The 71,541-nt window shown below is 47.1% G+C and overlaps 3 protein-coding genes across 5 annotated transcripts; 2 read left to right on the top strand and 1 right to left on the bottom strand.

Annotated features, from left to right (window-relative positions):
• Nucleotides 1-2,612: 2,612 nt before the first annotated feature.
• Nucleotides 2,613-40,285, top strand: ager (advanced glycosylation end-product specific receptor). 3 transcript variants are annotated; one of them, XM_033047702.1, is made up of 13 exons: nucleotides 2,613-2,760; nucleotides 10,173-10,282; nucleotides 14,157-14,349; nucleotides 16,700-16,764; nucleotides 18,023-18,110; nucleotides 23,032-23,214; nucleotides 27,787-27,914; nucleotides 30,177-30,309; nucleotides 31,925-31,963; nucleotides 33,717-33,752; nucleotides 37,098-37,227; nucleotides 39,095-39,176; nucleotides 40,058-40,285. In XM_033047702.1, the coding sequence occupies exons 1-13, from the start codon at nucleotides 2,691-2,693 to the stop codon at nucleotides 40,067-40,069; spliced, it is 1,269 nt and encodes a 422-aa protein (XP_032903593.1). In that variant the 5' UTR covers nucleotides 2,613-2,690; the 3' UTR covers nucleotides 40,070-40,285. The 3 variants fall into 3 exon arrangements, with proteins under 3 accessions (XP_032903593.1, XP_032903594.1, XP_032903590.1); XM_033047703.1 differs by having other exon boundaries at nucleotides 40,061-40,285; XM_033047699.1 differs by lacking the exon at nucleotides 40,058-40,285 and having other exon boundaries at nucleotides 39,095-39,224.
• Nucleotides 40,286-48,596: 8,311 nt separating this feature from the next.
• LOC116990163 (E3 ubiquitin-protein ligase TRIM69-like) lies at nucleotides 48,597-60,273 on the top strand. The gene is made up of 5 exons (XM_033047704.1): nucleotides 48,597-49,000; nucleotides 54,702-54,899; nucleotides 57,061-57,083; nucleotides 57,188-57,300; nucleotides 59,559-60,273. Exons 1-5 carry the CDS (start codon nucleotides 48,650-48,652, stop codon nucleotides 60,110-60,112), a joined length of 1,239 nt encoding a protein of 412 aa, XP_032903595.1. The 5' UTR covers nucleotides 48,597-48,649; the 3' UTR covers nucleotides 60,113-60,273.
• Nucleotides 60,274-63,959: 3,686 nt separating this feature from the next.
• On the bottom strand, nucleotides 63,960-66,272 carry fkbpl (FKBP prolyl isomerase like). The gene has a single exon (XM_033047705.1). It carries the CDS (start codon nucleotides 66,142-66,144, stop codon nucleotides 65,212-65,214), a length of 933 nt encoding a protein of 310 aa, XP_032903596.1. The 5' UTR covers nucleotides 66,145-66,272; the 3' UTR covers nucleotides 63,960-65,211.
• Nucleotides 66,273-71,541: the final 5,269 nt, after the last annotated feature.

Here is a 71,541-nt window from a genome sequence, read left to right on the forward strand (position 1 = left end):
CCTGAAATTGGAGAAGTCAATGTTCATACCGCTGGGGTGTAAACTGCCCAAGCGGAATATGAGGTGCTGCTCCTCCAATTTGCGGTGGGACTCACTCTGGCCAGGGAGGAGGCCCAGGACAGAAAGGTCGGATTGGGAATGGGAGGGGGAGTTGAAGTGCTGAGCCACCGGGAGATCAGGTTGGTTATTGCGAACCGAGCGGAGGTGTTGGGCGAAGCGATCGCCAAGCCTACGCTTGGTCTCACCGATGTAGAGCAGCTGACACCTAGAGCAGCGGATGCAACAGATGAGGTTGGAGGAGGTGCAGGTGAACCTCTGCCGCACCTGGAAAGACTGCTTGGGTCCTTGGATGGAGTCAAGGGGGGAGGTAAAGCGACAAGTGTAGCCTTTCCTGCGGTTGCAAGGGAAAGCACCAGGGGAGGGGGTGGTTTGGGTGGGAAGGGATGAATCGACCAGGGCGTTACGGAGGGAGCGGTCTCTGCGGAAAGCAGACAGGGGAGGAGATGGGAAGATGTGGCCAGTGGTGGGATCACGTTGGAGGTGGCGAAAATGTCGGAGGATTATCTGTTGTATGTGACGGCTGGTAGGGTGGAAGGTGAGGACAAGGTGGACTCTGTCCTTGTTACGAGTGGGGGGATGCGGAGTGAGAGCAGAGCTACGGGGTATGGAGAAGACCCTGGTGAGAGCCTCATCTATAGTTGAAGAGGGGAACCCCCGTTCCCTAAAGAATGAGGACATCTCCGATGCCCTGGTGTGGAACACCTCATCCTGGGCGCAGATGCGGCGTAGACGGAGGAATTGGGAGTAGGGGATGGAGTTCTTACAGGAAGCAGGGTGGGAAGAAGTGTAGTCCAGATAGCCATGGGAGTCAGTGGGTTTATAGTAGATGTCGATCAGACATCTATCACCTGCGATGGAGATGGTGAGGTCAAGAAACAGTAGGGAGATGCCGGAAATAGTCCTGGTGAATTTGAATGCCGGATGGAAGTTAGTGGTGAAATGGATGAAGTCAGTGAGTTCTGCATGGGTGCAGGAGGTAGCACCATTGCAGTCATCAATGTAGCGGATGTAGAGTTCAGGGAGAGGGCCACAGTACGCCTGGAACAAGGGATTGTTCGACGTACCCTACAAAGAGGCAGGCATAGCTCATGCCCATGTGAGTGCCCATAGCTACGCCTTGGATTTAGAGGAAATGGGAGGAGTCAAAGGAGAAGTTGTTGGCGGTAAGGACCAGCTCCGCTAGGCGGAGGAGAGTATTAGTAGACGGGGATTGGTTGGTTCTGCGGTCGAGGAAGAAACGGAGGGCTTTGAGACCCTCCTGGTGGGGGATGGAGGTGTAGAGTGACTGGATATCCATGGTGAAGATGAGGGAGTGGGCGTCTGGAAAACGGAAGTCATTGAGGAGACGAAGATGTCTTGGACATAGGTAGGGAAGGATTGGACTAGGGGGGATATGATGGGGTCGAGTTATGTGGAAATTAATTCAGTGGGACATGAACAAGCAGGAACAATGGGTCTGCCAGGACAGAATGGTTCATTGTTAGCTGAGGGGAAGGTGACAACGAGGAGTAAAAACAGTAAAATTTAATCAGGAGGATAGTGAAACTGGTCAAATAACTAGGATGGGAAACGGACGGAGAGAGAGAGGGAAAGTAAGGACTACTTGAAGTTGGAGGATTAGCAATGTGAAGAAGCTTTTGTTTGCATGTTTACATTTTACACTGACTCTTCTGAATGAATGGGCTTGGGAGCAAAGTGTTGCATGATGCGTGTGGGCTCTGGCAAAGGAGATGTGACATTTCGTTGTCAGTTTTGGTGACAGTCATAGAGTGACACAGTGTGGAAACAGGCCCTTCGGCCCAACTTGCCCACACCGGCCAACATGTCCCAGCTACACTAGTCATAGAGTGATACAGTGTGGAAACAGGCCCTTCCTTCGGCCCAACTTGCCCACACCGGCCAACACGTCCCATCTACACTAGTCATAGAGTGATACAGTGTGGAAACAGGCCCTTCGGCCCAACTTGGCCCAACTTGCCCACACCGGCCAACATGTCCCACCTACACGTCCCCTCTTGGGAGAGGGGATCTCATTGAAACATATAAGATTGTTAAGGGCTTGGACACGCTAGAGGCAGGAAACATGTTCCCGATGTTGGACAGAGTCCAGAACCAGTGGGCCACACAGTTTAAGAATAAGGGGTAAGCCATTTAGAACGGAGACAAGGAAACACTTTTTCTCACAGAGAGTGGTGAGTCTGTGGAATTCTCTGCCTCAGAAGGCGATGGAGGCCGGTTCTCTGGATGCTTTCAACAGAGAGCTAGATAGGGCTCTTAAAGATAGAGGAGTCAGGGGATATGGGGAGAAGGCAGGAACGGGGTACTGATTGGGGATGATCAGCCATGATCACATTGAATGGCTCGAAGGGCCGAATGGCCTACTCCTGCACCTATTGTCAATCTAGCTCTCTCTCTTGAAGGAACTACAGATGCTGGTTTGCACAGAAGGTTGTGAGGTGTAAAGGAGAGGGAGTTTGATTTGGCGAGGAAAGGGTTAACCAACTCAGGGGCTGCCGTGCTAGTGCCAGGCTCCACAGTCTGCAGGAGTTCCGGCTGATAAGGGGCAGTGATCTCCAAGTGAAATTGCAACACAGTGTGAGCACACGGCAAGCTCCTCGGCTCCTCTCAGCATGGCCTCCGCTCCTGCACTGCTCTGCGCATTTCTCATCTCAGTTTCTGCTCCTCCTGTCTCTGCCCAAGGTAAGCCCTTCATTGCCAATGTCCATCTGTTTCCCTTTGTGCTGGGCGTAACTGGAGATGCTGGTTTTTCACCACCAGAGTAAGGCACAACGTGCTGGTGTAACTCAGTGGGACAGGCAGCATCAAAGACCACAGAGCGGAGATCTCTGGGCAGCATCTCTGGAGAGAAGGAACAGCTGACATCTCAATAGACAATAGACAATAGGTGCAGGAGGAGGCCATTCAGCCCTTCGAGCCAGCATCGCCATTCAATGTGATCATGGCTGATCATCCACAATCAGTACCCCGTTCCTGCCTTCTCCCCATATCCCCTGACTCCGCTATCTTTAAAAGCCCTGTCTAGCTCTCTCTTGAAAGCATCCAGGGAACCTGCCTCCACCGCCCTCTGAGGCAGAGAATTCCACAGACTCACAACTCTCTGTGTGAAAAAGTGTTTCCTCGTCTCCGTTCTAAATGGTTTACCCCTTATTCTGAAACTGGCCCCTGGTTCTGGACTCCTGATTCCTGACCTGCTGAGTTGCTCCAGCATTTTGTATCCTTTTGTGTATTAATCAGAACTGCAGTTACATAGAAACATGGAAACATAGCAAATAGGTGCAGGAGGAGGCCATTCGGCCCTTCGAGCCAGCACCGCCATTCATTGTGATCATGGCTGATCGTCCCCAATCAATAACCCGTGCCTGCCTTCTCCCCATATCCCTTGACTCCACTAGCCCCTAGAGCTCTATCTAACTCTCTCTTAAATCCATCCAGTGACTTGGCCTCCACTGCCCTCTGTGGCAGGGAATTCCACAAACTCACAACTCTCTGGTTGAAAGACACTGAATGCTGGAGAAACTCAGCGGGACAGGCAGCATCTCTGGAGAGAAGGAATGACGGAGGGTCTCGACCCGAAACGTTGCCCATTCCTTCTCTCCAGAGATGATGCCTGTCCAGCTGAGTTACTCCAGCATTTTGTGTCTACCTTCGGTGTAAACCAGCATCTGCAGTTCATTCCTACACATTTCATCTGCAGTTCTTTGTTTCTGCATACCAGGGATTGTCGATGGGCAGGAACAGAATTCAAAATAGAGTTCCAGTTTGGGGGTCGGAGAGAGGGTTGAAGTGGTATTACGATTAGAATTAGAATACGTTTACGGTTGAGGTTACAATCAAGATTGGAATTCAAGATATATGTCAGGATGGGATTACGATTTAGGTTAGAAATGGATAATTTGTACTGAGGTGAGGGCTTGGATTTGTTTAAAGTATTGCCCCTGTCCCACTTGGGAAACCTGAACGGAAACCTCTGGAGACTTTGCGCCCCACCCAAGGTTTCCGTGCAGTCCCCGGAGGTTGCAGGTGGTTGCCGGAGGTTGCAGGTAGTGGAAGCAGGTAGGGAGACTGACAAAAACCTCCGGGAACCGCACGGAAACCTTGGGTGGGGCGCAAAGTCTCCAGTGGTTTTCGTTCAGGTTTCCTAAGTGGGACAGGGTCATAATAGTCGGGGTTGAATGAAATCTGGTCAGTACACCACACACTCCAAGCAGAATATGAAATTACATAGACATAGAAAATAGGTGCAGGAGTAGGCCATTCGGCCCTTTGAGCCTGCACCGCCATTCGATATGATCATGGCTGATCATCCAACTCAGTATCCCATCCCTGCCTTCTCTCCATACCGCCTGATCCCTTTACCCACAAGGACCACATCTAACTCCCTCTTAAATATAGCCAATGAATTGGCCTCAACTACCTTCTGTGGCAGAGAATTCCACAGATTCACCACTCTCTGTGTAAAAAATGATTTTCTCATCTCGGTCCTAAAAGATTTCCCCCTTATCCTTAAACTGTGACCCCTAGTTCTGGAACTAGGGCCACATCTAACTCCCTCTTAAACCTGATGCTATGGTCAGGTCCCTGGTGGCCCAGGGATGGGAAGCTCGGGGTTGTGGGTGGAAGGGAAGGTGGGTGAGTCAATGTTCAAATTATCCTTGGCCATCAACTCCCTTGAGACAGCGATCGCTGTGACACTTTGTTCATCCTCGCCGGTAACTGTAAAAGAATTATAGAAAACTTTTTATTTTAAAGAAAACATTGAACTGTGCGCAGCGGTAGAGTTGCTGCCTCTCGGAGTTGTGGTAGGATGGTTCAGTTGCCTGATAGCAGCTGGGTCGGTGCGGACTCGGAGAGCCGAAGGGCCTATTTCCGCGCTGTGCCTCTGAACTAAACCAAATAAATTGCTCACTCTCCTCCAAACGTGGTGTGAGGAGGGTCTGAGCCTGTTCGTACCACCTTATACATCAAAGGAGACATGGTGGAGAGAGTCAACGACTTTAGGTTCCTGGGAATAAACATCTCCCAGGACCTCAAATGGCAAATGAACACCGTCACTCTCTTGAAGAAGTCTCATCAGCGGCTGTATTTCCTGAGGTCTCTACGGAGAGCTAAAGGCTCACAGCCGCTGCTGTTGTCCTTCTACCAATGCGCCGTGGAGAGTATCCTCACCTACGGAATCCTGGTGTGGTTTGCCAGCTGTACTGTGGCTGAGAGGAGGGAGCTGCAGGGAATTATAAAAACTGCGCAGCGCATTACAAACGCCCAACTGCCCACCTTGGATGACATATACAAGGCCCGATGCTTGCGCAGGGCCATAAATATCAAGAAGGACACATCCCACCCTGCCAACCACCTTTTTACTCTGCTACCCTCGGGGAGGCGACTCAGGTCTCTACCCATGTGCGGTAAAAGAGCTTAACTCCAATAGTGAACACTGGGAAGCAAGAAGTAACTTCGAGGAATACCGCTAAATTCTTTTAAACTTTTTTTTAAATGTATCTATTATTTTACTATTAACTGTACATATGTGTATTGGTTGGTACACAAAATTGCTGGGGAAACTCAGCGGGTGCAGCAGCATCTATGGAGCGAAGGAAATAGGCGACGTTTCGGGCCGAAACCCTTCTTCAGACTGATGGGGGGGTGGGGAAAGAAAGAAGGAAAAGGGGAGGAGGAGGAGGAGCTCGAGGGCGGGCGGATGGGAGGGTGGGAGGAGACAGCTAGAGGGTTAAGGAAGGGGAGGAGACAGCACGGGCTAGCCAAATTGGGAGAATTCAATGTTAATGCCATAAGGACGCAAGGTCCCCAGACGGAATATGAGGTGCTGTTCCTCCAATTTCCGCTGTTGTGCAGTTAGAGAGGAGGTTGTGAAACTGTCTCCGGAGAGAGGAGGAGAACTTCTTCAAAGTAGGCATACCTTGAGGAGATATCGCAGTGGAGTAGACAAAGTGTTCAAAAGGGAACTGCAGATGCTGGTTGTTGTGTTGTATTTCTTTTAACGGAGGAGAAGCAAATGGAATTTCGTTGCTCAGTTTTGTGCAATGACAATAAACATATTCTATTCTATTCTATTCTATTGAGTCACCCGAAATCACTTCCATCAAAGGGAGGGGAGACGCAGCAGAGATGCATTGCAGATATCTCCCTCGCACGCCACACATGCAGCTGGATGGCTGCACGTATCATCCCTGCCATCTGCAGCATTCTCTCTTGCCCCTGACTCACCCACCTTCCCTTCCACCCACAACCCCGAGCTGCCATATAGGAGCAGGGAGGTTCTACTGCAGTTGTACAGGGCCTTGGCGAGACCACACCTGGAGTATTGCGTACAGTTTTGGCTCCTAATCTGAGGAAAGACATTCTTGCCATAGAGGGAGTACAGAGAAGGTTCACCAGACTGATTCCTGGGATGTCAGGACTTTCATATGAAGAAAGACTCGGCTTGTACTCGCTAGAATTTAGAAGATTGAGGGGGGATCTTATAGAAACTTACAAAATTCTTAAGGGATTGGACAGGCTAGATGTAGGAAGATTGTTCCCGATGTTGGGGAAGTCCAGAACTAGGGGTCACACAGTTTAAGGATAAGAGGGAAGTCTTTTAGGACCGAGATGAGAAAATCATTTTTCACACAGAGATTGGTGAATCTGTGGAATCCTCTGCCACAGAAGGTAGTTGAGGCCACAGTTCATTGGCTATATTTAAGAGGGAGTTAGATGTGGCCCTTGTGGCTAAAGGGATCAGGGGGTATGGAGAGAAGGCAGGGATGGGATACTGAGTTGGATGATCAGCCATGATCATATTGAATGGCGGTGCAGGCTCGAAGGACCGAATGGCCTACTCCTGCACCTATTTTCGATTTCTATGTTTCTATGTTTCCCATCCCTAGGCCACCAGGGACCTGACCATATCATCAGGTTTAAGAGGGAGTTAGATGTGGCCCTTGTGGCTAAAGGGATCAGGGGGTATGGAGAGAAGGCAGGTACAGGATACTGAGTTGGATGATCAGCCATGATCATATTGAATGGCGGTGCAGGCTCGAAGGGCCGAATGGCCTACTCCTGCACCTATTTTCAATGTTTCTATGTTTCTATGTAAGCAATAGGAGCAGAATTAGGCCATTTGGCCCATCGAGTAACTCAGCGGGACAGGCAGCATCTCTGGAGAGAAGGAACGGGTGACGTTTCGGGTCGAGACCCTTCTTCAGACTGATGCCAGGGGAGGGGGCGGTATAGAGATAGAATGTAGTCAGAGACAGTAGGACTGGTGGGAGAACTGGGAAGGGAGAGGGGATGGGGAGAGAGGGAAAGCAAGGGCTACTTGAAGTAATTAAGGAGGGTAAAGGTTGATGGACCATGAGACATATGAGCAGAATTAGGCCATTCAGCCCATCAAGTCTATTCCACCATTCTATCCCTCCCTCCTATCCCCATTGCCCTGCCTTCTCCCCTTTTAGCCACAGACACCCGTGCTAATCAAGAATCTATCTATCTCTGCCTCAAAATTATCAGTTAAAGTCTCCCCCATAGAAGAGAGGTGGTCTCCTGGTGAAGCCCCCAATACAGTGGCTAGAATCTCACAACCTGCTCACCTCTGCCTAAAGAGGTGTTACCTCTGGGCGGCCCAGTGGCGCATCGGTAGAGTTGCTGCCTTACAGCACCTCCAGCACCAGAGACGCGGGTTCGATCCCGACTACGGAGTTTGTACGTTCTCCCCGTGACCTGCGTGGGTTTTCTCCAAGATCTTCCGTCCCCCCCCCCACCCCAACACACACCACACACTCCAAAGACGTGCAGGTTTGGAGGTTGATTGCCTTGGTATAAAAAGTGGAGATTGTCCCTAGTGTGTGTAGGATAGTGTCAGTGTGCGGGGATCGCTGGTCGGCGCGGACTCGGTGGGCCGAAGGGCCTGTTTCCGCGCTGTATCTCTGAAGAATAACTAAACCTCACACAGTGTGCTGTTCCCAAAGCAGACTCATGTGAAGGCTGGGCTGTGCAAGTCCCCTCTTGTATCCACCACCGCTACATCCAAGCCGAAAGAGTCCACCACACCAGTTTCCACAAGACATGCATTGATGACTGTGTTAGGACGAAGGCAATTCAGGTCGATTCAGGCGCAGCGGTAGAGTTGCTGCCTCACAGCGTCAGAGACCCAGTTCAATCTCCTGCGAGATTGATCCCTGGGATGGCGGGACTGTCATATGAGGAAAGATTGAAAAGACTAGGCTTGTATTCACTGGAGTTTAGAAGCATGAGGGGGGATCTTATAGAAACATATAAAATTATAAAAGGACTGGACAAGCTAGATGCAGGAAAATTGTTCCCAATGTTGGGCGAATCCAGAACCAGGGGCCACACACAGTCTTAGAATAAAGGGGAGGTCATTTAAAACTGAGGTGAGAAAAAACATTTTCAACCAGAGAGTTGTGAATTTGTGGAATTCCCTGCCACAGAGGGCAGTGGAGGCCAAGTCACTGGATGGATTTAAGAGAGAGTTAGATAGAGCTCTAGGGTCTAGCGGAGTCAAGGGATATGGGGAGAAGGCAGGCACGGGTTATTGATAGGGGATGATCAGCCATGATCACAATGAATGGCGGTGCTGGCTCGAAGGGCCGAATGGCCTCCTCCTGCAACTATTTTCTATGTTTCTATGATCCTGACTACGGGTGCTGCCTGTACGGAGTTTGAATGTTCTCCCTATTAGCTCAGGTTTACAGCCTGATTTCCCCCCACATCCCTCCTCTGTACCCATGCTCCTTACCCCCACTGCCTCTGTATTCCTCCCTGTGTCCCTGCTCCACATCCCCGTTCCTGATCCCATTCCGTCTACCTGCCTCTGGCCCTGCCCGTTGCCATTCCCGATCCCGTTCCCTAAACCTGTACGTAATCCCATTCCGCCTCCCTGCTCCCGATCCCGCTTCGAGTCCCTGCTGCCGATCCCATTCCATATCCCTGCTCCTGGTCCCGCTCGTCGCCATTCCATAATCCTGTTCGCAATCCCACTCCGTCTCCCTGGCCCTGAACCTGTTCTGTGTTCCCGTTCTTGATCCTTTTCCGTTTCCCTCCCATCCCTACCCTGTATCCCCGCCCCTGAGATTATTCCATAAATTCCTTCCATCGAGGGGATTTATCGCAGTCGCTGCCTCAAAAAGGCTGGCAGTATCATCAAAGACCCACACCATCCTGGCCACACACTTATCTCCCTGCTACCTTCAGGTAGAAGGTACAGGAGCCTGAAGACTGCAACATCCAGGTTCAGGAATAGCTACTTCCCCACAGCCATCAGGCTATTAAACCTGGCTCGGACAAAACTCTGATTATTAGCAACCACTTTCTGTTATTTGCACTTTATTTGCAGTTTATTTATTCATGTGTGTATATATTTATATCATGGTATATGGACACATTTATCTGTACTGTAGTAAATGCCTTACTATTTTTCTGTGTGCTTAAGCAAAGCAAGAATTTCATTGTCCTATACAGGGACACATGACAATAAACTCACTTGAACTTGAACACTTGAACTTGAACTTGTCTGCTCCTTACTTCCTGCACCCCACTCCATATCCTTACTTCCCACCCCACTCCATACGGAGCTTTGTACCTTCTCCCCGGGACCTGCGTGGGTTTTCTCCAGGCGCTCCGGTTTCCTCCCACACTCGTGCAGACGTGCAGGTTTGTAGGTTAATTGGCTTCGGTAAAGATTGTAAATTGTCCCCAGTGTGTGTAGGATAGTGTTAGTGTGCGGGGATCGCTGGTCGGCACGGACTCGGTGGGCCGAAGGGCCTGTTTCCGCGCTGTATCTCAAACTAAACTAAACTAAAAGCAGTCCCTCGATAACTGCACGTATCTTCGAAGGAAGTGAAGCAGTGAAAGTGTTACAAAATATGTGTGTAGGAAGGAACTGCAGACGCTAGTTTACACCGAAGACAGACACAAAATGCTGGAGTAACTCAGCGGGACAGGCAGCATCTCTGGAGAGAAGGAATGGGTAACGTTTCCGGCAGAGACCCTTCTTCAGACTGAATAAAGTAACTTTAAGTAAATGAGTGGTGAATGGGACTAATTACGTTTCTCTGCATTAAACTTGCTTTCAGAGCAGCGTGAAAGTGCACCCGTCAGGCTGCTTGCCTCATTCGGGCTGAAACACAAGCTTTCCTGTACCTCAGCTCATCAGAACAGCATCCAGACTGTGCAATGGCTACAGGTAAATACATGTCTTTCCAGGTGACTTTGGCCTTTTCATAGCAAAAGGATTTGAGTATAGGAGCAGGGAGGTTCTACTGCAGTTGTACAGGGTCTTGGTGAGACCACACCTGGAGTATTGCGTACAGTTTTGGTCTCCTAATCTGAGGAAAGACATTCTTGCCATAGAGGGAGTACAGAGAAGGTTCACCAGACTGATTCCTGGGATGGCAGGACTTTCATATGAAGAAAGACTGGATAGACTCGGCTTGTACTCACTAGGATTTAGAAGATTGAGGGGGGATCTTAAAGAAACTTACAAAATTCATTAAGGGGTTGGACAGGCTAGATGCTGGAAGATTGTTCCCGATGTTGGGGAAGTCCAGAACAAGGGGTCACAGTTTAAGAATAAGGGGGAAGTCTTTTAGGACCGAGATGAGAAAAGCATTTTTCACACAGAGAGTGGTGAATCTGTGGAATTCTCTGCCACAGAAGGCAGTTGAGGCCAGTTCATTGGCTATATTTAAGAGGGGGTCAGATGTGGTCCCTGTGGTTAAAGGGACCAGGGGGTATGGAGAGAAGGCAGGTACAGGATACTGAGTTGGATGATCAGCCATGATCATATTGAATGGCGGTGCAGGCTCGAAGGGCTGAATGGCCTACTCCTGCACCTATTTTCTATGTTTCATAAGCTCATAAGTGTTAGGAGCAGACCTAGACCATTCGGCCCATCTGGTCTACACCGCCATTTAATCATGGCTGATCTATCTCTCCCTCTCAACCCCATTCTTCTGCCTTCGCCCAGTAACCCTTGACATCCGTGCTAATCAAGAATCAATCAATCTCCTCCTTACAAACGTGTGGCACGGGGCACAGTGGTAGAGCTGTTGTCTTACAGCGCTTGCAGCGCCGGAGACCCGGGTTCCATCCCGACTACGGGTGCTGTCTGTACGGGGTTTGCATGGATTTTCTCCGAGATCTTCGGTTTCCTCCCACACTCCAAAGACGTGCAGGTACGTAGGTTAATTGGCTTGATATGAATATAAATTGTCCCTAGTGTGTGTCGGATAGTGTTAGGATCACAGGTTGATGCGGACTCGGTGGGCCGAAGGACCTGTTTCCACGCTGTATCTCTAAACTAAACTAAAATATCCTTTGACGGACTCCACAGCCTTCTGTGGCAATGAATTCCACTAGTGGGATAGTCTAGGACCAGAGGCCATAGCCTCAGAATGAAAGGACGTACCTTTGGAAAGGAGATGAAGAGGAATTTCATTAGTCAGAGGCTGGTGAATCTGTGGAACTCATTGCCATAGTCAGCTGTGGAAGCCAACTCAACCTGTTTTTTCCCCACATCCTTCAAAACCTGTCCTATCCATGTACATGTCCAAATGTTTCTTAAATATTGTGACAGTCCCAGCCTCAACTACCTCCTCTGGCAGCTTGTTCCATACACCCACCACCCTTTGTGTGAAACCGTTGCCCCTCAGGCTCCTATTAACTCTTTCCCCTCTCACACCTTAAACTTATGTCCTCTGGTTCTTGAATCCCCTACTCTGGGTAAAAGAGTTATTCTATCTATTTGCCTTGATTGAATGGCGGAGCAGACTTGAGGGGCCGAATGGCCTAATTCTGCTCCTATGTCTCATGGCCCATCATCCGTAATCCAGAAAGACTGGATAGACTCGGCTTGTACTCGCTGGAATTCAGAAGATTGAGGGGGGATCTTATAGAAACTTACAGCATTCTTAAGGGGTTGGACAGGCTAGATGCAGGAAGATTATTCCCGATGTTGGGGAAGTCCAGAACTAGGGGTCACAGTTTAAGGATAAGAGGGAAGTCTTTTAGGACCGAGATGAGAAAATCATTTTTTACCCAGAGAGTGGTGAATCTGTGGAATTCTCTGCCACAGAAGGTAGTTGAGGCCAAAGGTACACAAAATTGCTGGGGAAACTCAGCGGGTGCAGCAGCATCTATGGAGCGAAGGAAATAGGCGACGTTTCGGGCCGAAACCCTTCTTCAGTTGAGGCCAGTTCATTGGCTATATTTAAGAGGGAGTTAGATGTGGCCCTTGTGGCTAAAGGGATCAGGGGGTATGGAGAGAAGGCAGGGATGGAATACTGAGTTGTATGATCAGCCATGATCATATCGAATGGCGGTGCAGGCTCGAAGGGCCGAATGGCCTACTCCTGCACATATTTTCTATGTTTCTATGTAATCCTCCCTGATTTGGTACTTTATACAAGCCATATGACCAAGGTATTTAAATAAAGCAGAGATTGATGGGTTCTTGATTAGACAATAGTTAATAGACAATAGACAATAGGTGCAGGAGTAGGCCATTCGGCCCTTCGAGCCAGCACCACCATTCACTGTGACCATGGCTGATCATCCCCAATCAGTACCCCGTTCCTGCCTTCTCCCCATATCCCCCGACTCCGCTATTTAGGTAGAAAGGTTACAGGGAGAGAGCGGGAGAATGGGGGTTGAGAGGGAAAGATAGATTAGCCATTATGGATTGTCAGGGTAGACTTGATGGGCTGAATCCCGGGAATGAGTGGGTTGACATATGATGGGCGTTTGTCGGAACTGGGTCTCTACTCGCTGGAGTTTTGAAGGATGAGTTGAGGAATCTCTGAAACTTACCGAATAGTCTTCTTCTTATCGATTAGAAGATTAGAAGTTGATCAGCCAGAGCTGAACACATCTCTTGGCATCTGCACACGATGGTGTCTGTCTTGTGCGTGGTGGTGGAAAGATTGGTGGAAACGGGTCCGCAACGTGAACGCTCTTTCCTGGACCCCACCGAATAGTGAAAGGCCTGGATAGAGCGGATGTTTCCACTGGTGGGAGAATCTAGGACCAGAGGGCACAGCCTCAGAATTAAAGGACGTTCCTTTAGAATGGAGATGAGGAGGAATTTCTTTAGCCAGAGGGTGGTGAATCTGTGGAATTCTTTGCCACAGAAGGCTGTGGAGGCCACAAGTCAGTGGATATATTTAAGGTAGAGATAGATAGATTCTTGTTTAGTACGGGTGTCAAGGGAATGGGGTTAGGAGGGAGAGGTAGATCAGGCTTGATTGAGTGGCGGAGTAGACATGATGGGCCGAATGGCCTAATTCTGCTCCAATGTCAATAGACAATAGACAATAGGTGCAGGAGGAGCCCATTTGTCCCTTCGAGCCAGCACCGCCATTCAATATGATCATGGCTGATCATCCCCAATCAGTACCTGTGTGTGAATGTGTGTGAGTGATTGGTGGTGGTCGGAGGGGCCGTAGGCGCAGATTGGCAGCCACGCTTCCGTCAGTCTGCCCCAGGGCAGCTGTGGCTACAGAAGTAGCTTACCACCACCGAGTGTGACTGAGGAGTGAATGAATAATGCGATGTAAAGCGCCTTGAGTATTAGAAAGGCGCTATATAAATCCCATCCATTATTATTATTATTACCCCGTTCCTGCCTTCTCCCCATATCCCCTGACTCCGCTAGTTTTAAGAGCCCTATCTAGCTCTCTCTTGAAAGCATCCAGAGAACCGGCCTCCACCGCCCTCTGAGGCAGAGAATTCCACACTCACAACTCTCTGTGAGAAAAAGTGTTTCCTCGTTTTATGGCCTCGTTTTTCATCCTTAATCCTCCTTAATTTCCCTGACTTCAAGTAGCCCTTGCTTTCCCTCTCTCTCCATCCCCACCTTCCCAGTTCTCCCACCAGTCTTACTGTCTCCGACTACATTCTATTTGTGCAGCCCACTGCCCTGACATTAGTCTGAAGAAGGGTCTCGACCCGAAACGTCACCCATTCCTTCTCTCCAGAGATGCTGCCCGTCCCGCTGAGTAACTCCGGCATTTTGTGTCTATCCAGTTAATCCTCCCTTGTTTTGTGCTTGTTCATCGCAGAAAACAAGTTCCATGGAACGCTGGGAAGAGATTGCCGAGTTGTCGGTGCCAGTGAACAAGGAGAGATTTCAGGTCCTTGACGATGGCTCCCTGGTGATTCTGTCTGTCGGTGTCGAGGATGAGGGTCTGTTCAAGTGTCGAGTGGGGAAGGACAGCACAGAGGACCTCTCTGTAACCAGCGTGCTTGTCTACAGTGAGTAACCCTTCCTCTCTCTCCCCGAAAGATAGCTTCATAAGAAGAATTAGACCATTTGGCCCATCAAGTCTACTCTGCCATTCAATCATGGCTGATCTATCTCTCCCTCCTAACCCCATTCAGATTTAGATTCAGATTCAGATTCAGATTCAGATTCAACTTTAATTGTCATTGTCAGTGTCCAGTACAGAGACAAGGAAATGCAGTTAGCATCTCCCTGGAAGAGCGACATAGAATATGATATCAATAAATAAATCTATTTACATGCGTACAGATAGTGTTTTCCTGTGGGAGGATGTCTGGGGGGGGGGGGGTGATTGGTAGTCACGAGGTACATTGTTGAGTAGAGTGACAGCCGCCGGGAAGAAGCTGTTCCTGGACCTGCTGGTCCGGCAACGGAGAGACCTGTAGCGCCTCCCGGATGGTAGGAGGGTAAACAGTCCATGGTTGGGGTGAGAGCAGTCCTTGGCGATGCTGAGCGCCCTCCGCAGACAACGCTTGCTTTGGACAGACTCAATGGAGGGGAGCGAGGAACCGGTGATGCGTTGGGCAATTTTCACCACCCTCTGCAGTGCTTATCCGGTCGGAGACAGAGCAGTTGCCGTACCATACTGTGATGCAGTTGGTAAGGATGCTCTCGATGGTGCAGCGGTAGAAGTTCACCAGGATCTGAGGAGACAGATGGACCTTCTTCAGTCTCCTCGGGAAGAAGAGACGCTGGTGAGCCTTCTTGACCAGAGTTGAGGTATTGTGGGTCCAAGAGAGGTCATCGGAGATGTTGATCCCCAGGAACCTGAAGCTGGAAACACGTTCCACCTCCGTCCCGTTGATGTGGATGGGGGTGTGTGTGCCGCCCCTGGACTTCCTGAAGTCTACAATGAGCTCCTTGGTCTTCTTGGAGTTAAGGGCCAGGTTGTTGTCAGCGCACCATGCTGCTAGGAGCTGGACCTCCTCCCTTCTCCCCATAACTCCCTTCTCCTGCCTTCTCCCCATAACTCCCGACACCCGTACTAATCAAGAATCTGTCTATCTCCACCTTAAACATATCCACTCATTTGGTCTCCCCAGCTTTCTGTGGCAAAGAATTCCACAGATTCACCACCCTCTGATTAACAAAATTCCTCCTCATCTCCTTCCTAGAGGACCATCCTTTAATTCGGAGGCTGTGACCTCTGTGCCTAGACTCTCCCAGTCCACCCCACACCCATCTCCCACATTCAACAACGCCAGATCCCATCTGATAGTTCAGTCCCGATTCCCTATCTCACAAGACAGACACAAAATGCTGGAGTAACTCAGCGGGACAGGCAGCATCTCTGGAGAGAAGGAATGGGTGATGTTTTGTGTCGAGACCCTTCTTCAGACTGACAGTCAGGGGAGAGGGAGATGGAGATATGGAAGGGTAAGGTGTGAAAACGACAGATCAAAGCAGATGGTGATCCAGGAAATGTAGACTGAGGGGAAGTTGACACCGAGGCATACAAACAGTAAAATTAATCAGGAGGACAGTGAAACTAGTCGGAGAACTAGGATGGGGAAGGGACGGGAAGACATGGAATGCAAGCGTTACTTGAAGGGTTACTACTGTGGAACTCATTGCCACAGACGGCTGTGGAGGCCACAAGTCAGTGGATATTTTTAAGGCAGAGATAGATAGATTCCTGATTAGTGCGGGTGTCAGGGGTTACGGGGAGAAGGCAGGAGAATGGGGTTAGGAGGGAGAGATAGATCAGCCATGATTGAATGGCGGGGTAGACTTGATGGGCCGAATGGCCAAATTCTACACCTATCACTTATGACCTTATGACCTTAGACTTGAAGTTAGAGACATCTATATTCATAGCACTACCCAAGCAAAATATAGAAACATTGAAACATAGAAAATAGGTGCAGGAGGAGGCCATTCGGCCCTTCGAGCCAGCACCGCCATTCATTGTGATCATGGCTGATCGTCCCCTATCAATAACCCGTGCCTGCCTTCACCCCATATCCCTTGATTCCACTAGCCCCTAGAGCTCTATCCAACTCTCTCTTAAATCCATCCAGTGATTTGGCCTCCACTGCCCTCTGTGGCAGGGAATTCCACAAATTCTCAACTCTCTGGGTGGAAAAGATTTTTCTCACCTCAGTCTTAAATGGCCTCCCCTTTATTCTAAGACTGTGTGTGGCCCCTGGTTCTGGACTCGCCCAACATTGGGAACATCTTTCCCATAGAAACATAGAATGAGGTGCTGTTCTTCCAGTTTGCATGATAGAATGCTGGAAGTTATAAAGCCTTAGATCATCTGCATTGTTATCTCAGCTGCTGCTCTGTGCTGTGACACTGACGGATCCATCTTCCCCGCAGAGTCGCCCAGCGAGCCGGTGCTGAAGGAGAGATTCCTGACGTTCACAGCTGGAGCACTGTCTGAGGTAACATCAGCTTCCGACGGAGCAGGGACCAATCTCACCCCGGCCACTCCCTCTTCCATCGACTCCATCTACACCTCACGCTGCCTCGGCAAGGCCAGCAGCATCATCAAGGACCAGTCTCACCCCGGCCACTCCCTCTTCTCCCCTCTCCCATCGGGCAAGAGGTACAGAAGTGTGAAAACAAACGCACACCTCCAGATTCAGGGACAGTTTCTTCCCAGCTGTTATCAGGCAACTGAACCATCAATAGACAATAGACAATAGGTGCAGGAGGAGGCCATTTGGCCCTTCGAGCCAGCACTGCCATTCAATGTGATCATGGCTGATCATCCCCAATCAGTACCCTGTTCTTCCTTCTCCCCATATCATAGAAACATAGAAAATAGGTGCAGGAGTAGGCCATTCGGCCCTTCGAGCCTGCACCGCCATTCAATATGATCATGGCTGATCATCCAACTCAGTATCCTGTACCTGCCTTCTCTCCATACCCCCTGATCCCTTTAGCCACAAGGACCACATCTAACTCCCTCTTAAATATAGCCAATGAACTGGCCTCAACTACCTTCTGTGGCAGAGAATTCCAGAGATTCACTACTCTCTGTGTGAAAAATGTTTTTCTCATCTCAGTCCCAAAAGATTTCCCCCTTATCCTTAAACTGTGACCCCTTGTTCTGGACTTCCCCAACATCGGGAACAATCTTCCTGCATCTAGCCTGTCCAACCCCTTAAGAATTTTATGTTTCTATAAGATCCCCCCTCAAACTTCTAAATTCTAGCGAGTACAAGCCAAGTCTATCCAGTCTTTCTTCATATGAAAGTCCTGCCATCCCAGGAATCAGTCTGGTGAACCTTCTCTGTACGCCCTCTACGGCAAGAATGTCTTTCCTCAGATTAGGAGACCAAAACTGTACGCAATACTCCAGGTGTGGTCTCACCAAGACCCTGTACAACTGCTGTAGAACCTCCCTGCTCATATCCCCTGACTCCGCTATTTTTATGAGCCCTATCTAGCTCTCTCTTGAAAGTATCCAGCGAACCGGCCTCCACCACCCTCTGAGGCAGAGAATTCCACAGACTCACCACTCTCTGTGAGAAAAAGTGTTTCCTGGTCTCCGCCATCCTATCACAACTAGGGTGGCACAGCGGTAGAGTTGCTGCCTTACCGCGCTGGAGTGCTAAGTTCAATTGTAAAGTTGGCGTGAACATATGTTGAGCTTTCTCAACGACTTGCCTCTGATTTTCCCATTTTTCCTCCCAGATTGGGACGTGCATCTCTGACGATGGCCACCCCATCAGTAACATTATTTGGTACAAGGATGGCAAAGAGGTGGTTGCCAACGGGAATGGTGAGAAACCGGCTGGTGAGATCATAGAATCATAGAATCATAGAAAGTAGGTGCGAGAGTAGACCACCAGGTCCGTCGAGCCCGCACCGCCATTCGCTCATGGCTGAACACTAAACAGACACCCTTACCCACAAACAGTAGACACAAGACACAGAACACAAGACACTACCCTCCCCTTTATACCGCTATCTCCCCTCTCCACCCCAAGAACCTCGTGATCTCCTGGGGGAGGCAAAAAAACGGATAAAAACCCAGGTCCAATTCGGGAAAAAAATCCGGGAAATTCCTCTCCGACCCCAATCCAGGCGATCGACACTTGTCCAGGAGATCACTCAGGTCTTACTATACTAACCATACCTAGGTCCATATCCCTGCCCTCTCCCCGTAGCCCCTTATCCCCTTGGCAGCTAAAAACCATCTATTTTAGATTTAAATATATTTAATGTTTCTGCTTCCACTGCTCCCTGGGGCAGTGAATTCCATAAATTAACCACCCTCTGGGTGAAGAAGTTCTTCCTCATCTCAGTTTTAAAAGAGCCCCCCCTTATTCTGCAACTATGTCCCCTAGTTCTAGTTTCCCCGATCATTGGGAACATCCTCGGTGCATCCACCCGATCAAGGCCCCTCACGATCTTATACGTTTCAATGAGATCGCCTCTCATTCTTCTAAACTCCAAAGAGTAGAGTTCCAGCCTACTTAACCTTTCCTCATATGTCACTCCCTCATTGCAGGAATTAATCTTGTAAACCTTCGCTGCACTGCCTCCAGGGCTAGTACATCCTTTCTTAAGTATGGACCCCAGAACTGTACACAGTATTCCAAATGTGGTCTCACTAATACTGTGTACAGCTGCAGCAAGACCTCCGTGTTTTTATACTCAATCCCCCTAGCAATAAAGGCCAAAACTCCATTGGCCTTCCTGATTGCTTGCTGCACCTGCGTACTAACTTTTAGTGATTCATGTACTACTACCCCTAGATCCCTTTGCGTTGCATTACAACGCAGCTCCTCCTCATTTAGAAAATAACTTGCCCTATCATTTTTTTTCCCAAAGTGAATGACTTCACATTTATTAGTATTAAATTTCATCTGCCAAGTTGTTGCCCACTCACCTAACTTATCTATATCCTTTTGCAGACTCTTCCTATCCTCCTCATCCCCTACTTTTCCTCCCATTTTTGTATCGTCCGCAAATTTTGATATATTACACTTGGTTCCCTCCTCCAAATCATTTATATAAATTGTGAACAACTGGGGTCCCAGCACCGACCCTTGCGGAACCCCGCTAGTTACCGGTTGCCATCCCGAGTATGAACCATTTATCCCCACTCTCTGCTTCCTATTTGTTAGCCAATCCTCTACCCATGCTAATATATTACCCCCAATCCCAGATCACTAGCTTCATAGCAAAGAAAAGGCTTTCAGTTGCACCAGTCTTTCACAACCCCAGATATATCAGGAGTAGAATTAGGCCATTCGGCCCATCAAGTCTTGCTGGAGTATTGCGTACAGTTTTGGTCTCCAAATCTGAGGAAGGACATTATTGCCATAGAGGGAGTGCAGAGAAGGTTCACCAGACTGATTCCTGGGATGTCAGGACTGTCTTATGAAGAAAGGCTGGATAGACTTGGTTTATACTCTCTAGAATTTAGGAGATTGAGAGGGGATCTTATAGAAACTTACAAAATTCTTAAGGGGTTGGACAGGCTAGATGCAGGAAGATTGCTCCCGATGTTGGGGAAGTCCAGGACAAGGGGTCACAGCTTAAGGATAAGGGGGAAATCCTTTAAAACCGAGATGAGAAGAACTTTTTTCACACAGAAAGTGGTGAATCTCTGGAACTCCCTGCCACAGAGGGTAGTCGAGGCCAGTTCATTGGCTATATTTAAGAGGGAGTTAGATGTGGCCCTTGTGGCTAAGGGGATCAGAGGGTATGGAGAGAAGGCAGGTACGGGATACTGAGTTGGATGATCAGCCATGATCATATTGAATGGCGGTGCAGGCTCGAAGGGCCGAATGGCCTACTCCTGCACCTAATTTCTATGTTTCTAAGTCTATTCCGCCATTCAATCATGGCTGATCTATCTCTCCCTCCTAACCCCATTCTCCTGCCTTCTCCCCATAACCCCTGACACCTGTACTAATCAAGAATCTATCTATCTCTTGCTTGAAAATATCCACTGACTTGGCCTCCACAGCCTTCTGCGGCAATGAATTCCACAGATTCACCACCCTCTGACTAAAGAAATTCCTCCTCATTTCCTTCCTAAAAGAACGTCCTTTAATTCTGAGGCTGTGCCCTCTAGAACTAGACTCTCCCACTAGTGGAAACATCCTCACCACATCCACTATCCAGGCCTTTCACTATTCTGTAAGTTTCAATGAGGTCCCCCCCTCATCTTTCTAAACTCCAGTGAGTACTGGCCCAGTGCCGACAAACGCTCATCATATGTCAACACACTCATCCCCGGGATCAGCCCATCAAGTCTACTCTGCCATTCAATCATGGCTGATCTATCTTTCCCTCTCAACCCCTTTCTCCTGCCTTCTCCCCATAACCTTTTCTGCCCTTCGTAATCAAAAACACACCAATCTCTGCTTTAAAAATACTTCATGTCTTATCCCTTATGAAAGGTACCTTATGTCTCTACTTCTACTCTATCTAGACCTTTCATTATTTGGTAATGTTGCTTAAAGATTCATTTTTAATGATGCAAAGACATAGTTTTACATCATTTTATTAGTCATAGAGTGACACAGTGTGGAATCAGGCCCTTCGGCCCAACTTGCCCACACCGGCCAACATGCCCCAGCTACACTAGTCATAGAGTGGCACAGTGTGGAAACAGGCCCTTCGGCCCAACTTGCCCACACCGGCCAACATGCCCCAGCTACACTAGTCATAGAGTGATACAGTGTGGAAACAGGCCCTTCGGCCCAACTTGCCCACACTGGCCAACATGCCCCAGCTACACTAGTCATAGAGTGGCACAGTGTGGAAACAGGCCCTTCGGCCCAACTTGCCCACACCGGCCAACATGCCCCAGCTACACTAGTCATAGAGTGATACAGTGTGGAAACAGGCCCTTCGGCCCAACTTGCCCACACCGGCCAACATGTCCCAGCTACACTAGTCATAGAGTGATACAGTGTGGAAACAGGCCCTTCGGCCCAACTTGCCCACACCGGCCAACATGTCCCAGCTACACTAGTCATAGAGTGATACAGTGTGGATACAGGCCCTTCGGCCCAACTTGCCCACAATGGCCAACATGCCCCAGCTACACTAGTCCCACCTGGTCCATATCCCTCCAGGACAAGGGGTCACAGTTTAAGAATAAGGGGGAAATCCTTTAAGACCGAGATGAGAAAAACATTTTTCACACAAAGAGTGGTGAATCTCTGGAACTCTCTGCCACAGAGGGTAGTTGAGGCCAGTTCATTGGCTATATTTAAGAGGGAGTTAGATGTGGCCCTTGTGGCTAAAGGGATCAGGGGGTATGGAGAGAAGGCAGGTACAGGATACTGAGTTGGATGATCAGCCATGATCATATTGAATGGTGGTGCAGGCTCGAAGGGCCGAATGGCCTACTCCTGCACCTATTTTCTATGTTTCTTAACGTCCTACCCATGTACTTGTCGAACTGTTTCTTAAATGATGGGATAGTCCCAGCCTCAACTACCTCCCCTGACACCTCGTTCCATACACCCGCCACCCTTTGTGTGAAAAAGTTACCCCTCAGATTCCTATTTAATCTTTTCCCCCTTCACCTTAAATCTGTGTCCTCTGGTCCTCGATTCACCTACTCTGGGCAAGTGACCTATTCCTCTTGTGATGTTGTACACCTCTATAAGATCACCCCTCATCCTCCTGCGCTCCAAGGAATAGAGACCCAACCTACTCAACCTCTCCCTGTAGCTCACGAGTGCTTTAAAAAAATGTCATCACTAAAAGTCAGTATGCAGGTGCAGCAAGCAATCAGGAAGGCCAATGGAGTTTGGCCTTTATTGCTAGGGGGATTGAGTATAAAAACACGGAGGTCTTGCTGCAGCTGTACACAGTATTAGTGAGACCACATTTGGAATACTGTGTACAGTTCTGGGGTCCATACTTAAGAAAGGATGTACTAGCCCTGGAGGCAGTGCAGCGAAGGTTTACAAGATTAATTCCTGCAATGAGGGGATTGACATATGAGGAAAGGTTAAGTAGGCTGGAACTCTACTCTTTGGAGTTTAGAAGAATGAGAGGCGATCTCATTGAAACATATAAGATCGTGAGGGGCCTTGATCGGGTGGATGCACCGAGGATGTTCCCAATGATCGGGGAAACTAGAACTAGGGGACATAGTTGCAGAATAAGGGGGGGCTCTTTTAAAACTGAGATGAGGAAGAACTTCTTCACCCAGAGGGTGGTTAATTTATGGAATTCACTGCCCCAGGGAGCAGTGGAAGCAGAAACGTTAAATATATTTAAGTCTAAAATAGATGGTTTTTTAGCTGCCAAGGGGATAAGGGGCTACGGGGAGAGGGCAGGGATATGGACCTAGGTATGGTTAGTATAGTAAGACCTGAGTGATCTCCTGGACAAGTGTCGATCGCCTGGATTGGGGTCGGAGAGGAATTTCCCGGATTTTTTCCCCGAATTGGACCTGGGTTTTTATCCGTTTTTTTTGCCTCCCCCAGGAGATCACGAGGTTCTTGGGGTGGAGAGGGGTGATAGCGGTATAAAGGGGAGGGTAGTGTCTGGTGTTCTGTGTCTTGTGTCTACTGTTTGTGGGTAAGTGTGTCTGTTTAGTGTTCAGCCATGAGCGAATGGCGGTGCGGGCTCGACGGACCTGGTGGTCTACTCTCGCACCTACTTTCTATGTTTCTATGTTTCTATGTCATGCTTGTTGTAACTCTCTGCCTCTGTATTTGCAGAAGCACAGGTCGAAGTCCACATTATAAAGAACCAGAACACACAGCTTTACACAACGGAGTCGACGCTCTCCTATACTCTGACGAAGAAGGACGTCAGTGCGGCGTTTGAGTGTCTAGTGGTCTCTCCTTCCCAAGGAGGGTGCGTGGTGCAGAGGTCCAGGTCCATTTGGGTCGACGTGCATTGTGAGTGTCAATTCTGCCCACCCCTTGTCAGTCCCAAGAACGCTCTTCTCCCTGGCAGACCATTCCTGCACCTGCCTTCACCAACTGTACACAACAGCTAACAATGGGTGGCATGCAGTGGTAGAGTTGCTGCCTCACAGCGCCAGAGACCCGGGAGAGAAGGAATGGGTGACGTTTCAGGTCAAGACGATAGAAAAAGGGGCTCGACCGGAAACGTCACCCATTCCTTCTCTCCGGAGATGCTGCCTGAGTTACTCCAGCTTTTTGTGTCAATCTATGGTTTAAACCAGCATCTGCAGTTCCTTCCTCCACATTGAAGGACATGTGTTTCTCCCTGTGCATGTATCTGGACTTCCAGAAGGCTTTCGACAAGGTCCCACATAAGAGATTAGTATACAAACTTAAAGCACACGGTATTGGGTGTTCAGTATTAATGTGGATAGAGAACTGTCTGGCAAACAGGAAGCAAAGAGTAGGAGTAAACGGGCCCTTTTCACAATGGCAGGCAGTGACTAGTGGGGTACCGCAAGGCTCAGTGCTGGGACCCCAGCTATTTACAATATATATTAATGATCTGGATGAGGGAATTGAAGGCAATATCTCCAAGTTTGCGGATGACACTAAGCTGGGGGGCAGTGTTAGCTGTGAGGAGGATGCTAGGAGACTGCAAGGTGACTTGGATAGGCTGGGTGAGTGGGCAAATGTTTGGCAGATGCAGTATAATGTGGATAAATGTGAGGTTATCCATTTTGGTGGCAAAAACAGGAAAGCAGACTATTATCTAAATGGTGGCCGACTAGGAAAAGGGGAGATGCAGCGAGACCTGGGTGTCATGGTACACCAGTCATTGAAAATAGGCATGCAGGTGCAGCAGGCAGTGAAGAAAGCGAATGGTATGTTAGCTTTCATAGCAAAAGGATTTGAGTATAGGAGCAGGGAGGTTCTACTGCAGTTGTACTGCAGTTGGTGAGACCACACCTGGAGTATTGCGTACAGTTTTGGTCTCCAAATCTGAGGAAATACATTATTGCCATAGAGGGAGTGCAGAGAAGGTTCACCAGACTGATTCCTGGGATGTCAGGACTGTCTTATGAAGAAAGACTGGATAGACTTGGTTTATACTCTCTAGAATTTAGGAGATTGAGAGGGGATCTTATAGAAACTTATAAAATTCTTAAGGGGTTGGACAGGCTAGATGCAGGAAGATTGCTCCCGATGTTGGGGAAGTCCAGGACAAGGGGTCACAGCTTAAGGATAAGGGGGAAATCCTTTAAAACCGAGATGAGAAGAACTTTTTTCACACAGAGAGTGGTGAATCTCTGGAACTCTCTGCCACAGAGGGTAGTCGAGGCCAGTTCATTGGCTATATTTAAGAGGGAGTTAGATGTGGCCCTTGTGGCTTAAGGGATCAGGGGGTATGGAGAGGAAGCAGGTACAGGATACTGAGTTGGATGATCAGCCATGATCATATTGAATGGCGGTGCAGGCTCGAAGGGCCGAATGGCCTTGTCCTGCACCTAATTTCTATGTTTCTATGTTTCTATGTTAGTGAACAGCCTTCCATGTATTATTTGGCCTGACCATGTGGTGGCGGTGTTGGACCAGTTTTGAACATGAGCCAGCACATTCAGGTAGACAATATCTTTGACACAGAATGCTGGAGTCACTCAGTGGGACAGGCAGCATCTCCGGAGAGAAGGAATGGGTAACGTTTAGGGTCGGGACCCTTCTTCAGACCCACTTGGTACCATGGACAGTGTCAGAAGCATGCTGCTGTGCCTGGTTTAGATAGTTTGGTTTATTGTCACGTGTGCCAAGGTACAGTGAAAAGCTTTTGTTGCGTGCTAACCAGTCAGCGGAAAGACATTACAATTGAGCCATTCACAGTGTACAGGCGCATGATGAGGGAACAGTGTTTTTAAATTTTTTAAATATATTATTTATTTATTAAAAGCATTGTACATACATAGAAACATAGAAACATAGAAAATAGGTGCAGGAGTAGGCCATTCGGCCCTTCGAGCCTGCACCGCCATTCAATATGATCATGGCTGATCATCCAACTCAGTACATCTGAATCATGATATGCAACATAATACATTTTGTGTACTACTCTTATTTTTAAACTTTAAGCTGTAATAGAAAAAGAGAAAAGAGAAAGAAGAGAGGAATGAGGATAGCAGTGCAGTGTAGTCCGCAGTAGTTGGCGTTAAACGAATGATGATGTCTAAGTAGACTGCGTGCTTGAGAATGTGAAAAGAAAAAAAAAGAAAAAAGAAAAGAAAGCAAGGCCCCAAAGAGAAGAGGGAGTGCAGAGAAGGTTCACCAGACTGATTCCTGGGATGTCAGGACTTTCATATGAAGAAAGACTGGATAGACTCGGCTTGTACTCGCTGGAATTTAGAAGATTGAGGGGGCATCTTATAGAAACTTACAAAATTCTTAAGGGGTTGGACAGGCTAGATGCAGGAAGATTGTTCCCGATGTTGGGGAAGTCCAGAACAAGGGGTCACACAGTTTAAGGATAAGGGGGAAATCTTTTAGGACCGAGATGAGGAAAACATTTTTCACACAGAGAGTTGTGAATCTGTGGAATTCTCTGCCACAGAAGGTAGTTGAGGTCAGTTCATTGGCTATATTTAAGAGGGAGTTAGATGTGGCCCTTGTGACTAAAGGGATCAGGGGGTATGGAGAGATGGCAAGTACAGGATACTGAGTTGGATGATCAGCCATGATCATATTGAATGGCGGTGCAGGCTCGAAGGGCCGAATGGCCTACTCCTGCACCTATTTTCTATGTTTCTATGTTTCTATGTTAAGAAGGGTAAGTAAAAATATCTAAAGGTAGAGCTAAACGAAAAAGAAAGGGAATGTGCCTAATTCGTCACGATTCACACCCATCACCTAGTTCTAAAACACTTACTTACCAGGGTTGTGTTGCACCATATTACACTTGCAACAAATCAATAAAAGGTGACCATATTCTTAAGAATTGTTCTTGTTTTCCTGCTAGAACGAGTCTCATTTCCTCCAGATGTAATATTTCCGACATATTTGTGATCCACATTTTAAACGTTGGGATAGGAGCGTTTTTTCCAGAATTTTTTTTGCCGATATCAAACCATAGTTTAGGAAACATCTTTGAAATATCGTTAGTTCAGAACAGGCTTCCCTTGCTCCGAAAATAATCAATTCTGTATTTGGGTCCAAACTTAATTTAAATATTTTTGAAAAGCTTCCAAAATTTCTGAAGTTTTGCACAGGAAACACACGAGTGTGCTATTGTCAGCTCAAGACTTAGAAAAACTTGTACATGCCTTTATTAATAGTAGGCTAGATTATTGTAACGGTCTCCTTGCAGGTCTTCCAAAAAAAACTGTCAGGCAGCTACAGCTTGTTCAGAACGCTGTTGCTAGAGTTCTAACAAAGACCAAAAAATTTGAGCATATTACACCAATTCTTAAATCCTTACATTGGCTCCCTGTATGTCAGAGAATTGATTTTAAAATCCTGCTGCTCACCTATAAATCACTACATGGTTTAGGGCCAAAGTATATCACTGACATGCTTCCACTATATAAGCCTTCTAGACCGCTAAGATCTTCTGAAACCAATCTGCTAGTGATTCCCAGAGTAAATACAAAACATGGGAAAGCAGGATTTAGTTACTATGCAACAAATAGCTGGAATAAACTTCCTGAAGATTTAAGACTTGCCTCAACTTTGACCACTTTTAAAACAAGACTGAAAACTTTTATGTTTACTTTAGCTTTCAGCTAAATCTTAACTACATTGCACTTTTAACTTTTGCACTTTTTATAATGCATTTTTAATTTTGCTTTTCTTTTCTTTTAGTTCTTCTATTTTATTTCATTTTATTATTTCATTTATTGTATGACATGTTTTTTATGTGAAGCACTTTGAGTCTGCCTCGTGTATGAAATGTGCTATATAAATAAAGTTGCCTTGCCTTGCCTTGCCTTGCCTATTGTTGCCTCTTGAGTTAGACACTTATCACAGATGGGGGAGACATTTGGAAAAAAATTATTTAGTTTTGTTTTTGAGTAATATAATCTGTGTACAATTATAAATTGGATCAGTGTGCGTCTAACGTTAATCGAACATTTGTGTACATATAACACATCATCTTCCCATCTGTCCCAACAGCGTTTAGTGCAAGGTAAATGTGTAGGATGGAACTGCAGATGCTGGTTTAATCAGGAGATGGACACAGTGCTGGAGTAACTCAGCAGGGCAGGCATTTGGCTCTTAGGAGTAACGGAATCACGGGATATGGGGAGAAAGCAGGAACGGGGTTCTGATTGTGGATGATCAACCATGATCATATTGAATGGGAGTGTTGGCTCAAAGTGCTGAATGGCCTACCCCTGCACCTATTTTTCTATGTTTCTAATGGTGTGTCCAACACACCAGTGGCTACAATATATTGTGGACAATGGGGACCATAATGGTGGGTCCACAGTGGATATAATGTACGGTGGGCAGTGCTGGGACTATGAGAGGTCGCCGCCATTCTGAGCCCTGTACGTCTTGCTCCTATTCACTCCACAGATGCGATCGAGAACGTTGAGATAGAGGTGGAACCTTCAGACGAATTGATCGATGAAGGCGGGAGTATCACGCTGAAATGCAGAGCTGACACCAACCCGCCACCGATTGAGTACCTGTGGGAAAAGGATGTGAGTAGTGGAATCTTACTATTTTACTTCGGAGTCACGTGAGTGAATCCGTGAAGATTTCAAAGCTCTGCGATTTCATGCCGTGGAACGAGTCCACACAAACACAACTGCATCAATTGACCACAGATAAGGGAAACATTGATAATGCATACAGACATGACATGGATTTAAAACATGCTGATGCTATTTAATGAACAAATAATAATAGACGCGCATGCGCACTGGGTGGGTGAGCCTGCCTGAATCCAATGCATAGAGGTGGGAGTGGTGTCGGTGTTGGTTCATAGTTCCAGTGAGCCCTCAGGAGCATCTCCTCCCCTCCCTGGTTTCACCATTCTCTGGCTCCTAGTTCAGGCATAGTGTGCAGGAAGGGGATTTCACATACTGGTTTACACCGAAGATAGACACAAAATGCTGGAGTAACTCAGCGGGACAGGCAGCAGTGATCAAAAGGGAACTGCAGATGCTGGAATATCGAAGGTACACAAAATAGCTGGGGAAACTCAGCGGGTGCAGCAGCATCTATGGAGCGAAGGAAATAGGCGACGTTTCGGGCCAAAACCCTTCTTCAGACTGGTGGGGGGTGGGGAAAGAAAGAAGGAAAAAGGGAGGAGGAGGAGGAGCCCGAGGGCGGGCGGATGGGAGGAGACAGCTAGAGGGTTAAGGAAGGGGAGGAGACAGCAAGGGCTAGCCAAATTGGGAGAATTCAATGTTAATGCCATAAGGACGCAAGGACCCCAGACGGAATATGAGGTGCTGTTCCTCCAATTTCCACTGTTGCTCACTCTGGCAATGGAGGAGACCCAGGACAGAGAGGTCGGATTGGGAATGGGAGGGGGAGTTGAAGTGCTGAGCCACCGGGAGGTCAGGTAGGTTATTGCGGACTGAGCGGAGGTGTTCGGCGAAACGATCGCCCAACCTATGCTTGGTCTCACCGATGTAAATCAGCTGACATCTAGAGCAGCGGATGCAGTAGATGAGGTTGGAGGAGATACAGGTGAACCTTTGTCGCACCTGGAACGACTGCTTGGGACCTTGAATGGAGTCGAGGGGGGAGGTGAAGGGACAGGTGTTGCATTTCTTGCGGTTGCAACGGAAAGTGCCCGGGGAGGGGGTGGTGCGGGAGGGAAGGGAAGAATTGACGAGGGAGTTGCGGAGGGAGCGGTCTTTGCGGAAGGCAGACATGGGGGGAGATGGGAAGATGTGGCGAGTGGTGGGGTCACGTTGGAGGTGGCGGAAATGGCGGAGGATTAGGGGACAGGCAGCATCTCTGGAGAGAAGGAATGGGTGATGTTTCTTGTCGAGACTCTTCCACACTCTAACTCCCTCTGGCTTTATATTTCACTCCTCTCCTCTATCTGACACTTTTTTCTGGTCCCCTTATCATCTCTCACCTTTGTCCACCCATCTGCCATTCAACCCCTCCCTCCCCATCCCCTCTCCTGTATCCACCTAACACTTGCCATGTTTTGTCCCACGCCCACCTCTCTTCCAGTTTCCACCCCCCTACTCCGATCCGTCTGAAGAAGGGTTCAGGGGTGTCACGGTGGCGCAGCGGTAGAGTTGCTGCCTCACAGCGCCAGAGACCCGGGTTCCATCCCGACTACGGGTGCTGTCTGTACGGAGTTTGCACGTTCTCCCCGTGACCTGCGTGGGTTTTCTCCGAGGTCTTCGGTTTCCTCCCACACTCTGAAGGGAAGATTCTCTGGAGAGAAGGAATGGGTGACGTTTCGGGTCAAGACCCTTCTTCAGCAGTCCAAAGAAGGTCTCGACCCAAAACATCACTGGCAGTCTGAAGAAGGGACCTCACTGACACTTAGCAAATAGTGAAAGGCCTGGATAGAGTGGACGTGGAGAGGATGTTTCCACTGGTGGGAGAGTCTAGGACTAGAGGTCACAGCCTCAAAATTAAAGGACATTCCTTTCGGAACGAGATGAGGAGGAATTTATTTAGCCAGAGGGTGGTGAATCTGTGGAATTCTTTGCCATAGAAGGCTGTGGTGGACATCAATGTATATAGTTAAGGCAGAGATAGATGGATTATTGATTAATCAGGGGTTATGGGGAGAAGGCAGGAGAATGGGGTTAGAAGGGAGATATTGATCAGCCATGATTGAATGGGGGAGTAGACTTGATGGGCCGAATGGCCTAATTCTGCTCCTTACACTAATGAACCAGCATCTGCAGTTTCTTCCTGTCGAGTGTTAAGGGGGATGGGTTGGCCATACCAGGACATTGCTGACTCTTGGATCTGGGTCTCAGGGGAAGCTGTTAGGCACCTTGGACCAGTACACCATCCAGGCGGTGAGCAAGAGGGATGAAGGAAGTTACCAGTGCACCGTCTTCGACTTCAACTTCAACCAGCGTTCGGCCCTGAAGGAGATCCGAGTGAAGGGTAAGACCCAACTCACCCATCTAGTCCAAGTCCAACTCACCCATCTAGTTCCTGTCTATCTCACCCATCTAATCCCAGACCCCTCACCCATCTAATCCCAGACCCAACACCCATCTAATCCCAGTCCCAACACCCATCTAGTCCCAGACCCCTCACCCATCTAATCCCAGACCCAACACCCATCTAATCCCAGACCCAACACCCATCTAATCCCAGTCCCAACACCCATCTAGTCCCAGACCACTCACGCATCTAATCCCAGTCCCAACACCCATCTAGTCCCAGACCACTCACCCATCTAGTCCCAGACCACTCACCCATCTAGTCCCAGACCCCTCACCCATCTAATCCCAGACCCCTCACCCATCTAATCCCAGTCCCCTCACCCATCTAATCCCAGTCCCCTCACCCATCTAGTCCCAGACCCCTCACCCATCTAATCCCAGACCCAACACCCATCTAATCCCAGACCCCTCACCCATCTAGTCCCAGACCCCTCACCCATCTAATCCCAGACCCCTCACCCATCTAATCCCAGACACAACTCACCCATCTAGTCCCTGAATATATCACCCAACTAGTCCCAATCTTTCTAACCCAACATCCTAGACCATCCCACCCTACTCATCCCAGTCCATCTCACCGATCCTTCTCACCCTCAATCCAGTCCATCCCACCCAACTTGTCCCTGTCCAATTCACCCAACCAGTCCTAGTCCCAACTAGTCCCACTCTATCTCACTAACTAGTCCCAGAACTTCCCACTCAACTAGCCCCACTCCATCTCACCCAACTAGTCCAAGTCCTTCTTACCTAACTAGTCCTAGTCCCAACTAGTCCCAGTCCATCTCACTAACTAGTCCCAGAATTTCCCACTCAACTAGTCCCAGTTCATCTCACCCAACGTCCTTGTCCAACTCATTCTAATCCCAGTCTCAACTAGTCCCAGTCCTCCTCACCCAACAAGTCCCAGTCCATCTCACCCATTGAAGCCCAGTCCATCTCACCCATTGAGTCCGTCCATTTCACACTAGTCCCAGTCCATCTCATTCCAGTCCCAGTCCCAACTAGTCCTAGTCCATCTCATTCTAGTCTCTGTCCCAAATAGTCCCAGTCCTTCTCACCCAACTAGTCCCAGTGCACCTCATTCCAGTCCCAGTTCCAACTAGTCCCAGTCCATCTCACCCAACTAGTCCCAGTCCCAACTAGTCCCAGTCCATCTCACCCAACTAGTCCCAGTCCCAACTAGTCCCAGTCCATCTCAGTTCACACTGTGTTTTTGATTTTCTGTTTTTGGATTGAATTCTGTTTTTAATTTGTGTCTCTGTGATGTCTTTATTATTTGTTATATTCCGATTATATGTTATTCCGATTACTATGTAAGGTGTCCTTGAGATGTCTGAAAGGCGCCCATTAAATAAAATTTATTATTATTATTATTATCTCACCCAAATAGTCCCAGTCCCAACTAGTCCCAGTCCCAACCAGTCCCAGTCCATCTCACCCAAGTAGTCCCATCTCAACCGTAACTTACCTGAGAAGCTGTGTAGATGAACAGAGACATGTTTCCAACCTGGTGTTCTGAATGTTTTCTTCTTTCTTTGCCTCCATCGCAGCGAGAGAGAATAACAACGCATTAGACGGTGAGGGACGAGGTAAGGCTTACTCAGGAGGCACCCGCGGCTAGGTTTAGCGGTGTTGCGATGGTTCAATGGGCCAACCTTTAGTGAATTCCTGGCACAACTCACCAACTGACTTTGATCGGACTTTACCGAACTTTATCTAGCACAAAACTTTATTCCCCTGTTGGAGTAACTCAGTGAGTCAGGCAGCATCTAGTGGAGATAAGAAAGAGGTGACGTTTCAGATCGAGACCTGATGTTGCCTGACCCGCTGAGTTACTCCAGCATTTTGTGTCCATCTTCATTATTCCCTCTATCCTGTATCTGTAGACTGTGGACGGCTTGATTGTAATCATGTATAGTCTTTCCGCTGACTGGATAGCACGCAAAACAAAAACATTTTCAGAGTGGCACGTTGGCGCAGCGGTAGAGTTGCTGCCTTACAGCACCAGAGATCTGGGTTTGATCCTGACTATGGGTGACAATAGACAATAGGTGCAGGAGTAGGCCATTCGGCCCTTCGAGCCAGCACCGCCATTCAATGTGATCATGGCTGATCATTCCCAATCAGTACCCCGTTCCTGCCTTCTCCCCATATCCCCTGACTCCGCTATTTTAAAGAGCCTCTCTCTTGAAAGCATCTGGAGAACCTGCCTCCGGGCAGAGAATTCCACAGACTCACCACTCTCTGTGAGAAAAAGTGTTTCCTCGTCTCCGTTCTAAATGGCTTACCCCTTATTTCTAAACTGTGGCCCCTGGTTCTGGACTCCCCCAACATCGGGAACATGTTTCCTGCCTCTAGTGTGTCCAAGCCCTTAACAATCTTATATGTTTCAATGAGATACCCTCTCATCCTTCTAAACTCCAGAGTGTACAAGCCCAGCTGCTCCATTCTCTCAGGATATGACAGTCCCACCATCCCATCATAAGAGCAGCTCTAGGCCATTGTGCCTGCTTTGGCATTTAATGTCATTGGGCACCGTATCTGAGGAAGGATGTGCTGGCTCTGGAGAGGGTCCAGAGGAGGTTTACGAGAATGATCCCAGGAATGAGTGGGTTAACCTACGATGAGCGTTTGTCGGCACTGGGCCTGTACTCGCTGGAGTTTAGAAGAATGAAGGGGGTCCTCATTGAAACATATAGAATTGTGAGTGGCTTGGATAGAGTGGATGTGGAGAGGATGTTTCCACTAGTGGGAGAGTTGAGGACCAGCGGCCACAGCCTCAGAATTAAAGGACGTTCCTTTAGGCAGGAGATGAGGAGGAATTTCATTAGTCAGAGGGTGGTGAATCTGTGGAATTCTTTGCCACAGAAGGCTGTGGAGACCAAGTCAATGGATACTTTAAAAGCAGAAATAGATAGATTCTTAATTAGTACGGGTGTCAGGGGTTATGGGGAGAAGGCAGGAGAATGGGATTGAGAGGGAGAGATAGATCAGCCATGATTGAATGGCAAAGGTACACAAAATTGCTGGGGAAACTCAGCGGGTGCAGCAGCATCTATGGAGCGAAGGAAATAGGCGACGTTTCGGCCCGAAACGTCGCCTATTTCCTTCGCTCCATAGATGCTGCTGCACCCGCTGAGTTTCCCCAGCAATTTTGTGTACCTTCGATATTCCAGCATCTGCAGTTCCCTTTTGAACATGATTGAATGGCAGTTGACTTGTTGGGCCGAATGGCCTAATTCTGCTCCTATCACTTATGACCTTATAAGTTATGAGTGACACAGTGGGTTGGGGAGGAGAAGGGGCTCAGTGTAACGTTTTATTTTCTCTTTCATTCTGCAGGTAACTCAATTTTCACTGCGGGGAGTCACTCAAAAGGTAAGAAGCCAGTGGTGGAGACACTCCCCGACTTACGTGAGAGCTACGATCTTCAGTGAACCCTTACGTAAGTCAGGGTTTTACCTACGTGGGAATCACCCTCCCCACATCCCTGCACGAGATACCTCACTGAGAGTACTAACCGTCTCCGCGGCGACCTGCTGCATCCAGGGCCCTTTCTGCACCACGCGGCCTTCTGGGTAAGCAGGACCGCCATTGCCGGCTTGTGTCCGATGTAAACTTGAGAGATGGTACAGTGTTGTGGAAATTACCAACTGCGTGTGCGTGATTTACCGAAAAACAGCCAAAACGATACACGATAGTGCTACAATTTTTGGCCCACCTTACTCACCATTGTCATCTGGTATGCAATAGCCAAGTTTCATTCAGATTGATGTTATATTTTATAAGTTATTGACATTTTATACATTACAAAAATAATAGACAGGGACAGGGACAAGTTGCCATAGAGGGAGTACAGAGAAGGTTCACCAGACTGATTCCTGGGATGGCAGGACTTTCATATGAAGAAAGACTGGATAGACTCGGGTTGTACTCGCTAGAATTTAGAAGACTGAGGGGGGATCTTATAGAAACTTACAAAATTCTTAAGGGGTTGGACAGGCTAGATGCAGGAAGATTATTCCCGATGTTGGGGAAGACCAGAACAAGTGGTCACAGTTTAAGGATAAGGGGGAAATCTTTTAGGACCGAGATGAGAAAAACATTTTTCACACAGAGAGTGGTGAATCTGTGGAATTCTCTGCCACAGAAGGTAGTTGAGGCCAGTTCATCGGCTGGATTTAAGAGGGAGCTAGATGTGGCCCTTGTGGCTAAAGGGATCAGAGGGTATGGAGAGAAGGCAGGTACGGGATACTGAGTTGGATGATCAGCCATGATCATATTGAATGGCGGTGCAGGCTCGAAGGGCCGAATGGCCTACTCCTGCACCTAATTTCTATGTTTCTATGTTTCTATGTTACAATGACGTCGCGATGGGATCCTGAATCTCATTTATATTTAAAAAATCACAATTTTCAAAAAAAATGAATTTAATCAAATTCTTCCGTTTTCATTAACAGCTGACATTGTGTTTAGGTTATTTTAAAGAAGGAATATGATTTTTAATTGTTGGGGGGGGGGGGGGTGCGATAGGGGGGAGGTTACATTAAAAATAAACATTGCGATTTTCATTGTGGGGGGTGGGATGGGGGAGGTGAGGAGTGGGGGAGCAAGGGGATGGAGGGAGAGGAGGGGGGTAGGGAGGGGAGTGGGGCTATGGAGGGAGGAAGGGAGGGTGACTGAGGGTAGGGGAAAGGAGAGGTGAGGGAGGGAATTGGGGAGGGGAGGAGGAGAGGGGAAAGAAGAGGGAGGGTGAAGAGGAGGGGGAGATGGTGCTGGGGGATGAGGGGGAATGGAGGAGGATAGGGATTGGAAGAGGGATGGCGTGGTAATGGAGGCGGGGAGGAGGGGGTGATATTTTACAGGTTATTGACATTTTGAACTTTGAAAACGTCGCAGTCGTGTTCCCACTTGCCGTCCGCGCCTGCGCAGTTGGGGGAGGGTTTGCCGTGACTCGAGTCACAACGGGGAACTCTGGCGCCACAATGGGAACCCGTCAGCCGCGCCTGTGCAATTGGGGGCTATGGGTGAGTGGTGGAATATTTCCTTGGGAGACGAGCCCAACAGGTCCGCACCTGGTCTAGTATATATATATATATATATATATACATGAGGATAGACATTCTTGCCATAGAGGGAGTACAGAGGAGGTTCACCAGACTGATTCCTGGGATGTCAGGACTTTCATATGAAGAAAGACTGGATAGACTCGGCTTGTACTCGCTAGAATTTAGAAGATTGAGGGGGGATCTTATAGAAACTTACAAAATTCTAAAGGGGTTGGACAGGCTAGATGCAGGAAGATTATTCCCGATGTTGGGGAAGTCCAGAACAAGGGGTCACAGTTTAAGGATAAGAGGGAAGTCTTTTAGGACCGAGATGAGAAAAACATTTTTCACACAGAGAGTGGTGAATCTGTGGAATTCTCTGCCACAGAAGGTAGTTGAGGCCAGTTCATCGGCTGGATTTAAGAGGGAGTTAGATGTGGCTCTTGTAGCTAAAGGGATCAGGGGGGTATGGAGAGAAGGCAGGCATTGGATATTGATTTGGATGATCAGACATGATCATATTGAATGGCGGTGCAGGCTCGAAGGGCCGAATGGCCTACTCCTGCACCTATTTTCTATGTTTCTATGCACACACACCGCACAAGCACACACATATATATCTATATATATATATATATACAAATACCGATGATACCAATACCAATACCTCCAAAACCAATACCACCGACATCAGTCTCAAGAAGGGTCTCGACCCGAAACGTCACCCATTCCTTCTCTCCATAGATGCTGCCTCACCCGCTGAGTTACTCCAGCATTTTGTGCCTACCTCCAATACCAATATCTCCATGATGCAACCACTCGATAACAATGGAAGCCATGGTGGTCATGAGGACATGGGCCAAGGACTCAATACCAATACCTCCAATGCCAACACCACCATGATGCAACTACTCAATATGAATGGTAGCCTTGGAAGGGTTTGGGAGCCGTGGGGACATGGAGGACCAAGGCTGGATGAAACATAGAAACATAGACAATAGGTGCAGGAGTAGGCCATTCGGCCCTTCGAGCCTGCACCGCCATTCAATATGATCATGGCTGATCATCCAACTCAGTATCCTGTACCTGCCTTCTCTCCATACCCCCTGATCCCTTTCGCCACAAGGGCCACATCTAGCTCCCTCTTAAATATAGCCAATGAACTGGCCTCAACTACCTTCTGTGGCAGAGAATTCCACAGATTCACCACTCTCTGGGTGAAAAATGTTTTCCTCATCTCGGTCCTAAAAGATTTCCCCCTTATCCTTAAACTGTGTGACCCCTTGTTCTGGACTTCCCCAACATCGGGAACAATCCTCCTGCATCTAGCCTGTCCAACCCCTTAAGAATTTTGTAAGTTTCTATAAGATCCCCCCCTCAGTCTTCTAAATTCTAGCGAGTACAAGCCGAGTCTATCCAGTCTTTCTTCGTATGAAAGTCCTGACATCGCAGGAATCAGTCTGGTGAACCTTCTCTGTACTCCCTCTATGGCAAGGATGTCTTTCCTCAGATTAGGAGACCAAAACTGTACGCAATACTCCAGGTGTGGTGTCACCAAGACCCTGTACAACTGCAGTAGAACCTCCCTGCTGCGATGAGGGAGACATTGTTCTGTACGATCAGTATGGATCTGGCCCGGTGGATCTCCTGAAGTAGCTGTGTGATCTGTTGACAGATGGTCACGGAGGGCCCGGGACCCTGAACCGAGCTGGCATGGTGATTGGGATCATCGTCACACTGTCTCTGGTGGCCTTCTTCATCTCCGTCGCCTACTACATCTGCTACCATCGGCAGAAGAAGGAAAAGTGAGTCCTTCCCCCAAAACCTCACCCCGTTTCCCACCTAGGCGGATCTACCACTGGAGATGGCTCCTTACCAAGCGGCGCAGTGGGTAGAACCGCTGACTCACAGCGCCAGAGAGCTGACCGCGGGCATGGTCTGTGTGCAGTTTGTACCGTCTCCCCCTTATCTGCGTGGGTTTTGTCCAGGAGCTTAGAATAAAGGGGAGGTCATTTACGACTGAGATGAGAAAAAACTTTTTCACCCAGAGAGTTGTGAATTTATGGAATTCCCTGCCACAGAGGGCAGTGGGGGCCAAGTCACTGGATGGATTTAAGAGAGAGTTAGATAGAGCTCTAGGGGCTAGTGGAGTCAAGGGATATGGGGAGAAGGCAGGCACGGGTTATTGATAGGGGACGATCAGCCATGATCACAATGAATGGCGGTGCTGGCTCGAAGGGCCGAATGGCCTCCTCCCGCACCTATTTTCTATGTTTCTATGCTCCAGTTTCCTCCCACACTCCAAAGACATAATTGGGCCTCTGTAAATCGCCCCCAGTGTTTAGCTTAGATTAGCTTAGTTTAGTTAGGAGATACAGCGCGGAAACAGGCCCTTCGGCCCACAGAGTCCGCTCCGACCAGCGATCCCCGCACAATAACACTATCCTACACACACCAGGAACAATTTATATTTGTAGAATATTTACTGTATTGAAAGCCAATTTACCTACAAAGCTGTACGTCTTTGGAGTGTGGGAGGAAACCGAAGATCTCGGAGAAAACCCACGCAGGTCACGGGGAGAACGTGCAAACTCCGTACAGACTGCACCCGTAGTCGGGATGGAACTCTGGCGCTGAAAGCGCTATACGGCAACTCTACCACTGCGCCACAGTGCTGCCCTCGTGTGTCGGGAGCGGATGCGAAAGTGGAATATAATTGAACCAGTGTATGAACGGAGCCAGTCCAGGGGGTTTCAGTTTCAGTTTAGTTTATTGTCACATGTGCCGAGGTACAGTGAAAAGCCTTTGTTGCGTGCTAACCAGTCAGTGGGAAGACTGTGCATGATTACAATCGAGCCATTTACTGTGTATAGATACATGATAAGGGAATAACGTTTAGTGCAAGGTAAAGCACTAAAGTCCGATCGAAGATAGTCACCGAGGGTCACCAATGCTATATATTGTCCCTGGTGTGTCGGGAGTGGATGAGAAAGTGGATGGAAAGTAAATGGAACATGTCCCATCTACACTTGTCCCACCTGCCCGCCTTTGGTCCATATCCCTCCAAACCTGTCTTATTCATGTACCTGTCCTACTGTTTCTTAAACGTCGGGATAGTCCCAGCCTCAACTACCTCCTCTGGCAGCTCGTTCCATACACCCATCACCCTTTGTGTGAAAAAGTTACCCCTCAGATTCCTATTAAATCTTTTCCCCTTCACCTTGAACCTGTGGCCTCTGGTCCTCGATTCACCTACTCTGGGCAAGAGACTCTGTGCGTCTACCCGATCTATTCCTCTCATGATTTTATACACCTCTATAAGATCACCCCTCATCCTCCTGCGCTCCAAGGAATAGAGACCCAGCCTGCTCCACCTCCCTATAGCTCAGGCCCTCAAGTCCTGGCAACATCCTTGTAAAGGTATTTCCTTGAGAAATAAACTGGCGATTTAATATTTTGCGACTGACTTCAAGCCCGTGTGCCCCGTGGTTTTGTAACGGGATGACATAGAACTCGTGTGTGAGTGGATGCGGGTTCTTGGTGTGAGGGGGAGGGGGAGGGGATGGGTGGGACAGAGAGGGAACAGAGTGGGATCAGTGGGATCAGAACATTCCCAGTGTGACCAGAGATTCCATAACATTCCCATCTTTGCCACATTTCTACCTCTTTAAGGAAACGATTGGAGGATTTCGAGGAGACAAGAGCCATGGATCCAGAGAAGGCCCCTCCTACAGCAGAGACACTCGAGGGAGAGGTGGGTCAACTGCGTCAAGATTCACCAGGGTTTAATTGTTAAATGGTGGCAAATCGTCATTTGGGGTGGCACAGCGGGTAGAGTTGCTGCCTCACAGCACCAGAGACCCGGGATCGAACCTGATTACGGGTGCTGTCTGTACGGCGTTTGTACATTCTCCCTGTGATCGTGTGGGCTTTCACCGGCTGCTCCGGTTTCCTCCCACATCCCAAAGACGTGCAGGCTTGTAGCTTAAATTAGCCTTGGTAAAGATTGTAAATTGTCCCTAGTGTGTCGATTAGTGCTAGTGTACGGGGATCGCTGGTCGGCGCAGACTCGGTGGGCTGAAGTCCGTTTCCATGCTTTATCTCTAAATAGACAATAGACAATAGGTGCAGGAGTAGGCCTACATACCGTCTGAAGAAGGGTTTCGGCCCGAAACATTGCCTATCTCCTTCGCTCCATAGATGCTGCTGCACCCGCTGAGTTTCTCCAGCATTTTTGTGTACCCAGGAGTAGGCCATTTGGCCCTTCGAGCCAGCACCGCCATTCAATGTGATCATGGCTGATCATCCACAATCAGTACCCCATTCCTGCCTTCTCCCCATATCCCCTGACTCCGCTATTTTTAAGAAGCCTATCTAGCTCTCTCTTGAAAGCATTCAGAGAACCTGCCTCCACCGCCCTCTGAGGCAGCGAATTCCACAGACTCACCACTCTCTGTGAGAAAAAGTGTTTCCTCGTCTCCGTTCTAAATGGCTTACTCCTTATTCTTAAACTGTGTGGCCCCTAGTTCTGGACTCCCCCAACATCGGGAACATGTTTCCTGCCTCTAGTGTGTCCAAGCCCTTAAGTATCTGTGTTATGGTGGATGCCTTGTACAATCTTCCTTTCTTTCTTAGCAGGAACAGTGAGCAATGAGGAAGAATACCCAACCTCGCTGATGAATCCCGAGAGGAACATCCTACCAAAGACCGAGTTAGCTCGTCTATCTTAAACATTGGCCTTTGGTGCATCTTAAAGCAAGGCCTCTAGTATTTACAACCTATCCATAGAGTGATACAGCATGGAGACAGGCCCTTCGGCCCAATTTGCCCACACCGGCCAACATGTCCCAGCTACACTAGTCCCACCTGTGGTCCATATTCCTTCAAACCTATCTTATTCATGTACCTGTCCAACTGTTTCTTAAACGTCGGGATAGTCCCAGCCTCAACTATCTCCTCCAGCAGCTTGTTCCATACACCCACCACCGTTTGCATGAAAAAGTTACTTCTCAGATTCCTATTAAATCTTTTCCCCTTCACCTTGAACCTGTGGCCTCTGGTCCTTGATTCTCCTACTCTGGGCAAGAGACTCTGTGCATCTACCCGATCTATTCCTCTCATGATTTATACACCTCTATAAGATCACCCCTCATCCTCCTGCGCTCCAAGGAATAGAATCCCGGCCTGCTCAACCTCTCCCTAAAGCTCAGGCCCTCAAGTCCTGGCAACATCCTTGTAAAGGTATTTCCTTGAGAAATAAACTGGCGATTTAATATTTTGCGACTGACTTCATGCCCGTGTGCCCCGTGGTTTTGTAAGTTGCCCTGTCTGATGATATAAAAGAGAGGTATTTACTTTTGATTCCAAAGACAGACACAAAATGCTGGAGTAACTCAGCGGGACAGGCAGCATCTCTGGGGAGACGGAATGGGTGACGTTTCAGGTCAGGACCCTTCTTCAGATTTTACTCGAAGCGTCACCCATTCTCTCCAGGGACGCTGTCTGTCCCGCTGAGTTACTCAACGGGACAGGCAGCATCTCTGGCGTAAACAAGCATCTTCAGTTCCTTCCTACACAGTTCCTTTTGATTTCCTGGACTGCCTTTGGTTCGCACCTGATTTGTGTGTGGAGGCTTTTAAAGGGTAAGAGACTGGGTAGAGATTGAGCAGAGATCTCTAGTGAACACTGTATTCTCCAATTTTCAGTAACCACCCACCCATTCCTCCCCCAGTCCCTTTTTATCCCCCCACCCCCCTCTTCCCTTTGCCCACCTAGATAATAATAATCCTAAGGTACACAAAAAAGCTGGAGAAACTCAGCGGGTGCAGCAGCATCTATGGAGCGAAGGAAATAGGCCGAAACCCTTCTTCAGACCCAAAACGTTGCCTATTTCCTTCGCTCCATAGATGCTGCTGCAACCGCTGAGTTTCTCCAGCTTTTTTGTGTACCTTCGATTTTCCAGCATCTGCAGTTCCTTCTTAAACACTAATAATAAACCTATATCTGTATCCTTTCATCTGGCTTCACATTCACAGCGCTTCTTCCCTCCTTATCCGACGCCCTTCAGGCTTTAGAGGTACAGCGCGGAAACAGACCCTTCAGCCCACCGAGTCTGCGCCGACCAGGGATCGCCCCGCACACTAGCACTATCCTACGCACACAAAAGACAATTTACAATTTTTAACCGAAGCCAATTAACCTACAAACCTGTACGACTTTGGAGTGTGGGAGGAAACCGGAGCACCCGGAGAAAACGCACGCAGTCACAGGGAGAACTTGCAAACTCCGTACAGACAGCACTTGTGTGGTTCAGTCACTGTTGGAGCACTCCAAAGACGTACAGGTTTGTAGGTTAATTGTCTTTGGTTAAATTGTCCATATTTGTGTATGACAGTGTTAGTATGTGGGGTGATCGCTGGTCAGCTCGGGCTTACTCAAGAGCATCTTGAGTAAATGGGATACGGGTTTGAAGGACTCCCCGGTCTCACGCAGGTAGTCTAGAGAGTCATAGAATGAAACAGTGTGGAAACAGGCCCTTTGACCCAACTTGCCCACACTGGCCAACATGTCCCAGCTACACTAGTCCTACCTGCCTGCGCTTGGTCCACATCCCTCCAAACCTGTCCTATCCATGCACAATCTGCCATAGGCAATGATGGGCCAATTCTACACGGCCATCGTAGAGTCTGTTCTCACCTTCTCCATCATGGTCTGGTTTGGCTCAGCCACCAAGCACGACACCTGGAGGCTGCAGCGAATCGTCCGATCAGCTGAGAAGGTTATGGGCTGCAACAAAATAGAGAGAGTACAGAGGAGATTTACTAGAATGTTGCCTGGGTTTCAGCAACTAAGTTACAGAGAAAGGTTGAACAAGTTAGGGCTTTATTCTTTGGAGCGCAGAAGGTTAAGGGGGGACTTGATAGAGGTTTTTAAAATGATGAGAGGGATAGACAGAGTTGACGTGGAAAAGCTTTTCCCACTGAGAGTAGGGAAGATTCAAACAAGGGGACATGACTTGAGAATTAAGGGACTGAAGTTTAGGGGTAACATGAGGGGGGACTAATGTTACTCAGAGAGTGGTAGCTGTGTGGAATGAGCTTCCAGTGAAGGTGGTGGAGGCAGGTTCGTTTTTATCATTTAAAAATAAATTGGATAGTTATATGGATGGGAAAGGAATGGAGGGTTATGGTCTGAGCGCAGGTATATGGGACTAGGGGAGATTATGTGTTCGGCACGGACTCGAAGGGTCGAGATGGCCTGTTTCCGTGCTGTAATTGTTATATGGTTATATGGTAACCTTCCCTCCATTGATGAACTGTACACTGCAAGGGCCAGGAAGCGAGCGGGCAAGATCATCTCTGACCCCTCTCACCCTGGCCACAAACTCTTTGAATCACTTCCCTCTGGAAGGCGACTCCGGACTGTCAAAGCTGCCACAGTCAGACACAAAAACAGTTTTTGTCCACGAGTAGTTGCTCTACTCAACAGTCAAAAATCTGTAGCCTCCCTTTGATCTGGTATTTTGTTGGTTCACATGCTTGATCAATGGTGATTTATCATTAATGTTTGATTATTATTAATGTTTAGTGTTTTCTGAGTCATTTGTAACTGTCACTGTATGTCATGTTGTTACTTGTGGGCGGAGCACCAAGGCAAATTCCTTGTATGTGAATATTTGGCCAATAAACTTACTGACTGACTTACTTACCTGTTTCTTAAACATATTCTTGAACATTTGGTAGTGTTTGTGTTGTTTTCTCCAATTCCTTCCAGGAATCTCACCCTTGTTGAAAGCCATCTCTTTGATCTTGCCTACAGTGAAACTATGATGACATTTCTTGCTCGATGGTGTGGCAATACATTTCTATTTTAAGAAGGCATTCAACAGTCTGGTCATATAAACTATATTAAAGGCACAAATAAAAATTATATGGGTGAAAGATTGTTTCAATCATAGATTATTTGAGAGTCAAGATACACACATGTGTTCTGGTGAACATCAACATTCACACACTGTAAACATAGAAACATAGACAATAGGTGCAGGAGTAGAGGCCATTCGGCCCTTCGAGCCTGCACCGCCATTCAATATGATCTTGGCTGATCATCCAACTCAGTATCCTGTACCTGCCTTCTCTCCATACACCCTGATCCCTTTAGCTACAAGGGCCACATCTAACTCCCTCTTAAATATAGCCAATGAACTGTGGCCTCAACTACCTTCTGTGGCAGAGAATTCCACAGATTCACCACTCTCTGTGTGAAAAATGTTTTTCTCATCTCGGTCCTAAAAGACTTCCCCCTTATCCTTAAACTGTGACCCGTTGTTCTGGACTTCCCCAATATCGGGAATAATCTTCCTGCATCTACCCTGTCCAACCCCTTAAGGATTTTGTAAGTTTCTATAAGATCCCCCCTCAATCTTCTAAATTCTAGCGAGTATTCTTGATTCTGATTGCCCAAAGAGCTAAATCTAACTCTCCCTTGAAAACATCCAGTGAATTGGCCTCCACTGCCTTCTGTGGCAGAGAATTCCACAGATTCACAACTCTCTGGATGAAAAATCTTTTCCTAATCTCAGTCCTAAGTGGCCAACCCCTTATTCTGAAAATTCCAGTGAGTATAAACCCAGTCAATCCATTCTGTAGATGAACACAAAAGGCTGGATTAACTCAGCGGATCAGGCAGCATCTCTGGAGAAAAGGATTAGATGATGTTTCCGGTCGAGACCCTTCTTCAGGGGAAAGGGAAACTATATGGGAAACCTATGCTGCAAAGACAGGTTTGTAGGTTAAATGACCATTGATCAGAGTTGACCCTAGTTCTATGCTATCACAGTTTCTCATCCACTTCCCCCTAAACACCAGCGACAATTTACAGAGGGACAAGTAACATACAAACCTTGCCCGCCGATGTGGGAGGAATTTAAACTTTGGGAATAAATTCCGTCTGCCAACCCTCACCATTAAATCCATCCCCTATAACCTAGAACTATCCCCACTACCACCAGCTCCATTCATTTGAAACTTAATTCATGTTACCCCCTGAATTGAATTCCTCCTGAATTCATCACCTTCTGAATTCATAACCATGTTATTAAAATGGGCAGTGGGCAGGTGCTATAGACCTGCACGGGAAGGTAGACGCTCCCGCCCCCACGAGTCTCGGGCAGATGGGGCTCGTCAGCCTGGGAAGGCAGTCCATCTAGGAGAGGGAAAACTCTGATTTAAAACCTCTGCTGCCTTGTGGCCACATCCAGTCATGGAAAAGGCTCCTGGAGTAAACCTCAAGAAAATCCGGAGTCGGAGCCCCTAACGTAGAAACATAGAAACATAGAAAATAGGTGCAGGAGTAGGCCATTCGGCCCTTCGTGCCTGCACCGCCATTCAATATGATCATGGCTGATCATCCAACTCAGTATCCCATACCTGCCTTCTCTCCATACCCCCTGATCCTTTTAGCCACAAGGGCCACGTCTAACTCCCTCTTAAATATAGCCAATGAACTGGCCTCAACTACCTTCTTCCGACCAGGATGCATCACCCATGGTCAGTCATGACCGAGAGGGGCCAACTATTAAAACATATGCAGCAAGTAATTAGCAAACAGCTTTACGATTGTTTGACTTTGATCGATTAGGAAGATTATTAACTTAACACAAGGCATATGACAAGGTCCCGCATGGCAGGGTGCTCTGGAAGATTAGATCCCATGCGATACAAGGAGAGATAGCTGAATGGATAGAACATTGGCTTCATGGAAGGAAGCAGAGGGTGATGGTGGTAGGTTGCTTTTCAGACTGGAGGCCTGTGACTAGTGGTGTGCCTCAGGGTTCAGTGTTGGTTCCATTAGTGTTTGTCATCTATGTCAATGATTAGATTAGATTAGATTAGATTATTTAATGACCACACAGTCAAGCTGGTGGAATTCAGGTTCAGTACAGGATGTTACAAGGTAGGCTGATTCCCGTCAAACATAACATAAAACACAACATCATACAATATACAGTACATGCATTGGGAGGATATGTGCTGTTATCATAGTGTGTTCAGAATTCGGATTGCGTGTGGGTAAGAACTGTTTTTAAATCGAGATGTCTTGGCGGGCAGTGAGCTGTAGCGCCTTCCTGATGGCAGCAGGTGGAAGATGTGGTGAGCTGGGTGGGAGGGATCAGAGATGATTTTCTTCACCCTTGACACGGACCGTTTGTGATGGAGTGATTCTATTGATGGAAGGGGAGTGCTGATGATTTTGGATGCTTTGTTAACTATGCGCTGTAATTTATTATGGGAGTGAGTGTCTAAACTGCTGAACCAGACTGTAATTGATGAAGTGAGCATGCTTTGGATGATGGCTGTGTAGAATCGGATTAGGAGGTGTTTCCTTACTCTAAACTTCTTGAGCTGGCGGAGGAAGAAGAGTCTTTGGTTGGCTTTTTTGTAGATGTGATTTGAATTGATTTTCCATTTGAGGTTATTGCTTATGTGAGTGCCAAGAAATTTGAATGAGTCAGTGGTGGATATGGGTTCGCCTGAGATGAGTAGGGGGGTCTTGGGTTGTGCCTTACGTCTGAGATCAATGATGAGTTCGTGTGTTTTTGATGTGTTGAGTAAGAGGTTATTATCTGTGCACCAAGTGACTGCTTTGTGTGTTTGAGTGCGGTATTCTGTACATGCAATGATGAGCAAGTGTGCAGATGACACAAAGGTGGGTGGTATTATAGATAGTGAAGATGGTTGTCAACAATTGCACCAGGATGTTGATTAGTTGGCCAGGTGGGCTGAGGAATAGTTGATGGCATTTAATACAGAATTTAATAGGGGCGGCAGGGTGGCACAGCGGTAGAGTTGCTGCCTCACAGCGCCAGAGACCCGGGTTCAATCCTGACTAAGGTACTGTCTGTAAGGAGTTTGTACGTTCTCCCCGTGACCTGCGTGGGTTTTTTCCTGGGTCTCCGGTTTCCTCCCACAGTCAAGACGTACAGGTTTGTAGATTTGCTTGGTAAAATTGTCCCTAGTGCGTGTAGGAGAGTGTCAACGTGTGGGGATCGCTGGTCGGCACGGACTCGGTGGGCCGAAGGGCCAGTTTCCGCACTGTATCTCTAAACTAAAACCAAGCTGAACAAAATGTGAGTTGTTGCATTTTGGGAAGTCTAACATGCGCAGGGCCTACGGAATGAACGGTAGGGCTGTGGGGAGTGTTGTAGAGCAGAGGGATCTAGGACTGCATGTACAGGGTCGTAGAAAGTAGCATCACAGGTGGATATGGTGGTCAAGAAGGCTTTTGGCACATTGGCCTTCATCAGAGCATTGAGTATAGATGTTGGGAGGTCATGTTGCAGTTATATAAGGCATAGGTGAGGCCGTATTTAGCGTATTGTGTTCAGTTCTGGGCACCATGTTATAGGAAAGATGTTGTCAAGCTGGAAAGACTACAGAGAAAATTTACAAGGATGTTGCCAGGACTAGAGGGTCCGAGCTACAGGGAGAGGTTGAGCAGGCTGGGACTCTATTCCTTGGAGCGCAGGAGGATGAGGGGTGATCTTCTAGAGGTGTATAAAATCATGAGAGGAATAGATCAGGTAAATGCACAGAGTATCTTGCCCGGAGTAGGTGAATGGAGGATAGGGTTGCCAACTTTCTAACTCCCAAATAAGGGACAAAAGGTCAAAATAAGGGACAAATTCCCCACGGCAATTGGTTGACCGACTGGGCCATGGCTGGGTGAATGATGAGTTGGCCCGGGTGCTGGACTGCACACAAAGCCCAGCCGGCGGGCCAGCTGTGAGGAGTTTTGGCCCGGGGGCCGCGCGCAAAGTCCGGCGCCCCGTCCAACTCATGAACCGATGATCGGCCACGAGAAGGAGGGGTGGTGGTGGTGTCGGCGGTAAGCGAAGGTCCGAAGGTCGGACAGCTGGGCCGGGCTGCCGACCGACCGACGGGGCCACGGGCGAGGAGCTGCTGCTGCTGCTGCTGCTGCTGCACTCCATGGGCTGCACTACGTCGGGACGGGTGAGGCGGGGCCGGACGACCAGACAATCCCCTCGACCCGAGTAGTAGCGGTCAAATACGGGACAAGGGCGGTCCCGTACGGGACAATCCAATTTAGCCCAATATACGGGATGTCCCGGCTAATACGGGACAGTTGGCAACACTAGTCGAGGACCAGAGGACATAGGTTTATGGTGAGGGGGGAAGATTTAATAGGAGATCCACAAAAATGCAGGAGCAACTCAGCGGGTGCAGCAGCATCTATGGAGCGAAGCCTATTTCCTTCAGATGCTGCTGCACCCACTGAGTTTCTCCAGCATTTTTGTGTACCTTCGATTTTCCAGCATCTGCAGTTCCTTCTTAAACAAAGATTTAATAGGAACCTGAGGGGTAACTTTTTCATGGTGGATGTAAGGAACGAGCTGCCAGAGGAGTTAATTGAGGCAGGTACTATCCAACATTTAAGAAACATTTAGACCGGTACATGGATAGGACAGGTTTGGAGGGATAAGGGACAAACGCGGGCAGCTGGGACTGGGCATGTTGGTCGCTGTGGGCAAGTTGGGCTGAAGGGCCTGTTTCCACGCTATATCATTCTGTAACAATGTTGGCCTGCATCTAACCCAGCCTCATCATCTCACTTGGGCCACTTCCAAAGATTAGACATAGAAACATAGAAAATAGGTGCAGGAGTAGGCCATTCGGCCCTTCGAGCCTGGGCCGCCATTCAATATGATCATGGCTGATCATCCAACTCAGTATCCTGTACCTGCCTTCTCTCCATACCCCCTGATCCCTTTAGCCACAAGGGCCACATCTAACTCCCTCTTAAATATAGCCAATGAACTGGCCTCAACTACCTTCTGTGGCAGAGAATTCCACAGATTCACCACTCTCTGTGTGAAAAATGTTTTCCTCATCTCAGTCCTAAAAGATTTCCCCCTTACCCTTAAACTGTGTGACCCCTTGTTCTGGACTTCCCCAACATCGGGAACAATCTTCCTGCATCTAGCCTGTCCAACCCCTTAAGAATTTTGTAAGTTTCTATAAGATGCCCCCTCAATTTTCTAAATTCTAGATCATTGTAAATCAGTGTTGTAAATGCATTGTAAATCAGTACTTTGGTTTGAGGGAAAGTGCACTCTGCGGGAACATTATTCTGAACCCGCCTCCTGCATCAAATTGAAGAAATCGAAAGCAAGAATAGTTAAGGAGGCGATCGGTTCGCCTGGCGACAATGGCGTCAACGGACAATCTCCTAAACCTAAACAAAGATATCTCCTGCTCCATTTGCCTGCAGTTTTTCCGGGACCCCGTGTTCCTGGACTGCGGTCACAGCTTCTGCCAAGACTGCATCTCCTCCTTTTGGAAGAACGGGGAGTGTTCGTGTCCCGAGTGTCGATGTTTCTTCCCGGATAGAACATTGAAGCCTAACAGACTTCTGGCGAGTATAGTGGCGAACGTGAGATCCATCCAGGAAAGCGCCTGGGATACAGAGTGGAAAAAGGTCTGGCGTGGAACTGGGATCTCCAGTCGGGATCAGATCAGCGCCGGTCGCCGCCTCTCCCCCGAAGCGCCAGATCTCAAGGTTAATCCACCCCTTGCTACCCGAATGCTAAACTGCGTCCATCTCACAAAGTGCTGGAGTAACTCAAAAGGTCTCAAGTTGCTGGAGTAACTCAGCAGGTCAGGCACTCTTATCGACCCGAAATGTCACCTATCCATGTTCTCCAGAGATGCTGCCTGTCCCACAGGTGATGTCTGAAGAAGGGTCTCGACCTGAAACGTCACCCATTCCTTCTCTCCAGAGATGCTGCCTGTCCCGCTGAGTTACTCCAGCATTTCGTGTCTATCCACAAGTGATGTTTCAGGTCTGGACCTTTCTTCAGCCTAATTCTGTACAAAGAAGGCTCTCGACCCGAAATGTCACACATTCCTTCTCTCCAGAGACGCTGTCTGATCCGCTGAGTTACTCCAGCACTTTGTGTCCCCTTGTGTGCATCAACCAGCATCTGCTGTTCTACAGAGTGTGACCGCTTTTTGTATAATAATCATCCACTCAGATGTATCATCTACATTTCCTTATCAACGTGCCCTTTGATCTGTTTTCACACCTGACCGCTCCATATCTCCCTCTCCCTTGACTCTCAATCTCGACCCGTAACGTCGCCCATTCCTTCTCTCCAAAGATGTTGCCTGTCCCAGCTGAGTTACTCCAGCATTTTGTTTCTACATTTTGACTGCTGGTGTAACTCAGCGGCTCTGACAGCATCTCTGGAGAACATGGATAGTAACAATACCTATCCTTGTTCTCCAGAGATGCTGTCTGGGCCGCTGAGTTACTCCAGGACTTTATGTATTTTGTTGGGAGGTCATGTTGCAGTTATATAAGTCGTTGGTGTGCCTTTTGATTTGCAATCCGACAATCGCAGTTCTTTGTGTTTACACCAAACGCCTATATACTTAAGTTTCGTTTTTGTTTCGTGTTCAGCAACGTGGCACAGCGGTAGAGGTGTTGTCTTACAGCGGTAACTGCGCCAGAGACCCGGGTTCGATCCCCGCTTACGGGTTCTTCTCACTGTGGTTTTTGTAGGCTAATTGGTTGGTATAAATGTAAATTGTCTCTAATGTGGTGGGCAAAGATCTACATACTATCAAAGCTCTGCTATAAGATCTTTGGTGGTGGGGGGGTGTGTGAACCAACCAAGTTCTTTGTCCTCATGTCCACTTTTACTCTCACTTTTACTCTAGCCAAACTTAGATTATTTTCTCTGGAGTGAGGGAAGCTGAGGGAGACCTGATAGAAGTGTATAAAATTAGTTTACATATAGAAAGGAGGACATTATACTAATTTATAAAATTTATTTATATATTAGAAAGGAACTGCAGATGCTGGTTTATACCCTCTCCCTTGAGCCTCACATCCGCCATGTCATTAAAACCTCCTTCTTTCATCTCCGCAACATCGCCAAACTCAGACCCTCTCTCACACCGCCCGCTGCTGAAAGACTCATCCATGCCTTCATCTCTTCCCGACTGGACTATTGCAACTCACTTCTCCTTGGCATCAGCTCCACCTACATCAACCGACTCCAACTGGTCCAGAACGCAGCCGCCCGACTCATCACCCACACCAAATCCTGGCATCACATCACTCCAGTCCTCAAACAACTTCACTGGCTTCCCATCTCCCACCGGATCACCTACAAAATCCTGATCCTCACCTACAAAGCCCTCCACCATCTGGCCCCCCCATATCTCACTGACCTCCTCTCCCCCTACCAACCCTCACGGTCCCTCAGATCCACATCAGCCGGTCTCCTCTCCATCCACAAGTCCAACCTCCGCAGTTTAGGGGACAGAGCCTTCTCCAGGGCAGCTCCCAGGCTCTGGAACTCCCTCCCCCAACTGATCCGCAATTCCGTGTCCCTCACCATCTTCCAGTCCTGCCTCAAGCCCCATCTCTTCACCTCTGCCTATCCTTAGCCCCACGTCCCCCTCCCTTTTCATCTGTGCATTAATTGCCTTATTATTGTGTTTTGTATTGAATTCTGTCTTTACTTTGTGTACTAGTCATGTCTCTACTATTTATTTCATTCCCCTTACATGTTTTTCCTCTACCTGCTAAATTTTTGTAAGGTGTCCTTGAGACTCTTGAAAGGCGCCCATAAATAAAATGTATTATTATTATTATTATTATTATACCGAAGATAGATACAAAAAGCTGAAGCAACTCAGTGGGACTAACAACAGAAAAGTCAAGACCATTCTTCAGACTAAAATTAGACTGAAAGTGGTTTAGTTTAGGGATATAGCGCAGAAGCAGGCCCTTCCGCACCTCTACGCTAAGCAGTGATTCCCGCACACTAACATTATCCTACACATGCTAGGGACAATTTACATTTATACCAAATGCCAATTGACTTGTATGGAGAGAAACCAAAGGTGTCGGAGAAAACCCACGCAGGTCACGGGGTGAACGTACAAACTCCGTACAGACAGCACCCGTAGTCGGAATGGAACCCGGGTCTCTGGCGCTGTGAGGCGGCAACTCTACCGCTGTGCCACCGTGCCACCCTAAAGTAGGAATGTACAACATTTTGAGATTTAAAAAATCAAGTCTGCAATTTATCCCATCAGATAAAGCATAAAAAGGTGTTTAATTTGACACCTAATTCGCTTTCATATCTTCAGTATTAAAAAAAGTTAAGGTCATTTTCATACTCGGAAATTAGCATCTTGTTCCCTAATGCTTTTCCATTGACTTAACACAAAAGCTGTGATCGAGGACAGTCAAAAGGCCATAACTTTCTTAAATATTAAGAGAACCGAATGAAATTTTCAGTTATTATAGATTGAAGCATTCTGAAACAAATATGAAACATCTTACTTGGATGACCTGAAATTAAAGCATATAATTAGTTAATTACCCAATTGTAGCTAATTACAAAATTGACCGTTGTGACAGAGATAGAGGGAGTACAGAGAAGGTTCACCAGACTGATTCCTGGGATGTCAGGACTTTCATATGAAGAAAGACTGGATAGACTCGGCTTGTACTCGCTAGAATTTAGGAGATTGAGTGGGGATCTTATAGAAACTTACAAAATTCTTAAGGGTTTGGACAGGCTAGATGCAGGAAGATTGTTCCCGATGTTGGGGAAGTCCAGAACAAGGGGTCACAGTTTAAGGATAAGGGGGAAGTCTTTTAGGACCGAGATGAGAAAAACATTTTTCACACAGAGAGTGGTGAATCTGTGGAATTCTCTGCCACAGAAGGTGGTTGAGGCCACAGTTCATTGGCTATATTTAAGAGGGAGTTAGATGTAGCCCTTGTGGCTAAAGGGATCGGGGGTATGGAGAGATGGCAGGTACAGGATACTGAGTTGGATGATCGGCCATGATCATATTGAATGGCGGTGCAGGCTCGAAGGGCCGAATGGCCTACTCCTGCACCTATTTTCTGTTTCAATGTTTCTAATAGTAATAAACACCCAGACTGCCTTGAAAATTAAAAAAGGTGATATTCTCAAGATCAGAACTTTAATATTATTGTATTATATGCTGTAAGTCCGTAAGATAGGTAAAGAAATTACAATTTCTAGCAAAAGACCAAGTCTTTATGGAGAAGATCAGTTGCTAGCTGGTACATTGGCATATCATGATCAGTAGCATCATCATACTCCTCAGATTGTAACCAATAAGCAACTCTGTACACCTTGTTTTTCCTCAATTTATCGATTTTGGCATTGTAAATGACAAGATTTTGCTCTTCAAACCACGCATGACATGTCTTTCTGCCCACTGCTTTCCCATTAAGAATGTCCTGTAGATCATCACATTTGGAGTAGTCCAAATTCAGATAATCTCAGCGAATGCTGTCTAAAACAGTCTCTTTTGCTGGGCATTTGGATTGACAATTTTGCATTTCCTCTTCGAGACATCTGTTTAAAATGTAAAGAGAAAAAAAAACACTGAACAGCATTAACAGAAACAAGTTATTATTTGTAGTTTTAGGGAAAAAGGTAGAAATTATAAAGTTAAACGCTAAAACAAATAGTAAATATCCAACAAAAATTAATATTCATCAGTTTCATCAAATCAATTAAATTCATCTAATCAATCTAATTTCACCTAAATTCAATTACTAGATCTAAACATCTATCAATTTCTTAAGAAAAGGCTGTTTTTTTAAAAAATAGCCTAAGTATCCAAATAATATAACAAACTGGTCCCATTCACACAAGAATTCACAATATAACATGATTTTTAAATCTCACTTTGTCATGAATTTATATGCCAAATGGAAGGAATTTAATGTTTAATTCCCATAAATTAATCCAGAAACACCCACTCTCAAGATAATCAAAATCATTATTTTTTATACATCTGACTAAAACTGTACTCGAGATATTTAGTATGAAAATATTGATCATGGGTAGACAATAACACAAAATATAGATGATTTATATTTTCTTATGACATGATTGTGCAAAAAAATAATGAATTTGATTATCTTGAGAGTGGATGTTTCTGGAATGTGATCGATTCTGGAATGTGTGGATGTTGCCTTTGCCATAAATTTTAAGCCCATATCGGCAGGTAAGACATGGCCGATTTGTATGGGGGCCTAAAGAACATTTTTCGCATCATAAGATTAAAATGAAGCCACACCAAAAAGCAAGATAATATGTTAAATAAACGACATACTTTTTGTTTTGTCCTGATATTGCGATCCGTGATGCTGAAGACGTTGAAGGCGTTTTTAGTCTTGTTTAAGTTCAATCCAGCGACGCAATGGTCCAGAAATTTTTTTTTTTTAAACTGGGAAGGGAAGCGGGTGCGATTTTTCTTCATCAGCTAGCAGCCCGAGAAAATCCCTCTCCGACAAACAATACAAACCTGCATTTTCATCCTGCCCCCCCCCCCCCCCCCCCCCCCAAAGCCTCCGGAATCACACGCACAGGCAGTGGCAGATCTGCAGCGCCGCTGATGGTAGGTTTTGTAACAACGCTACTTAAAGACTTGATTTTTTTTAAACCATGGTGGAGATATAATGTAGTAAAGATATAGTGCGATAATAATGAATAAATGGCAGCTTTGCAACACACATATTAACTTGTTATATCGATATGCTCCATTCAATTAATTTCCACAAGGATGTACTGAATGTAAAATGTAGTCCTCCAGCTACTGAATGAATGATACTTAATACTTTATTATCACATGGGACAAGTCACAATGAGATTCTTTGTTTTGCACACAAGGTATGCAGAGTCGCCACAGAAGGGTGCTGACAAAGTTACAAAACATTCCATTAGTGGGAGAGTCTAGGACCAGAGGGCACAGCCTCACAATTAAAGGACGTTCCTTTATGAAGGAGACGAGGAGGAATTTCTTTCATCACAGGGTAATGAATCTGTGGAATTCATTGCCACAGAAGGCTGTGGAGACCATCAATGGATATTTTTAAGGCAGTAATAGATAGATTCTTGATTAGTACGGGTGTCAGGGGAGAAGGCAGGAGAATGGGGTTAGGAGGGAGAGATAGATCAGCCATGATTGAATGGCGTAGTAGACTTGATGGGGATAGACAAATGGGCTAATTTCACTTATGACCTTATGATTTAGTCACCAATGGTCCCCCTTTGTCCCTAGCAGCCCCCCATGCCGGGACCCCCTTTTTCTCAGCGACGCATCCGATCTTAGGCACCCTCGTGTTCCTTGTGATCACCCTCACGATCGTGTTCTTTGCATTTCCCATTCTAAATGTGCTACCATGCTTGCAGAGAAAGGTCTATGAGCTCACACAACAGTTTGAGTGGGAGTTCGCTGAGCTGCACCAGATCCTTAACAAGGAAGAATATGAAATGAAACAAAGACTCAACAAGAGAGGGAAAGAACTACTGGACTGGTTGACATCCAACAGCAGGCTTGCCAATAATAATGATCGCACTGTGCTGCAAGTGATCTGGAATTTATTGAAGGTATGTGTTCAATTTATTGTTTCGTTTTGTTCAGAGATACGCCGCGGTTACAGGCCCTTCGGCCCACTGAGTTAGTTGAGTCTGAGCCAACCAACGATCATCCGCTCACTTTAGCAGAGTTCAGAAATACAGAATGGAAACAGGCCCTTCGGTCCACCGAGTCCGCGCCGACCAGCGATCCCCTAATTTGAGGAAGGACATCCATGTGATTGAGGCAGTGCAGCGTAGGTTCACCAGATAGATCCCTGGGATGGCGGGACTGTCATATGAGGAAAGATTGAAAAGACTAGGCTTGTATTCACTGGAGTTTAGAAGGATGAGGGGGTGGTTCTTAAAGAAACATATAAAATTATAAAAGGACTGGACAAGCTAGATGCAGGAAAAATGTTCTCAATGTTGGGCGAGTCCAGGACCAGGGGCCACAGTCTTAGAATAAAGGGGAGGTCATTTAAGACCGAGGTGAGAAAAAACTTTTTCACCCAGAGAGTTGTGAATTTATGGAATTCCCTGCCACAGAGGGCACTGGACGTCAAATCACTGGATGAATTTAAGAGAGTTAGATAGAGCTCTAGGGGCTAGTGGAGTCAAGGGATATGGGGAGAAGGCAGGCATGGGTTATTGATAGGGGACGGTCAGCCATGATCACAATGAATGGCGGTGCTGGCTGGAAGGGCCGAATGGCCTCCTCCTGCAACTATTTTCTATGTTTCTACACCATCCTACACACACTAGGGACAATTTGCAATTTCTTGATTTCACCAAAGCAAATTAACCTGCAAACTTGTTCGTCTTTGGAGTGTGGGAGGAAACTGGGGCACCCGGAGAAAACCCATGCAGGTCACGAGGAGAACGTACAAAACTCCGTGCAGTCAGCACCCGGAGTCAGGATTGAACCCGGGTCTCTGGCGCCGTGAGGCAGCAACTCTACCGTTACGCCACCGTGCCCGCCACCCCACCGTGCCCGCCACCCCACAACAAAATGAACATTGCTGCCGGATCTACTCCTCAGTAGAAGGGACAGAAAATAGTTGGAATTGTATCATGGCTTCTTGCTATCCTTTATCCCATTTAATCCATTATTCTAAAAAGAGCAAGAATGTCACAAGTTTACATGATCACAAGTTATAGGAGCAGAATTAGGCCATTCGGCCCATCGAGTCTACTCTGCCATTCAATCATGGCTGATCTTTGCCTACTAATCCCATTCTCCTGCCTTCTCCCCATAACCCTTGACACCCATTGCAATCAAGAATCTATCTATCTCTGCCTTAAAAATATCTACTGGCATGGCCTCCACAGCCTTCTGTGGCAATGAGTTCCACAGATTCACCGCCCTCTGACTAAAGAAATTCCTCCTCAACCCCTTGGTAAAAGAGCGCCCTTTAATTCTGAGGCTATGAGCTCTGGACTTAGACTCTCCCACCAGTGGAAACATCCACTCCACATCCACTCTATCTATACCTTTCATTATCCTGTAAGTTTCAATGAGGGTCACCCCTCAACCTTCTAAACCCCAGCGAGTACAGGCCCAGTGCCGTCAAGCGCTCATCATATGCTAACCCACTCATTCCTGGGATCATTCTCGTAAACCTCCTCTGGACCCTCTCCACAGCCAGTACATCCTTCCTCAAATATGGGGCCCACATTTTCTCACAGTACTGCCTCAGACATTATATTTCAGATGAATATTGAAGAGATCCTGCCATTTCTATATCCGTCAGATTCAACCCATTCAACACATCACACAAGTAAAATGTTGAACTCTCTCCTAGAGTGGTGTTATGGGTGATGAAATATCACACATCGGTTGTGCAGCGGTAGAGTTGCTGCCTCACAGCACCAGAGACTCGGGGTCGATCCTGACTAAGGGTGCTGTCTGTACAGAGTTTGCACGTTCTCCAGGTTTGCGTGGGTTTTCTCCGGGTGCTCCGGTTTCCTCCAACACTCCACAGATCTACAGGTGTGTAGGCTAATTGGCTTTGTAAGTTGTCCCCAGCGTATATCGACTAGTGTTAGTGTGTGGATATCGCTGGTCGGCACGGACTCGGAGGACCGAAGGACTTGTTTCCACCCTGCATGAACAAACTACAAATGAAATATAAATGGAACTGAAAATTTCCGATTGAAACATCAAATTCATATCTTATATATTTTATTTTAGGTGATAATGTTACCTCCATCTATGTAAGTACTTGTGTTTTGTTCCTTGACTACTTTTGTGATACATAGTGGGGGATAGTGGGGGATGTCCAGATATCCATTTACAGGATTTACTGCTCTTTCTGAAGAAACAGCAAGGAAACCAGGCAAGAAAGAATCTTCAGTAACATACTGGTCGATGAATTCGGTGGACCTGTTCAGCACATGGTGTGGAAGCAGATGAGGAAATCGGTGAACCCAGGTAGGCAGCAGTGTTGGCCGGATGCACTACTAGGCACTGGTGTTAACATTTGAGTTCAGATCGGTTTAGTGTATTGTCACGTGTACAGTGGAAATCTATCCAGTTAGCGGAAAGACAATACAATACAATGATTACAATCGAGAATGGGAATCCTTCCCATTCCCACACAGACCTTTCTGTCCCAGGTCTCCTCCATTGTCAGAGTGAGGCTAAATACAAAATGGGTGAACAGAATCTCATATTTTGCTTGGGCACCTTACATTGACTTCTTAATAGGTACACAAAACTGCTGGAGAAACTCAGCGGGTGCAACAGCATCTATGGAGCGAAGGAAATAGGTAACGTTTCGGGCCGAAACCCTTCTTAATATTGATTTCTCTAACTTCAAGTTCTCTAACCTCTCTATCCATCCCTCCCCCCACCCAAGTCGCACAGCTTCTCGTTTTCACTCAACAAACAACTACCCCTCTCACCTTAAACCCATGCCCTCTAGTTCTTGATTCCCCTACTCTGGAAAAAGACTGTACATCAGCAGTCAGATGGAAAAGGTGGTTTACTCTTTTCTAAGACCCAGTTGCAGGAACATTGGATCGGCAAAAAGGGTATTGTGGACGCAGCCCAGACCATCACACAAAGCAACCTCCCTTCCATTGACTCCATTTACACCTCACGCTGCCTCGGCAAGGCCAGCAACATAATCAAGGACCAGTCTCACCCCCTCTTCTCCCCTCTCCCATCGGGTAAATGCTATAGAAGTGTGAAAACACACACCTCCAGATTCAGGGACAGTTTTTCCCCCCAGCTGTTATCAGGCAACTGAACCATCCTACCATAACCAGAGAGCAGTCCAGAGATACTATCTACATCCTTGGAGACCCTCGGACTACCTTTGATCGGATTTTACTGGCTTTATCTTGCACTAAATGGTTTTGCCCTTTATACTGTGTCTGTACACTGTGGACGGCTCGATTGTAAGCATGCATAGTCTTTCCGCTGACTGGTCGATTTGTTACTAACACCTATGAGAGAGAAGCGAGTGTCACCAAACTTCTGAATACTCTGAGGTGGAACCCTTTCCAAGACACACGTGAAGCTCACCGTTTGACCTGTTTTTACAAAATGTTAAATGGTCAGTTCGACATAGACTACAAGACCTACACCAAACCCAAACCAATTAGGAGCAGACGAGGGCATTCGATCCAATTTGTGATCCCAGCTACAAAGACATATGTGTACAGCAATTTGTTATTCTCCCGCACACACAATTAAAGCATGGAATAATCTCCACCCAACTATAGTTACCCAACCAGATGCAACTAAATTTAAAGTAGCTCTTTCTTCCCAATAACCCTTTCTGGCTTAAGCCCTCCCTTCACCACCTCCAGTTTAAATTCCATTTGGAATATTTTGGAGGACCAAGAAACCAAGAACCAAGAACAAATGCTTTTCACTGTACCTCGATACACGTGACAATTAACTAAACTCAAACTCAGACTATACCTCCTCAAATCAAATTGAGGAACTATATTTGATTAAAGACTAGTCGTGCTTGTATCATATAGGTCAAGTCGAATAGAACAAGTTGAGTTTTTGTCATAAGTACCGAGAGGTAGAGGCACATTGAAAAGCTTGCTTGTACTGCATCTATTCTTGTATACAACCATATGAAATATAACATTCAGAACTTTGTGCAGATTAATTATTTCAGACCTTGAAGATAATCTAGTAAGATTTAATATCTGAAGGTTTACATATCAATTTTCACCCAGAGAGTTGTGAATCTGTGGAATTCTCTGCCACAGAAGGCAGTGGAGGCCAATTCACTGGATTGTTTCAAGAGAGAGTTGGATATAGCTCTTAGGGCTAACGGAATCAAGGGATATGGGGAGAAAGCAGGAACGGGGTACAGATTCTGGATGATCATATTGAATGGCAGTGCTGGCTCGAAGAGCCGAATGGCCTACTCCAGCACCTACTTTCTATGTTGCTAAAGGCAATGGACGCCAATTCACTGGATGTATTAAATAGAGCGTTAGATAGAGCTCTTAGGACTTGCAGACTTAAGGGATATGGGGAGAAGGCAGGAACGGGGTGCTGATTGTAGATAATCAGCAATGATCACACTGAATGGCGGTGCTGGCTCGAAGGGCTGAATGGCACCTATGGTCCATGTAGCTATATAAATGAATTCCAAATGCTGCTGTTTAGACTGGCTCCCCTCAGTGATATTGACATGAGATTTTCTTTCTGCCTTACAGTACTCTCGCCATTTACCCTAGATCCGAATTCAGCCCATCCCAGGCTCATTATTTCAAACTTGACCACGGTTTGCCTTAGATATGGAGAACAGCTGTTGCCGAAGAGCGCAAAACGATTTGGAAACCGTCTGTGTGTGCTCGGAGAAAAAAGGATTACATGCGGGAAACATTATTGGGAGGTGGAGGTGGACCAGGGGGCAAAGTGGACGGTGGGGATCATGAGAGAATCGGTAGGCAGGCAGGACCTGGCAGACATGACCTTACAAAATGGCTACTGGGTGATAAGCCCTCATAGAAGCAACTGGATCCAAGCATTCTTTGATTTTTTTGTGCAGACAGACAGAAGTTCGACACACATGGAGCATCTTGAGCTCCAAGTCAATCCAACAAAGGTTGGCGTTTATCTGGACCACGAGGAAGGGCAGGTGTCATTTTATAATGCTGATACCATGTCTCATTTGTACACGCACCGTGGGCGAATGTCTGGCCCAGTCTTGCCTTTCTTTGGACCTGGCCTCTCGACAAATAATTGGATGAGACTCCCTCAGCCATGATAGTAAAACTGATCTGTCTAATCGGTTATGCGAAATAATGTTACAAGGATGAATCATGAAATAATAGTCTGCTCAGAGTTTGAGAGTTATGCCCCTGTCGCACTTAGGAAACCTGAACGGAAACCTCTGGAGACTTTGGGCCCACCCAAGGTTTCCGTGCGGTTCCCGGAGGTTTTTGTCAGTCTCCCTACCTGCTTCCACTACCTGCAACCTCCGGCAAACACCTGCAACCTCAGGGAACCGCACGGAAACCTTGGGTGGGGCACAAAGTTTCCAGAGGTCTCCGTTCAGGTTTCCTAAGTGGGACAGGGGCATTAAGAGTATCAAAAGTTTTACTGTCATGTATTATTAAGGGTTTGGACACGCTAGAGGCAGGAAACATGTTCCCGATGTTGGGGGGAGTCCAGAACCAGGGGCCACACAGTTTAAGAATAAGGGGTAAGCCATTTAGAATGGAGATGGGGAAACACTTTTTCACACAGAGAGTCTGTGGAATTCTCTGCCTCAGAGGGTGGGGGGGGGGGGGCGGTTCTCTGGATACTTTCAAGAGATAGCGCTCTTAAAGATAGCGGAGTCAGGGGATATGGAACGGAACGGGAGAAGGCAGGAACGGGGTACTGATTGTGGATGATCAGCCATGATCACATTGAATGGCGGTGCTGGCTCAAAGGGCCGAATGGCCTACTCCTGCACCTATTGCCTATGTGTCCTGAACAGAACAATGAAATTCTTACTAGCAACAGCACAACAGAATATGTAAACATAGTACCCTGTAAACAATATAAGCAAAAAAAGCTCAGTATATGACACACACAGATATACACACATATAGACACACATATATAGACATACACACACAGACATTCTTATGGACATACACATATATATATATATATATATATATTCCACACAAAGGGTGGTGGGTGTATGGAACAAGCTGCCAGAGGAGGTCATTAAGGCAGGGACTGTCACAACATTTAAGAAACAGTTAGATAGGTACATGGTTAGGACAGGTTTGGAGTGATATAGACCAAATGCTGGCTGGTGGGACAATCGTAGCTGGGACATGTTGGCCGGTGTGAGCAAGTTGATCCAAAGGGCCTGTGTGCACACCTTCTCTCTCTCTCCCTCTTTCTATATATAATATATATATATATATATACACATGTATCTATATACTATTAAAAGTCTTGACTTGTTTGTCTGTCTGCCTGTCTGTCAGTGATCTCAGGAGCTAAGCCAAAACGGTACACAATAACACAAACATTTTGGCAGAACCTTACTATGCTTTTTCCCTTTGTCGATCTTGTCAAGTTTCCTTCAGATTTGATGTTATATATCACATTATTGATATTTCAAAGTTTAAAAAGCCAACTTGAACAAGATTTTTACTGTTAAAATCCTTCCTGCCAGCTTTCAACAAACTTCAATACAAAGTTGCAAAACAGGAACACTCTGTGCTTCCACCAACTTTTCACCTGACTGGGATATCACAGTCCTCCACCTGACATTTGCAACAATGTTGCCATCATACAACACTTACTCCAGCTCCTGGCAGGACAGGAGGGGGAAGGGGGGAACTGGTATTGCAATTGGGGAAGTGCAATTGTTATTTATTTTTAAAGTCCAGTGCTGGGGGAGGCAGGGGAGTGCTGGAATCTTACGTTCGGCCAGTCTATTAGCAATGCTTAATTCGCAAAGGTGACAAGCTCCTTGAGTGGTACTGGAGCTGTACTCAGTCCAGGCAAGTGGAGAGTATTTCATCATCTTCCTGACGTACCTTGGAGCAAGGTTTTGGCAATGTTAGGAGGTGCGCCACCCACTACAGGATACCCAGCCTCTGACCTCTCTTGGTTCAGTTTAGAGATACTGTGCGGAAACAGGCCCTACGGCCCACCGAGTCCGCGCCGACCAGCGATCCCCGCGTACTAACACGATCCCACACGCACACCTTTTAATAATTTTACCGAAGCAAATTAACCTACAAACCGGCATGATGTTGGAAGTGTGGGAGGAAACCAGAGCAGCTGAAGAAAACCCATGCAGGTCACAGGGAGAACGTGCAAAACTCCGTACATACAGCACTCGTAGTCGGGATTGAACCTGGGTCTCCGACGCTGTAGGCAGCAACTCTACCGCTGTGCCACCGTGCCACCCCTCTTGTATGCAAAGCATTTATCAGGCTGTTCCAGTTAATGTTCTCATCGGTACTAATCCCCAGGACATTGATACTGTTGAAGAACGGTTGGGTAGACACCACTCGTACCTGGCAATTTTGTAACAGCAATGTACCATTCTATGAGTAACAATCCCCATTTTATTTTAACCTGGTGTGCCTGATGAAGAAATATATACAGTGCCCTCCATAGTGTTTGGGACAAAGACCCATCATTTATTTATTTGCATCTGTACTCCACAATTTGAAATTTGTAATAGAAAAAAAAAATCACATGTAGTTGTCAGATTTTATTAAAGGCCACTTTTATACATTTGGGTTTCACCATGTCGAAATGACAGCTGTCCCAAACATTCTGGAGGGCACTGTAAAATCCACACAAGCGTTTAACCAGGAGAATCTGTCAATTTCTTCGGTGTCAGAAGGAAAAGTCACTCTCAATCCCAAAGGCTGACTGCAGAGGAAAGTGGAAGGAACAATTTCTGATGCTTTCATTTCTTGCCTCAGATAACAAATATATCCAATTACAAATCACTTGCGCATATCAGCTCACACCAAGAAAACAGGATGCTTACACCAAATAGTGCTGCTCTCCCTTCCTGATTTGAGGTGGTAAGTTGCCTTCTGGCGAGCAGCGGAGACTTGCAGTGAAGAGTGCTACTGGCTTCTCCCCAAAGCATTTCACATTCGGCTAAAATTGATGTTTTGCGCACTCATGCTTGTACTGAGAGGAGACCTCACGGATAATCCACTAACTGATGGAAAATCAGTCATATTACATTTGTACGAGATGTTGGTGGAGTCACATTTGAAGGATTATGTTCAATATTGGTCACTCTGCTACAGGAAAGACATTGTTAAGCTAGAATGAGTGCAGAGAAGATTTACAGGGATGTTGTCAGGACTTGAGGGCCTGAGTTGTAGGGAGAGAGAGCGGTTGGGCAGGCTAAACTTTATTCCTTGGAGCGAGAAAGGATGAGAGGTGACCTTATAGAGATGTGTAAGATCATGAGGAGGACAGATAGGGTAGATGCACAGTCTTTTATCCAGAGATTGGGAATCAAAGCCAGAGAACATAGGTTTGAGAGGAAAGATTTAATAGGAAGCTGAGACAACCTTTTCCACAGAGAGTGGTGGGTATATGCAACAAGCTTTCACAGGGGGAAGTTGAGGCAACATTTAAAAGATATTTGGACAGGTTCATGGATGGAGGGTTTCACAGGGACATTGGGCAAATGCAGGCAGGTGGGACTAGTTTAGTTTAGAGATACAGCGCGGAAACAGGCCCTTCGGCCCACCGTGTCCGCACTGACCTGTGATCTCCAGTAACACTATCATACACACACTATGGGACATTTTTTAACATTTATACCAAGCCAATGTGGGAGGAAACCGAAGATCTCTGAGAAAACCCACGCAGGTCACGGGGAGAACGTACAAACTCCGTAAAGATAACACCCGTAGTCGGGATCGAACCCGGGTCTCTGGTTAAGGCAGCAACTCTAGCGCTGCGCCACCGTGCCTACTAGGGTGGGCAACTATATCCCAAAACTGAGCTAAGTGTACAGCAGACACGAGGAAATGCCAAAGCTGGAATCGTGAGGAAAACACAAAGTGCTGGATCAACTCAGCTGGTTAGGCAGCATCCGTGGGGGGAATAAATAGGCAACGTTTCTTAAGACTATACAGTTTTATTTGCGACTTTAATACAAACTCAAACATTTTTTTCACATTGCTAACATGGATTTCAGGCTTCCAATCAGCCAGCCAACACTTGTGTCATTCAGGTCTCTACCCTGTGACAAACATTCACGTCGTTCTCTCCACAACTCCCCAATCTCAGATATTTAAAACATATTTGATGTTTCTTTCAACGTTGCCCAGTTCTGATGGAAGGTCAGAACCTGTTTTGCTTTCCACAAAATGCTGCTTACATTCCTGAATACATCCACCATTCAACATTTGCACTTTGTGCTATTAAACAGCAGGTCAAAGCACATTCTCGCCAAACGTCTCTCCAGCCTAACAAGTAAATTACTCCATGAATTCAGTCAATGTACAAAAGCAAAGCACCGGAAATCAGACTAGAGTTAAAATTAAGGCCTTACAATGTTGTAAGTGTGACATAACATTTTAGCAATGACATATGTTCTACAGAGATGACAGTCTTTGCAAATACATCCAACTTCACAAGGTAGTTTCACAGGAAATCTGGAAGTTTATTTAAGTTTGGTTGTACACGACACATCACGATTGTCCAAATAAGCAAGGCAGAAATTTGTAATAAGACAAGCAATATGTAAACACCAGTTAAACCCAGCATCGTCTCAGAGATTAACCAGACCACTATATAGTCATTGGAGCAATGGATGACAATTCCAGTTAGCAGCTAAATCTTGTCACAGTGTTTCAAGCCCCACCCTATCTCCAATCGAAACCTCAGGAGATCAGCCAGTTGCTTTACTTTTAAGACCATCGGGATAACGAACAAATTCCCAGCAAAATTTATCAACAAACATTACGGAATGAGCTGAGGAATTTCGTGCAAAGCAACTTTACCGTGGCTATGACCACAAAGTGTACAACAATACAGAAACATTGAGGCACGAAGAACTGCAGATGCTGGAATCTGCATGACATAAAGTGCAGGAGTAACTCAGCGCGCTAGGAGGATATGGATCGGCGATGTTTCTGGTTGGGACATGTCTTCAGACTGAAGAAGGGGTCCTGCCCGAAACACCACGTATCCATGTCCTCCTGGGATGCTGTGCTATTCCAACACTTCGTGTGTTCCAACATCCTTTGTAAACACATACAATCCGATCCAAAAACGTCAAGTTGTCCTGTATTCAGGAATTATTTCTTAAATAAGACTAGTTTCAACAAATAGATAGTTGGTGTAAATCAGTCAGTGTGGTCAGCCCTAGCTGAATAGCTTACTCATTGCTTTGCCCAGCTTGTCATTGTCAGCTCGGGCTTGCTGAGTGAGGGTTCGGAGTTGCTGTGCGGCAGCAGTGCTGCCCGGCTCCAGCTTCAGCACCCTCTGCAAATCCCTCTTGGCCTTGTCCACCTCGTTGATGGAGGCGTATGCCTGGCCCCGGCGGTACAGGCACTTGACCGAGTTGGGCTCGATCTCCAGCGCCTTCGAGCAGTTCTGGATGACGTTTGTGTGCTGGTTCTGCTTCAACTGGCAGGCGGCCAGGTTGGAGTAGAGTGCGCAGCGGGCCTTGTTGTACTCATCCCCTCTCTCCAGGGGGACCTCGTACTTCACCGACACCAGCAGCCTCAGCGACTTTGCGTAGCGGCGCGTGGCTCCAAAGAGGTTCCCGTTTTTAAAATGCTCCGTGCCTCTGGCTTTGTGGTGCATGGCGGAGAGCCACTTTTCATTGAATGTCATCGCCCACGAGTCCTTGTGCATGGTGAACTCTTCCAGGGTCACGGTGAAGCTCAGCCCGGCGGCCAGGTCAGCTCCTGCCTCCGTCAAACCTGGAGCCAGCAGCACTTCACCACGCTCTCCCTGCAGCATGGACTCGACGCATTTATCAACCACTTCTGCAAACCATGTATCGCTCTCCCCAAGAACTATGTCCACCGGCTGATTAATCCCAATCGGAAAATGACTCGAGTCAAAACTGCTTGTGGGTTCCACCTCAACACATACACGGCACCGGGATCCTTCTTTGGGTCTATCTAGCCCGCTACCAACCTGTAAAATCTTCTTTACAAAGGAACCATCTGGGCACGGCCAGGTGATCGGGTTCGGAAGAGTCCTCGTATCCGACAGATCTCTCGCTTGATCTTGCCCATCGCGGTTATTTGTAACTGTCAGAGCCTCACACGAGTCGCTCATTGCCATTGTCCGTCAGACTGGGCGACCGTGGCCATCACGCGGTGACGTTTTTGGTGGCACGAATCTCCCAGCGGCGGCTGTCTAAGTGAAAACGTTTGGAACAGTAAGTACAGATTCTGCAAAGTTGTTTTAAAAAAAATATTTAGTAATTAAAATGCGAGAATTCAAAAATAAAAGCACTCTTACTATCAGGGCGGCGCCGTGGCGCAGTGATAGAATTGTAGTCTTACAGCGCCAGAGACCCGGGTTCGACCCTGAATAGTAACTCTACTCTACGCCCTGCTCTCCTCTCCCCCAATGATGAAGCTGAATTTTAGTTAAAATATAAGAAGATATTAAATTGGCTTCTGGGCTAGCTTACAGCTTATATTTAGTCTCAAATTAGGCTTGCCTTAGGTTGCGGTGTGTGAGATAATAAATACCATAACATTGTCTCCCAAGTGACAAACAGAGAAGAGCTAGATCTCTTTGAAGTAAGATGCCGTAAACAAAGTGGCCAATGTTATGGGGGAGGAGGCGAGAAAGGAAGAGAGAAACAGCTAGTCACATCTTTGAAGTGAGATGCCATAAACCAAATGGCCTATGTTTATGAAGGACCAAATGACAGAGAGGAAGCAGCGAGAGCTAGGGTGATCTCTGTGAAGATAAAATGTCGTAAACCAAATGGCCAATGTTATCTTGTACTGTAAACAAAAGGCCTTTGATGTGATGCATTCTGTGGAAACCTTTTCCTGTACCTCTGACCATGACTAATGTCTGTGAAATGTGCTAAGGGGACAAAAAAACCCTATTTAAGGCAATGTAATTCTGTTGTTCAGTGAGGTGAACGGAGGACGGTCAAGTGTCTGTAATGGTCACTTGACTGGAGTTCTCCCTCCCTTCCATCGGCCGATAATAAGTAAAGTTGTGAACTGGTCTACCAAACAGTTTGTGTGGTGTCTGTTTATTAAGAAGCGAACCTGGTTTAGTAGTTAAGAAAAGTAGCTTTTTCACCAGCACCCTCTTGTACACCCTGTACTCTCCCGCTGCACCCCCTCTCTCTGCCCTCTGCTCCCCTTTCTATCCTGCACCCTCCCTTCCACCTCAATTCCCTACCGCCAGCACCCCATCTCTTCCTGCACCCCCACTCTCTACCCCAACTCTACACCTGTACCCACTCTACACCCATACTCTCTGCCACCTGCAGCTCCTCTCTAACCCTGTGCCCACTCTACACCCACACTCTGCCACCTACAGCTCCTCTCTAACCCTGTACCCACCCCCAATGCCCACACTCTCTGCCACCTGCAGCTCCTCTCTAACCCTGTACTCGTCTACCACAGCCCTACACGCCCTCCAGGGCGGCACGGTGGCGTAGCGGTAGAGTTGCTGCCTCACAGCGCCAGAGACCCGGGCTCGATTCCGACTACGGGTGCTGCCTGTACGGAGTTTGTACGTTCTCCCCGTGACCTGCGTGTGTTTTCTCCGAGATCTTCAGTTTCCTTCTACACTCCAAAGACGTGCAGGTTTGTAGGTTATTAGCCTTGTTTGAATACTTGGTGTAAGTGTAAATTGTCCCTAGTGTGTGTAGGGTGGTGTTTATGTGCGGGGATCGCTGGTCGGTGCAGACTAGGTGGGCCGAAGGGCCTGTTTCCGCACTGTATCTCTAAACTGAAGGAACGACAGCCACTCTCTACCATCTGCAGCTCCTGTGTAACCCTGTACCCGCCCTCCACGCCCACACTCTGTACCACCAGCAGCTTCTCTCTAACCCCACTATATGTTCCGCTGCCCCATAGACCCCCTCTCTGCCCCGTATCCCTTCTCTCCATCCCATAGCTCCTCTCTTTTCCCCTATATCCCCCTCTCTACACTCCTTACCCTCTCATTACACCCCCTCTCTACACTTTGTATTCACCCCATGTACTACCTCTCCCTGCCACACAATCCCTCCCTATTTGCCCATCCCCCTCTCTCTACCATATAAACCATATAACAATTACAACACGGAAACAGGCCATCTCGACCCTTCTAGTCCGTGCCGAACACATAATCTCCCCTAGTCCCATATACCTGCGCTCAGACCATAACCCTCCATTCCTTTCCCATCCATATAACTATCCAATTTATTTTTAAATGATAAAAACGAACCTGCCTCCACCACCTTCACTGGAAGCTCATTCCACACAGCCACCACTCTCTGAGTAAAGAAGTTCCCCCTCATGTTACCCCTAAACTTCAGTCCCTTAATTCTCAAGTCATGTCCCCTTGTTTGAATCTTCCCTACTCTCAGTGGGAAAAGCTTTTCGACGTCAACTCTGTCTATCCCTCTCATCATTTTAAAAACCTCTATCAAGTCCCCCCTTAACCTTCTGCGCTCCAAAGAATAAAGCCCTAACTTGTTCAACCTTTCTCTGTAACTTAGTTGCTGAAACCCAGGCAACATTCTAGTAAATCTCCTCTGTACTCTCTCTATTTGTTGACATCCTTCCTATAATTAGGCGACCAAAATTGTACCCCATACTCCAGAATTGGCCTCACCAATGCCTTGTACAATTTTAACATTACATCCCAACTTCTATACTCAATGCTCTGATTTATAAAGGCCAGCACACCAAAAGCTTTCTTTACCACCCTATCTACATGAGATTCCACTTTCAGGGAACTATGCAGTTATTCCCAGATCCCTCTGTTCACCTACATTCTTCAATTCCCTACCATTTACCATGTACGTCCTATTTGATTTGTCCTGCCAAGATGTAGCACCTCACACTTATCAGCATTAAACTCCATCTGCCATCTTTCAGCCCACTCTTCCAACTGGCATAAATCTCTCTGTAGACTTTGAAACTCTACTTCATTACCCGCAACCCCACCTATCTTAGTATCATCTGCATACTTACTAATCCAATTTACCACACCATCGTCCAGATCATTGATGTACATGACAAACAACAGTGGACCCAACACAGATCCCTGTGGCACCCCACTCGTCACTGGCCTCCAACCTGACAAACAACCATCCACCATTACTCTCTGGCATCTCCCATTCAGCCACTGTTGAATCCATCTTGCTACTCCACCATTAATACCCAACCATTGAACCTTCTTAACCAACCTTCCATGAGGAACCTTGTCAAAGGCCTTACTGAAGTCCATATACACAACATCCACTGCTTTAACCCTCATCAATTTCCCGAGTAACATCTTCAAAAATTCAAGAAGATTAGTTAAACATGACCTTCCAGGCACAAATCCATGTTGACTGTTCCTAATCAGACCCTGCTTATCCAGATGCTTATATATATTATCTCTAAGTATTCTTTCCATTAATTTGCCCACCACTGACGTCAAACTAACAGGTCTATAATTGCTAGGTTTACTCTTAGACCCCTTTTTAAACAATGGAACAACATGCGCAGTACGCCAATCCTCCGGCACTATTCCCGTTTCTAATGACATTTGAAATATTTCTGCCATAGCCCCTGCTATTTCTACACTAACTTCCCTCAATGTCCTAGGGAATATCCTGTCCGGGACCTGGAGACTTATCCACTTTTATATTTCTCAAAAGTGTCAGTACTTCCTCTTCTTTGATCCTCATAGTTGCCATAGCTACTCTACTTGTTTCCCTTACCTCACATAATTCAATATCCTTCTCCTTGGTGAATACCGAAGAAAAGAAACTGTTCAATATCTCCCCCATCTCTTTTGGCTCTGCAGATAGTTGGCCACTCTGACTCTCTAATGAACCAATTTTATCCCTCGTTATCCTTTTGCTATTAATATAGCGGTAGAAACCCTTCGGATTTACTTTTACCTTACTTGCCAAAGCAACCTCATATCTTCTTTTAGCTTTTCTAATTTCTTTCTTAAGATTCTTTTTACATTCTTTATACTCCTCAAGCACCTCATTTACTCCATGCTGCCTATAACTATTGTAGATCTCCCTCTTTTTCCGAACAGTGTCCAATTTCCCTTGAAAACCATGGCTCTTTACAATTTTTACGATTTCCTTTCAACCGAACAGGGACATAAAGATTCTGTACTCTTAAAATTTCACCTTTAAATGTACTCCATTTCTCTTCCACATCTTTCCCTGTAACATCTCTTTACTCTGCCCACTCCCCATCTCTCTACCCCCTGTACCACCCCATAGACTTCCCTCCTCTACACTCTCTACACTTTGGTACTATCTAAATGTCAAGTTGGGAAAAGGGGAAGTACAACGGGATCAAGGGGTCCTTGTACATCAGTTTATTAAAGTAAGCATGCAGGTACAGCAGGCAGTGAAGAAAGCGAATGGCATATTGGCCTTAATAACAAGAGGAATCAAATATAGGAGCAAAGAGGTCGTTCTGCAGTTGTACAGAGCTCTAGTGAGACCAGACCTGGAGTATTGTGTGCAGTTTTTTGGTCCCCTAATTCGAGGAAGGACATTCTTGCTATTGAGGGAGTGCAGCGTAGGTTTACAAGGTTAATTCCAGGGATGGCGGGACTGTCATATGCTGAGAGAATGGAGCAGCTGGGCTTGTACACTCTGTAGTTTAGAAGGAAGAGAGGGAATCTCATTGAAACATATAAGATTGTTAAGGGCTTGGACACACTAGAGGCAGGAACCATGTTCCCGATGTTGGGGGAGTCCAGAACCAGGGGCCACACAGTTCAAGATTAAGGAGTAAGCCATTTCGAACGGAGACGAGGAAACACTTTTTCTCACAGAGAGTGGTGAGTCCGTGGAATTCTCTGCGTCACAGGGGGGTGGAGGCCGGTTCTTTGGATGCTTTCAAGAGAGAGCTAGATAGGGCTCTTAAAAATAGCGGAGTCAGGGGATATGGGGAGAAGGCAGGAATGGGGTACTGATTGTGGATGATCAGCTATGATCACATTGAATGGCGGTGCTGGCTCGAAGGCCAAATGGCCTCCTCCTGCACCTATTGTCTATTGTCTCTCTCACCCTCTCTCTACCTCGTTGCTTCCATCTCTACTCCCTCTCCCTACCCCCTATACCCGCTCTCCACGCCTGGTACCTTCCTCACCTTACTCTCTCTACCCCCATACATCCCTTCTCTACCTGTACCCCCTCTCTCCACTCCCTCTTCACCCCCTACACTAACCTTTTTCGTCCCTGGCAACTTTAATAGCATATAACAATGTTATTTCACTTATTAATCAACAGATACCGGTATACCAGAACCAAACACCGTCAGTCAATGAGTAAAAACATGTACCAATCCACAATCGACAAATTTACCCCCTAGGTTGGTGAAATTTACCCTGGGGTGAAATTTACCCCAGGTTGGGAACTCTTGCCCTGCACCCTCTCTCTCAACCCCCTATACTCTCCACCACTTTCCTCACTCTACCTCTGCACCCTCTCTCTACCCCGTGTACCCTCTCTCTCTCCACTCACCATTACCCTCT

The sequence above is a fragment of the Amblyraja radiata genome, chromosome 30, assembly GCF_010909765.2.
Source record: "Amblyraja radiata isolate CabotCenter1 chromosome 30, sAmbRad1.1.pri, whole genome shotgun sequence".
Taxonomy (NCBI): domain Eukaryota; kingdom Metazoa; phylum Chordata; class Chondrichthyes; order Rajiformes; family Rajidae; genus Amblyraja; species Amblyraja radiata.

Bases quoted from the DNA above. Each gene is read 5' to 3' on its own strand.
- ager (XM_033047699.1), top strand. From the start codon at position 2,691: ATGGCCTCCGCTCCTGCACTGCTCTGCGCATTTCTCATCTCAGTTTCT. The intron at 23,215-27,786 runs GTGAGTGTCAAT...TTCACTCCACAG, and splicing joins CATTTGGGTCGACGTGCATT to ATGCGATCGAGAACGTTGAG. The intron at 27,915-30,176 runs GTGAGTAGTGGA...TCTGGGTCTCAG, and splicing joins AGTACCTGTGGGAAAAGGAT to GGGAAGCTGTTAGGCACCTT.
- LOC116990163 (XM_033047704.1), top strand. From the start codon at position 48,650: ATGGCGTCAACGGACAATCTCCTAAACCTAAACAAAGATATCTCCTGC. The intron at 49,001-54,701 runs GTTAATCCACCC...CCATGCTTGCAG, and splicing joins CCGAAGCGCCAGATCTCAAG to AGAAAGGTCTATGAGCTCAC. The intron at 54,900-57,060 runs GTATGTGTTCAA...ATTTTATTTTAG, and splicing joins TGATCTGGAATTTATTGAAG to GTGATAATGTTACCTCCATC.
- fkbpl (XM_033047705.1), bottom strand. From the start codon at position 66,144: ATGGCAATGAGCGACTCGTGTGAGGCTCTGACAGTTACAAATAACCGC.